The following is a 72,089-nucleotide window of genomic DNA, read 5'->3' on the forward strand; positions in this document are numbered from 1 at the left end:
GGGATGGGATGGGAAGGGAAGTGGGAGAGGGGTTCAGGATGGGGAACACATGTAAACCCAGGGCTGATTCATGTCAATGTATGGCAAAAACCACTACAATATTGTAAAGTATTTAGCCCCTAACTAAAATAAATAAATTTATTTTTTTTTTAAAAAGTCTGTTCTTTATATCTGTGTCTTTTTTGCTATCTCGCATATAGAGTCATTGTTGCCATCTTTCTAAATTCCATATATATGCATTAACATACTGTATTGGTGTCTTTCTTTCTGACTTACTTCACTCTGTATAATAGGCTCCAGTTTCATCCACCTTATTAGAACTGATTCAAAGGTGTTCTTTTTAATAGCTGAGTAATATTCCATGTGTCTATGTACCACAGCTTTCTTATCCATTCATCTGCCAATGGACATCTAGGCTGCTTCCGTGTCCTAGCTATTGTAAGCAGTGCTGCAATGAGCATTGGGGCACACTTGTCTCTTTCTTTTTTTTTTTAAATAAATTTATTTAATTTAGTTGGGGGCTTATTACTTTACAATATTGTAATAGTTTTTGCCATACATTGACATGAATCAGCCATGGGTTCACATGTGTTCCCCCTCCTGGACCCTCCCCCCACCTCCCTCCCCATCCCATCCCTCTGGGTCATCCCATTGCCCCGGCCCTGAGCCTTTGTCTCATGCATCGAACATGGAATGGTGTTCTGTTTCACATATGATAATATACATGTTTCAATGCTATTCTCCCAGAACGTCCCACCCTCACCTTCTCCCTCAGAGTCCATAAGACTGTTCTATGCATCTGTGTCTCTTATTCTGTCTCGCATATAGGGTCATCATTACCATCTTTCAAATTCCATATATATGCATTAGTATACTGTATTGGTGTTTTTCTTTCTGGCTTACTTCACTCTGTATAATGGGCTCCAGTTTCATCCATCTCAATAGAATCGATTCAAATGTATTTTTTTACAGACCAATATCACTGATGAACATAGATGCAAAAATCCTTAATAAAATTCTAGCAAACAGAATCCAACATCATATTAAAAAGATCATACATCATGACCAAGTGGGCTTTATCCCAGGAATGCAAGGTTTTTTTAACATCTGCAAATCAATCAACATAATACACCACATTAACAAATTGAAAGATAAAAACCATATGGTTATCTCAATAGATGCAGAAAAAGCCTTTGACAAAATTCAGCATCCATTTATGATAAAAACCCTCCAGAAAGCAGGAATAGAAGGAACATACCTCAACATAATAAAAGTTATATATGACAAACCCACAGCAAACATTATCCTCAATGGTGAAAAATTGAAAGCATTTCCCCTAAAGTCAGGAACAAGGCAAGGATGTCCACTTTCACCACTACTATTCAACATAGTTTTGGAAGTTTTGGCCACAGCAATCAGAGCAGAAAAAGAAATAAAAGGAAAAGATAGGAAAAGAAGAAGTAAAACTCTCACTGTTTGCAGATGACATGATCCTCTACATAGAAAACCCTAAAGATTCTACTAGAAAATTACTAGAGCTAATCAATGAATATAGTAAAGTTGCAGGATACACTTGTCTCTTTCAATTCTGGTTTCCTCGGTGTGTATGCCCAGCAGTGGGATTGCTGGGTCATATGGCAGTTTTATTTCCAGTTTTTTAAGGGATCTCCACACTATTCTCCATAGTGGTTGTACTAGTTTTCATCCCCACCAACAGTGTAAGAAGGTTCCTTTTTCTCCATAACCTCTCCATCTTTTATCATTTGTAGACTTTTTGATAGCAATAATTCTGACCAGCATGAGAGGGTATCTCATTGTGGTTTTTATTTGCATTTCTCTGAAAATGAGTGATGTTGAGCATCTTTTTGTGTGTTTGTTAGCCATTTGTATGTCTTATTTGGAGAAATGTCTGTTAGTTCTTTGGCCTCATTTTTTGACTGGGTCATTTATTTTTCTGGTACTGAGCTGCATGAGCTGCTTGTATATTTTTGAGATTGATTCTTTGTTGTTTTGGGTTTGAGTTTATAAACCTTTTCTGTGTTTCTTGTCTAGAGAAGATCCTTTAGCATTTGCTGAAAAAGCTGATTTGGTGATGCTGAATTCTCTCAGCTTTCACTTGTCTATAAAGCTTTTGATTTCTCGTTCATATCTGAATGAGATCCTTGCTGGGTATAGTAATCTGGGTTGTAGGTTTTTCTTTTTCATCACTTTAAGTATGTCGTGCCATTCCCTCTGGCCTGAAGAGTTTCTATTGAAAGATCAGCTGTTATCCTTATGGGAATCCCCTTGTGTGTTATTTGTTGCTTTTCCCTTGCTGCTTTTAATAATTTCTCTTTGTGTTTGATCTTCATTAGTTTGATTAATATGTGTCTTGGGGTGTCTCACCTTGGGTTTATCCTGTTTGGGATTCTCTGGGTTTCTTGGACTTGGGTGGCTATTTCCTTCCCCATTTTAGAGAAGTTTTCAACTATTATGTCCTCAAGTATTTTCTCACGCCCTTTCTGTCTTCTTTTTTGGGACTCTTATGATTTGAATGTTGGGGCATTTAACATTGTTCCAGAGGTCTCTGAGGTTGTCCTCGTTTCTTTTTTTCTTTTTTCCTCTCTGCTTGATTTATTTCCACCATTCTATCTTCCACCTCACTTATCCTATCTTCTGCCTCAGTTATTCTACTGTTCCCTCCAGAGTGCTTTTGATCTCAATTTTGCATTGTTCACTATTGACTGACTCTTCTCTATTTCTTCTAGGTCCTTGTTAAACATTTCTTGCATCTTCTCAATTCTTGTCTCTAATCTATTTATCTGTAACTCCATTTTGTTTTTAAAATTTTGGATCATCTGTACTATCATTATTCTGAATTCTTTTTCAGGTGGACTCCCTATCTCCTCCTCTTTTGTTTGGTTTGGTGTACATTAATCTTGTTCCTTTACCTGCTGAATATTTCTCTGCCTTTTCATTTTGTTTCAATTGCTGTGTTTGGGGTGCCCTTTTTGTAGACTGTAAGTTCATGGTTTCCCTTTGTTGTGGAGCCTGCTCCCTGTGGGTGGGGTTGGACGAGTGGCTTGTCAAGGTTTCCTGGTTAGGGGAGCTTGTGTCTGTGTTCTGGTGGGTGGAGCTGGATCTCTTCTCTCTGGAGTGCAATGAAGTGTCCATTAGAGAGTTTGGGGACTTCTATGGGTTTGACATGGCTTTGGGCAACCTGTCTTTTAATGCTCAGGACTGTGCTCCTGCTTTGCTGGAGAATTATTGTGTTTTGTCTTGTTCTGGAAATTATTGGCTCTTGGGTGGAGCTTGGTTTTATTGTAGGTATGGAGGCTTTTGGGTGAGCTCTTGTCTATTAATGTTCCCTGGAATCAGGAGTTTTCTGATGTTCACAGGTTTTGAAGATAAGCCTCCTGCCTCTGGCTTTCAGTCTTATTCTTACAGTAGCCTCAAGACTTCTCCATCCATACCGCACCAATGATAAAATATCTAGGTTAATGGTGAAACAATTCTTCACAGCGAGGGACACCCAGAGAGGTTCACAGAGTTACATGGAGAAGAGAGGAGGGAGATAGAGGTGACCAGGATAAGAAGAGGGGGCATCAAAAGAGGAGAGAGCAAGCTAGCCAGTAATCAGTTCCCTAATTGTTCTCCACAGTCTGGAACACCCAGAGAGATTCACAGAGTTAAGTAGAGAAGAGAAGGAGGAGGGAGGAGATAGAGGTGACCTGGGGGAGAAAATGGAGAGTCAAAAGAGGAGAGAGCAGTCAAGTCAGTAATCCCACCCCTAAGTGAAAATGGATACTGAAGATTAGATTCTTAAAGGTACAAAATTGATAACAAACACCAAAAAGTGAAGATTAAAAATCTAGAGTCGAGGTTAGATTCTCAAAAAAGCAATATTAAAAATACAAAACAAAATCAATCATAAAAATTATAAAATATATATACATATGAAATTTGCTTTAAAAATAGGGTCTTTTTTTGGTAAAGTAATAGTAGGTTATAAAAATGAAAATTAAAGGAGTAATAAAGAACTTAAATTTTAAAAAAATTAAAAAGAGATAATAGTAAAAATATATCTAGGAATTTCTCTGGAACTGTTGTGGGCAGTGTGGGGCCAGTTCAGTTTCAGATAGTTCCTTGTTCCAGCTTGTACTTGTTCTCAAGGTCTATAGGCCCCCCTCCAACTGTTGGACAATGTTAACTACAGGGTTTTAATCAGTTGCCCCTGTCACTTCCAGAGTACTTCTGTGTTCTTTATTTTGGCTTCCTCTGTTTGCAAGCCTCTTCATTGTCTAATTTCCACCCTGACACAAGGGGAGAAAGGTGGTCACTTATTTAGGCTCACTTGTTCAGCTGTGTTGTGTGGAGGGAAGGATACTGCAAACAAATGTTGCTGGCCTGTGTGGGGAAGTGCTCGCACTGTATGGACCGCACTGTGTTGGCCCCAGCTCAAGGCGGCGTGTGCTTCCTGGGTCTACAGTGCTCAGGCTCCAGGGTGCTCTGCAGGGGCACTGTCCAAAGTGGGCCCTGTGTTTCCTGCACTTCCCAGGTCCAAGCTGCTCAGGTTCTCAGGTACTCCGCAAGCGCACAGACTCGGTTGGGTGTGCATTTTTTGCCTTTCTCAGGTCCGGGCATCTCAGGCGACCAGGTGTTTGTGAGCGCACTGTCCCAGGTGAACTGTGCATCTTGATCACCTCCCCTGTCCCAGCCACTCGGTTTCCTGGGTGCGCCATAAGAGCACCATCTCAGGTGTGCTGTGTGTCTCCTCTGAGGAGCTGATCTCAGGCTGTGACCCTCCTGGCAGATGTCAACTGTCCAGGATCCCAGGAAGACGTGGTTAGCAACTGGGAGCCTGCTCACACACAGTTAGGTGGAGGATGCCAGTCTCTGGGGCTGAGGCTGCAGCTGCCCCTTGCCTTCCGGCTCTGGCTATTGCATGCCTGCCTCTCTGCCTCCAGCAGGGGGAGGGGCCTGTACACAGCCTGCTAGCTCGCCTTTGGTATTCGCTCAATCCTTTGTTCAGAGAAGGCAATGGCATCCCACTCCAGTACTCTTGCCTGGAAAATCCCATGGACGGAGGAGCCTGGAGGCTACAGTCCATGGGGTCGCTAAGAGTCGGACACGACTGAGCGACTTCACTTTCACTTTTCCCTTTCATGCACTGGAGGAGGAAATGGCAACCCACTCCAGTATTCTTGCCCGGAGAATCCCAGGGACGGTGGAGCCTGGTGGGCTGCCGTCTATGGGGTCGCACAGAGTCGGACACGACTGAAGCGACTTAGCAGCAGCAGCAGCAGCAGCAGCAATCCTTTGTTCTGTAAGCAGCCCAGGCTGTGCATTAGAGCCTTTCGCAGGAAAGTTCTCTCTCTCTTTTTTTTTTCTTTCTGGCGATCCCACAGTTTTGGTTGCTATCTCAGAAAGTCCTCAGGGCATTCAGGCCTGGTCCTTACCCTAAGGACCGATGATGCAGCCAGTGCCTCCCTGTCCAGTCCGTGCCTCCCTGTCCAGCCCCTGCTCACTGGTGGTGGACATGAGCCTCTGGGTTACTTCTCTGCTGGCAGTTGCAGTTAGGCGCATATTTTGTGGGTTATTTATTTTTTTTCTCCTGGTTATGTTGCCCTCTGAGATTCCAAAACTCCCCACAGATCCATCTGTGAGAGGGTTTCCTACTGCTCGGAAACTTCTTCTTCACAACTCCCTCCCTCAGGATGGATCTCCATCCATAACTCTTTTGTCTTCTTTATTTTGTCCTACTTCCTTTCGAAGAGAATGGGCTGCCTTTCTGGGTGCCTGGTGTCCTCTGCCAGCACTCAGAAGTTGTTTTGTGGAAGTTCCTCAGCAGTCAAATGACCTTTTGATGAATTTGTGGGGGAGAAAGTGGTCTCTCCGTCCTATTCCTCTGCCATCTTCTCTACATAGGCTTTTACACAACAAAGTTAATTTCTTTTCAACTTTAACTGAATTTTTATCTCTTTGTCTTAATTTTCATAATATTTTGAGGGAATATATTCTTATAAAAGGATAGTTGCACAAATCTCTTCTTGTTTCATATATGAAGTAGATATTGCACTAAGAATAAGAGATTTAATCTACAGCAAAATTTGAATGTTGTTCTTTAAACCGTCTGAATTTATTGCCTTCCTAAGAAAACCATGTTCTTTGAACTTGTCTCTTCCTTTTTACTTTCATTATCAGAGTAGCATTTGGCTTTTATTTATTCATTAATTTTTTGGAGTGGGGAAAAGAGGGATAACGAGGTTTTAATTAAAAATTTTTAATAATTGGACTAATATTTAGAGCAGTTTTAGGGTTACAGAAAAATTGAGTGGAAAATGCAGAGATTTTCCATATAGCCCTTCACCTTGCCAAACAGTTTCCCCTATTATTAACATCTTGCATTAGTGTGGTTCATTTCCTACAATTTATGAACCTGTGAACTCAAATTACTTATTTTTTCATTTCCATATCTATACTTGGCTTCTGTATCTATAGTGACTCACGAAAGTCCATTTCTACAGAAAAAAACAGACTTTGATATTCTATGTGGCACATACCACATTTATATCACACTCATACTACATGCCAAATGTAAGGCTCTACTCCACACGTCATTCAGGGATCCTGGCTGGGGAAGTTTCTATTATATTGAAGGTATTTTATTTAGAGTCTTGCTGCTCAGTGTGATCTGCAAACCAGCATCACTGAGATCATTAGGAATATTATTAGAAATGCAGAGTATTAGTCCCTACCTTGGACCCAAGTGAGAATCTGCATTTTAACAAGATCCCCAAGTGATCTGTCTGCACATTAAAGTTTGAGAAGGGTGGAACCAGAAGACATGCTTGGAACCTATGTCAGTAAAAGAGAGATGCAAAACCTCAGCCCAGAAGTGACACAATCACTTCCCTTCCAAAACCACTGACCAAAACCATATGTACTTGGCCTCATTTAATTTCAAGGAGGCTGGGAAATACAGGCGAGATATTTGATGAGCATCACTATATTCACATGGCTTCCCTGGGGACTCAGACGGTAAAGAATCTGCCTGCAACGTGGAAGACTGAGGTTCAGTCCCTAAATCAGGAAGATCCCCTAGTGAGGGAAGGAAATGGAAACCCACTCCAGTATTCTTGCCTGGAAAGTCCCATGGATGGAGGAGCCTGGTGGGCTACAGTCCATGGGGTGGCAAGGAGTCCGACTGAGTGGCTAACACTTTCAACACTTCGCTATATTCACGTGGTTTCAATATTCTAGACTGATCACAGATTTTTTTGAATGATTATGGGTGAAAACCTCAGAATCCTAAATGTAAAGGCTAATCATTTAAACATATCAATTACAAATTTATCTTTTTCCATTTTTGTTAATACGAATAAGTAATATAGTGGATTTATACCAAATAATTCAGTAGATTTGATTAACCTATGTGCTCAATTCAGATATTCTAGGAAAAATTCCAATTCCAGTTACTTGCTTTTTTTTTTATCATGAATATCGATGTTCACCATCAAAATTGATATATATGTGACACAATATTTACATACCCTAAGAAGTTCCTGGATTGTTTATGCACTTCACACTCTTTGAACAAACTGTAATAAAATTGTAACAGTCCTCAGGCAATAAACAACATTGATGATTACTTTCATTCAAAGCTAAATATTTTTACCTGAGGTTAACAGAGGCCTTGTGTATCACAAAGTGTCCAGAACACAGTACTAGAGAGGAATAGGTAAACTGTAAATAACATATAGGGACAAGAGCAGAGTCTAAGAATGAAAGATGGTCAGTTATTATATATAAAAATGTAGGAATCTAAAAGCCTTCATAATCTATGTCAAGGTCAGAAACCAAAGTGAAGGACAAGTCAGTGGCATAACAAGGCATGGAGATCCAAGCAAAAATTATAGGTCAGTTTGAATTTATTTGGAATATGAAATCTTAAGAACTACTTGGGAATACTTTTAAAAGAGCTAGCACAAACTATCAAATTCATTCATTCACTCAACAATACTTATTCTCGATTGTACTCTGAGGAATTTTAAAGCCACTGTCTAGTTTCTTGTTTCCCTTATATAGTCCTTAGTTATTGAATTTCTTTCTTATCTTTGCACTTTTTGGAATAAAGCAAGTTAATATCAACCATACTGTGTCAACCATTTAAAATTTCTTATAAAAGATGAACAAATATAGAATGTTCATATCTCACCTCAAAGCTGACCTTAATTACATAGAGCACATAGAATTATATTTTTAAAGTTGAAAAGCATCACAGCATAACTGAAGTTCTACTGACATGAATTCAAATGCTGGTGCTGGTACTTATCACTTTGAACTAGTTCCTTAACCTCTTTAGGCTTCATTTTCCTTATCTATTTATGGAAGATAAAAATGTCTATCCCTTGGGTAGAAAGTGAATGTAAAAATTTAGTGCAGGGCCTAACGTCTAGTTAATTTCAAGAAATCATACCTATTATTACTTTGGAAAAGAGCTATTTATCTCATCCTGTATCACACACTGGAGAAGGCAATGGCACCCCACTCCAGTACTCTTGCCTGGAAAATCCCATGGACGGAGGAGCCTGGTAGACTACAGTCCATGGGGTCGCTAAGAGTCGGACATGACTGAGCGACTTCACTTTAACTTTTCCCTTTCATGCACTGGAAATTGCTTTTCAATTGATGCTTTTCAACTTTAAAAATATAATTCTATGTGCTCTATGTAATTAAGGTCAGCTTTGAGGTGAGATATGAACATTCTATATTTGTTCATCTTTTATAAGAAATTTTAAATGGTTGACACAGTATGGTTGATATTAACTTGCTTTATTCCAAAAAGTGCAAAGATAAGAAAGAAATTCAATAACTAAGGACTATATAAGGGAAACAAGAAACTAGACAGTGGCTTTAAAATTCCTCAAGGCAAAGGCAACCCGCTCCAGTGTTCTTGCCTGGAGAATCCCATGAACAGAGGAGCCTGGCAGGCTACAGTCCATAGGGTCACACAGAGTCGGACACTACTGAAGCAACTTAGCACAGCACACACACTAGCTTACAAGGCTAGCCAATCCATTCATGAACAACTCTAATTTTTAAAATATTTTTTTTCTTTTGCAGATCCCTTTTTACTTTATATATATATACATACACACATACACACATATACATGTATACACATATGTATATATGTAACATACATATAATTAGTCTTTCTAATGGATTCTGGGGGCTTCTCTGATGGCTCAGACAGTAAAGAATCCACCTGCAATGCGGGAGACCTGGGTTTGATCCTTGGGTTGGGAAGATCCCCTGGAGGAGGGCATGGCAACCTCCTCCAGTGTTTTTGCCTGAAGAATTTCCATGGACAGAGGAGAGGAACCTGGTGGGCTACAGTCCATGGGGTAGCAAAGAGTCTGACATGACTGAGTGACTAAGCACAGTGCAATGGCTTCTGGAGTAATCCAATATTAAATGTAAATATTTTAATTTGATGTCAAAAGTAATGGTGTCAAGAATGTTCCTTATGAAAGGTTAGTTTATTAATTCCATATGCCCTATATTACAAAGTCATCCTTTAAAGTGTTTTTCCTAGGCTTCACCCACAAGATGTTCAAACAAATGCTTCAGCTATTGATTGCTGCATAGAAAAGTGGGTGTAAGTCAAGCATACAACACATTTCAGGTACCTTCTAGAGAAAGAAAAATGATGCACTTCTGAGAACTATTCATTCTTCACTTCAACCTGGCTTCATATAATACAAGCTTGTCTTAAATAGTATTACATTTTGCAAAATTGAGCACTAAAAGTAACAAGAATCATGGAAAAAGGGAATTGGCGCTAGCTTAGAACTGTGTGACCAGAACACTCACAAAAACAATACCTCTAATAAAGGATCCTAGTAAAGTTAAATCTCTACTAGCATCACTCTCGGAAAGTTTTTTGCAGTGTTTTCCCTGTGCTTCCTCCTTCCACATGTAGATCCTAGAAGGCATACACTTTTGATAAAAGGTTTTTCATCAGATTTTTTTTTTACTACATTATTTGACTGTGTGGATCACAATAAACTGTGGAAAATTCTGAAAGAGATGGGACCAGACCATCTGACCTGTCTCTTGAGAAACCTGTATGCAGGTCAGGAAGCAACAGTTAGAACTGGACGTGGAACAACAGACTGGTTCCAAATAGGAAAAGGAGTACATCAAGGCTGTATATTGTCACCCTGCTTATTTAACTTATATGCAGAGTACATCATGAGAAATGCTGGGCTGGAAGAAACACAAGCTGGGATCAAGATTTCCGGGAAAAATATCAATAACCTCAGATATGCAGATGGCACCACCCTTATGGCAGAAAGTGAAGAAGAACCAAAGAGCCTCTTGATGAAACTGAAAGAGGAGAGTGAAAAAGTTTGCTTAAAGCTCAACGTTCAGAAAACTAAGATCATGGCATCTGGTCCCATCACTTCATGGGAAATAGATGGGGAAACAGTGGAAACAGTGTCAGACTTTATTTTTCGGGGCTCCAAAATCACTGCTGATGGTGATTGCAGCCATGAAATTAAAAGACGCTTACTCCTTGGAAGGAAGGTTATGGCCAACCTAGATAGCATATTTAAAGACAGAGACATTACTTTGCCAACAAAAGTCCGTCTAGTCAAGGCTATGGTTTTTCCAGTGGTCATGTATGGATGTGAGAGTTGGACGGTGAAGAAAGCTGAGCACCGCAGAATTGATGCTTTTGAACTGTGGTGTTGGAGAAGACTCTTGAGAGTCCCGTGGACTGCAAGGAGATCCAATCAACCCATCCTAAAGGACATCAATCCTGGGTGTTCATTGGAAGGACTGATGTTGAAGCTGAAACCTCAATACTTTGGCCACCTCACGCAAAGAGTTGACTCATTGGAAAAGACCCTAATGCTGGGTAGGATTGGGGGCAGGAGGAGAAGGGGACGACATAGGATGAGATGGTTGGATGGCTTCACTGACTCGATGGACATGGGTTTGCTTAGACTCTGGGAGTTGGTGGTGGACAGAGAGGCCTGGCATGCTGCAGTTCATGGGGTCGCAAAGAGTCAGACACGACTGAGCGGCTGAACTGAACTGAACTGAACGTTATTTTAATTCAAGGTGAAATGTCTCCACATGTGTGCTTCCCAGACAGCTGAACATAGAGCAAAGCCTAGCAACTCTTGAAGCAAATAGCCACTTTTTGCCTTAAAAGAGGGCATTTTTGAGATATTTCTGCCTTTTTTTTTTTTTAAAAAAAAACGATCTTCATATATTGTAAAGACGGTATTTTTAATTTTGAGAAGCTTGCCCCTAATTGCTTCAAAACATTAACAGGCTGACATAATTGTGCATGAACCAACATAACCTCTATATCACACTCACACTATGTTTTAATTTACCAACAGCACATGAGGTGGTTCAAATCAAAGCAAGAATGAAGAACAGACTACCACAAATCCTGGGAATATTATTTATTCAGGTGCTTTTCAACAGTCACCGGACAGAGACCCTCCTGAAGGACACATAGTACATCAGGGGTTCATGGGCTAATGGCACTGACTTATTCCTCCAAAAAACAGACTGTACTTAGAAAGTCTTTGAGGTGAGTAGAGGGCATTTTAAATTTTTATTTATTTAAAATTTACACACCACTTACTTCCGAAAATGACTTTAGGTAACTGCCAGAGAAGAAGGGACACATGCCAAAGAGAATTTCATGCTCTTCTTGTTTGTCATAACATATAAATCACACATAATTTCTATATAAATTTTAGTGGCTCCAAATGGATTGAGAGCTTAGTGATTAAGAACATGAATTTTGGACCTAAGCAAATCTAGGTTTAGATCTTGGCATGTCACTCACTTGCTGTGTGACACTGAGTTAGTTCTCTTCTCCCAGCCTTGATTCCTTCCTCTGTGAAACGAGGCTAATGACATGTTATAAACTTTTCATGAGTTGTGTAAGATAATATATATAAAACAACACAACAAATGATAGCTAAAAGCCTTCTTAAAAATAATTATTATTATTTTGTCTTTTGTTAAGAGTAGATCTTATTCGGTTCAATCATGTATCTATGCATCACCTATCTACATTTTATATGGTTTCAAAGTTGTTAATTTACAGAAGAAATTAATTTTTAAACTTCTATAAGGCCCTATTTACTTTTGAAATGCTAGCCGAAACTTACAATATACCCTGGCATCCTTTAGCAGTGCTGAAGGTCACTGAAATCACATCATAGTTATTGTGAATCCAGACAAGTAAAAGTGAAATGTCAAGGAATAAAAGTAATGCAGACAACTCACTTTGTTTAGTCAATAGAAGTGATTGGATCTGGTTATCTTTCCTGCCTCTTTCATTAGCCCAGGAGACAGTTGGAGGTTATAACTTAAGCTGCTTCTAACACAAGATAAAAGGAAGAACCTCTTTCTGAGTACTAATATTTTAACAACAAGTTGATAAACCTAGCTTTCTAAGTGCATGTTTGAGAAAAATAAAAGGAACATGGGTGTTCGTCAAACTTTTTGTTTTTTAAACTCTTGATTAGTTTCAAACTGGAGCTTTTAGTAATGATCCTGGTTTGTTTGGGAGACTGGAAAACACATCACAACTTGAAAAAAAAAAAATGCTTCATAGCAGCCCAGTGCTAGATGGTGCCTCTTCAAATCGCTACCTGTCCTTCAGGATTCTGCTACTTCAAGTATCATCCCCAGATTAGCAGCAAGAATCACTCGGAGCTTGCTAGAAAGGCAAGATCTAAGCTCCTACTCAGACCTACTGAACCAGAATCTGCCTTTTTAACAGGATCCTGGGCTGATTCCAATGCATTTAGAATTTGAGAAGTCCAGCTTTATGTGTCTCTGACTTCATCACCTCTCCTTTCCCTTTATTCTCCTCCAAACACCATTCCAGATTCCCCCACTAACACCTCGGTAATGTTTAATTTCTACTATAGTCCAAAATATGTATTTCCCCCAAAGTTCATGTTCTTTGAAATCCTACTAAAGAAACAGGGCTGGTGGGAAAAGTAGAGTTGGAAGATCATTGAAATCTAAGTTATTTGGTAACCAGAGACTGAGCAAAACCATAATTGACTTGGACAGCTAGGCTGGCACTGAGCATGACTGGAGGCCACTTCAAGGACATTTAAGGTTCACATAAAGCCATAAAGTAGAAATGCCGGCTTACAGGTACAGAGACAATGCAGATGGAAGTGGTGCTCTGGGCAGGAGGATGAACAAATTGCCTGAAGGGGAAAGCTAGTTATTAAAGTAGAGGTTTGGCTTTCTGGAGAGGAATCCCCAGTTAAGAGCTCATTTTCCATTGTCTTAAAATATAATGAAAAGGACTCCTATCTGTATAACATCCAACCTAATGGATTTTTCTTTTCCTGAAGAAATTTCTAGTTATTACTACACCAGCTTTTTGCCTAGAATTGGTCACATATGAACCAACCTAACTTCACCTTTATGTTGACATAATTCCCATATTTATAAGTGACATCAAGATCATAGTCATTTTACAAGTAGATATCCTAGCATTATTATAGTCGTTTCTATAAAAGGAAAAACAAAATGTCCCCCTGAACTAATTCTCACTAAGATGGTAAGGACTCATTCCAGGTGTATGTGAAAAGACCAGTGTACAATACTCAAAAGCAAATATTCATGATGAAATTTCAGATATTTTAGAGATATATTTTACAAGAGCTCCTTCTCCAAATCCTATCAGCCACACAAAACAAGCAAACACTTATACCCTACTGCCATCTTTCTTCCTCCTTTCCTTTTTCTTTTCTGCTTACCTTCCTTCAACTGTCATCTATGGAGCTTCACTACCTGCATGGCACTGTGTTGGATGCTATAGATAAAAAACATCTTATAATGGGAAGACCATGTTTAAGAAAAGTATTTAGAGAACAAGAGTAAAACCACAAACATTGATCAAAAAAAAATTTTTTTTAACAAAATGAGAATCTGTACAGAAACATCAGAGGGAAGAAAGTTATTTGTCTTGCATAGATTGGCAACGGGTTACCTCATGAGTGACTGCAAGTCTTGGAAATACTGTTTGACCATGTAGGTTCTCCAGCAATTCTCAGGGATTCTGTGAAGAGAATAAAGAAAGTAACTTAGAAGCTGAGAAAAGGGTAGTTGATTAGGTGTTTAAAGGACTATCCTAAAATGAGAGATATAAGCTATTGTAATAGGGCATAAAGCTTGAAGTGTGGAAAGGTAAAGTTGGCAAACTTAGAAGAATTATTACCCAGCAGAAAACCTCATCCATTTCTACCAAACACATTTGATCTTGTTCTTGCAATAAGGCACTCACGTGCAGGTGAGCAGTTTGGTCCACGTGGGAATTCTGTCCCAATAAAGCAGAGGACAAGGATGCAATTCATTAGCCCCTTAGTCCCTTGGTTGGTAAAACCTCCCTTTGTGTGTAACACCATTATCTTTATCATCGGTGTCACCACCCATCCGTAGCAAACATTTTTTATGAAATATATTCTGTGCCCGACATTTGTTGCACTTCAGAGCTTCACTTGCACCCTCTGATCTAATCCTCGCTAAGTAAGACTATCTCATGCCAGTGCCCACGTGGATTGGGAGGGCACTGTGCAAGTGAGACTGTATTACCTCGTCTCATGAAATCAGTTAGCTGAAATACTACTCCCTTTAGGCACTCTAAATCTTGGCCTTTTGACAAAATTTCAGTTATGCAAGATGAAAAAGTCTGAAGATCCTATATACATTAATGTCACTATAGTTAGCAATACAGTACTGTGTCATTGAAACTTGTTAAGAGGGTAGATCTCAAGTATTCTTATCATCACAGAAAAAGAAGGAAAGAAAGAAGGAAGGATTTGGTAACTATGTTGGGCAATTGATAATGTTAATTAGTTTAGTTGCAGTTATTATTTCACAATGTACATGTAAATCAAAGCATCAAACTATAAAACTCAAATATACAATTTTAATTTTTATTTGTCAATTATACCTCACTAAAGCTGTAAGTAGGAAGGGGAAAGAAAAGTAATTCCTCTTAGCCAGGGCTTTATAAGGATGAATATCAATCCCTGACCTGAATTTCCCTCCTTCTGCTTTATTGTTAAGACTTTCTCTAAAGGGACTAGCAATGTGATTTCTTAAAAGATTTCCAGGTAGAGAAATTTCAGAACCTCTTTTGGTTTTCAATTCTATTCCTGCCTTTATAGAAGTGGGAATTGTTCTAGCTAGTCTGCCTTACAAATTTGATCCATTTAATAAATCCAGCTCTACAAAAAAAAAAAACAATTATGGACTTTTGTTAATCATTTCAGGTATTTTAAAACCAATCTTATATATGTAGATTCAAGGATACTTCTGCCATAACATTGAATATATCATAGATATATGTCACATTTACAGACTTTACTGCTGATAGTATAGTTTTGCATCTTTATGGATGAAGAGAAGTCTTTCTTTCAAGGAACTAAACTTGATTACCCTGTTAAAATAGCAGAAAAGACATTCTTTTAACTGATCTAGAGTCACAGGACAGAGATCTGTCTATTCCTGCTAGAACCCCAAATTCGGTTTGCAGCTTCTCTATCATATATCTTGTCTCTTTCACATCAACCCACAGTTTCTCCTCCTTGAGTGTGAGTTCAAAGATTGGGCCCTGAGTACTTCTTTCACCTAGGCTACAAATGCCCCTTGCATTTTCTTCAGCCGTGTCCACCTCTTTGCTACGCTATGGATTGTAGTCTGTCAGGTTCCTCTGTCCATGGGATTCTCCAGGCAAGAATACTGGAGTGGGTTACCATGCCCTCCTCCAGGGGACCTTCCCAACCCAGGGATAGAACCTGCATCTCCTGCGACTCGTGCATTGCAGGTGGATTCTTTACTGCTGAGCCACCTGAGAAGCCCACAAATGCTCCTTACCTACTTCCAAATCATCTTAGTTTTCTAGATTTGCACTTAAGAGCTAGTTAAATCTAGTTTTCTAGATTGCCACTTCAATCTCTTTTGCTAAAATCAGGAAAATGTCGAAAGTATATAGCTAACTATCATACACATACATAAAAACATTTCTGTTCTTCAGTTTTGTGTATGTGTGTGCACACACAAAGTACATGTATCTATGTATGCTTGTGGTGCATACTTTATATGCATGTATGTAATATAATGAGAGAGAGAATGAGACTAAGAACAAATAAGAGTAAGCAAAAGCGATTTCTAAAATCTGTATCTAATATATTATTTAATTCTAACCCATATAATGCTCAATAGCTTTGCATTATAGTTATACATGATGAGTATCTTTCTAGTTTCAGTATAAATCCTTTTCTTTACCCCAAACAAAAATAACTATCTCTAAATTTTACCCCTAATAATAGTAGTCATTTTTATTCATTGGAAGTTCTAATGTATCAATGTGTTATGCTTTGTATTTTTATATTTCATCAATGGTTTTAGCTTTAATTTTTTTTCTAAGAGGTATGCTGCTTGAATATTTTAATTATGTTTTGCCAATGATTTTTCTCACTGAGAATACAGAGATGAAAGAGATGAAATATATTCACAAACTTCCTAAAAGTATGAGTTAATTATAGAATAGGTGTCAGTATCATACTTCCTCTTATGAAGAAAGGTAAATATTCTGTGCAAATGCTCTTATAAAAACATTAAAACACAAATGTTAGAGTAAAAATAATGAACTTTGTAAATTATACATTTGATTTTCTACAATTTAATGGCACATTTAATCTAGCAAATAATTCTTAAATTATGTTTGACTTCCTACTGGAAGTCACTGAGAGGATGTGACTGCTGATTTGACCTGTCTGCTGGGCCCAGGCAACTGAAGGCTCCTTACCCATTCTTCTGTGTTTGGATCTTGTGTTCTGTTTGCCTTTCCTACTGTCAGAAGCTGCTTCTAGATACAGCTCTGAGATAGTGATGTGGTGATGAAACTATCTGACTGAGTACGTGACTGAATCCAGTTTAGATCTTAACATAAACTTTCAAGATTGTGGTGGGCTGGCATGGAGATCTTATTCGCCTTGCAACCACCCAAGACAAATCTCATAAGTTCTCTTGTGTATTAAAGCTGCCAGCCTCTATCCTAGAGCATCTGCCTTCTTCTTTGGTCCCTACCTGTCCTCTGTGTCCAAGGGCCAGTTTCAGATCAGACCTGGGAAGCTCCTAAGGAGGTTGTGAATTAACACTTTTTAACAAAACCAAGGTTTTTAGTAAGCCCCCGAGTTCTTGGTTTACAAATTTATTTGATGTAATCAACTTGGAAAATTTTCCAAGGGAATAAAATTCACTAATTTTGAGAAATAAAGTAGAACAAAATGTACAGTTATATTATCTCTAATCCTTTGTAAATAAAGTATCAGGACAAGACTGGGTCTTAATCTACTCATCTTTAATATGCTAGAGTTCTAAAAGATAATAAAATTATTTACTTCCTTTTCTGTTTTAATTCTTGTTTCAAGGAAACATAGTTACATACTAGGAAGAATTTAAGAGGTCAATTAGTCCAACTTCTACCTAATAACCTCGATAGTATCTCTTCAAAAGCAATAGATTCTGCTTGAAAATATTCAGTGAAAGGAAAATCAGTTCTCTCTTGGATCTCTTGATTGATAATTTTTATAGGTTTTTTTTTTTAAGTGCAGCATTCAAACTCTATGAAGATGACTCCAAGAACCCAGATCTTGCTCATAAATAATGAGAGACAAAAATGTTTAAATTATAGAGATTAAGCTTGAAAAGAAATGTTCTCTAACCATCTAAGTTAGAAAGATGTTTGTTGAATCTGATGGAGAGAGCTTGTTCTGGCTTGGTGATGAATGCCTAAACTCATCTCTCAACAGCCTTAATGTCATTTTAGGTTTATACTGACCAGATAACAGATTTCTTATATTCTTTCTTAGATATTTAATCTGTTTCCTTCAAAGCAGTGGTATGTACAAGCAAACATCTTTCCTTCCATTCTCTAGTTCCAAAATCTCAGTTCAAGTGCCATTTCATCAAGAAACCACATTTGTCTTTCCTTAGGTTCTCCTAAGGGCTTCCCTCATAGCTCAGTTGTTAAAGAATCTGCCTGTAATGCAAGAGATGATGGTTTGATTCCTGGGTGGGGAAAATCCACTGGAGAATTCCATGGACTAAGTCTATGGGGTCGCAAAGAGTCGTACACGACTGAGAGACTTACACTTTCACTAGATTCTCCATCTTTCTCAAGTTCCTAGCCATTATGTTGTGCTTATTTTGGGCACAGGGACTCTTCCTTCTGTCATCTTAGCTCTTTCCATAGGATTGTTATGTAGTTAGAATAGGAAAAAGGAGTCCAAAATGGTGGTGGCTAAAAGACAAGAAAGGGAAAAGCCTGTGAAAATAGAACAAAGGAAGGTCCAAGGACCAGAGTGAGGACCTCAGTTAGAACAAACAACACTCCTCGCTAGCCCAATTTACATAGGGCAGGCCCAGGGAAAGGAGAAACAACATATAGAAAGAGAAGCCAAAGGGCCAAGGGCCTCTCTTCCACTCTCCCGCTCTCTCTCTCTCTTCGCGTCTTTTTGGTTGGCATGCCTTCATGCTTCAAGGAGGTATTTTCCTTTATTTTCTAAATAAAACTGAGCTGTAACACAGAGCTGTAACAATGATCTGTCGGAGAGCTGAGACACAGTCTGTCTGAGAGCTGTGACATGCCGAGGGCTTCAACGTCTGTCGCTTCAAATTTTTGTTGTGACGAGACAGAACCAAGGAAATTACACACTCCCCTGACATCTATGGTGCCGTGACTCAGATTTAACCTGGCTGAAACAACCTCAGCAGTCCTTGCAAGGAGGAGGCCAAGCACAGCAGGAGCCCAACTTGGCGAAAGCTCCCGTGGTAGAAATGGAACACAAAGAAAACCCAGCGCAGGGAAAGTGACAAGAAGCCCAGCGTGCTAGAAACTGGGACAGCGAATAACGAACTCAGCAGAAAGGCTCACGCGTCTCAGTCTCAGATTCCAGAAGGCCTGTGTTTAAGGTAGGAAATCCCTGCTCCTATGGCTGGAAGGACATATGCCTAACAAAATCTTAATTCCTTTACAATCTCTCCTTTCTTGTTTCCTTGAACCCCCCGTGAACAGGTGAGTGGCAGTGGGCACAATTGAGGGACTCTGGAGAGGCTACTCCTCAGTATATCCCAAAGGCTTCACTATCTGCTGAGCCCCAGTAGCTATTACCCAAGCCATTGGGGGTTCTTCTGTCCTTAATCTTCTTTGTTCCAAGGATCAGGCCAATGAAAACTGTGAGCACAGGTCAGGTATTTAGCAGATTTTCCATCAGGCTATGAAAGGGATTCCTTGGCACATTTTTCCCACTGCTTTTTCTTCTCGTCCTTCAGCTCCTCTCTCCTGGGACTTGAGCCTGGCCAAAACCCATGATGCCTGGCTTCAGGACCTAATGAATCTCAGGCTCTGATGTCTCATTGCAAAAATTCAGTGAGAGACACAGAGATAGGTAAGAGGTGGATTTGTTAGGATTCAGAGAGAAGCACACTCAGCACAGTGTGGGCCATTACAGAGGGCAAGGTCTTTGACCATAGAATTCGATCTGGCTAGTTTTTTCAAGCTGGGTGAATTCATATGCTAATGAGTGGGAGGATCATCCCAACCACTGGGGAACCACCCACTCCTCCCTCTTTTGACGGTGCCTTGGAGTGGTCGTGCCACCTCTGGGTGTGTCATTTAGCTTACAGATTGGGGATTAACATTTACTTGAATTTGACTTGCCATCTTGGACCCAATTGATTTTAATCAGTTTATGTTATGCCCTTGTGCTATGTCATTCTTTCAAAAGTTGTGCCCTGTCCCCTTCCTTCCTGTTTCATGCTCTTTTCCTGAGCCCAGTCCAGGCCCACAATGTTGCCTCTACAATCTTCTGGAGGGACAACCAGAAAATAGCTGGCCCTTGGGAGGGAAATACTCTATAATATCCGGTCTCTCTAGATATTCAGGCTTTCATCTTCCATGTTTCCTACAACATGTGCAACAACAGCATCTCTCAGTGAACCCGCTAGGGCAGGTGAAAGGCACACAATGCCTGCTAGAAGTCCATCTGTTGGCATCCCTTCAAAGGCAATTGGGCTTCCCGGGATAATGTTTGCCACTTTCGGAGTTAGCCCTGCAGGCTGTTTGGGCCCAAATCCTTACCACTCTTCTCCTAAAGTTACAAACATACCCCTGGATCTAATCTCCACTCCACTTTTATGGAACATCTGGTCTGTTGCCTCTTACCAATTTGTTCTTAAGCCAATTACTAACTCCTACAACCAGGACCCTGCCCCCTTGTAGGCAACATTGCTCCACCCAGCCTATTATTAAAATACTTTAATGCCCCTAACAGGGCCAGATAACCCACTCCTTTGTTATTACTTCTGTTATTACCTAAAGCCCTACAGCTTTTAGTTACTACTGAAGAACCCATTACACCCTCTCCAATAGAGAGGGACCAAAAACTATGGGAGGACAAAATTAACCCCCAGGTATGGGACCAGGGGACTCCTGGATGAGCCCACCAAGCTGAGCCAGTCATCATTAGGTTAGGATCCTAGTCGGTTTCCTAACTGGAAAAAATATCCCCTCAGAAGAGAGGCTTGGAAGGGACTACAGTCTCTAATAAATACATTTCTTGCGTGTGGGCTATTGGTCCCCATCAATTCACCGTGTAACACCCTGATCCTCTCAGTAAAGAAAAAGGACAGAACCTGGCAAATGGTTCAAGACCTCCTGATCATAAATGAAGCTGTAGTCCCCTTCCATCCCACACTACCCAATCCCTGTGTAATCTTGGGAGAAATCCCACCCAGTGCCAAATGGTTTACAGTCTTGGATCGCAAAGATGCATGTTTTTGCATACCACTGGCTAAAGAATCTCAATACGTTTTTGCCTTTGAGTGGGAGGCTCCAGGAGAAAAACACCAACAGATGACTTGGGCAGTATTACCTCAGGGGTTCAGAGATAGCCCCCACCTGTTTGGACAGGCCCTTAGAAGGGACCTCCTCGACCTGGACCTGGGGCCTAATGGGAAAATATTACAATAGGTAGATGACCTACTAATCTGCTCTCCAGATCAGAAAAATACCCAACAACAGGCAATTCAGGTTCTAAACGTTTTGGCAGAAAGGGGATGTAAAATCTCCTTTGCTAAGGCACAGATGGTTGAGACAAATGTCACTTACCTGGGAGTTTAGATTACACACGGGTCCAGGAGGCTGTCCTCTGATCGGGTACAAGGAATCCTCCATTGCACCCCCCCCCCCCCGACTCGAAAACAATTGTGAGCTTTCCTGGGGCTAACTGGATATTGTAGAATCTAGATACCCAACTATGGTCTAACTGCCCAGCCCTTATATGAAAGTTTAAAGGGATGGGATGATTCAGTCCCACTGATGTGGGGAACTTCTCAAAAGAAGGCAGAGGCTACACTAAAACAAGCCTTAACTCAAGCGCCTGCCTTGAGGTTGCCAAACCCAGAAAAAGCATTCCAATTTTATGTCCACGAAAGAGAAGGAATAGCCTTGGGTATGTTAACTCAAAGGTTGAGATCTGAGCCCAGCCTGTAGCTTACTTATCCAAGAGGCTTGACTCGACCGCCTGAGACTGGCGTCCCTGCCTTCGAAATCCTGCAGCTATTGTAATCCTGGTAGAAGATGCTTTAAAACTCCCTTTTAGGGGCAAGCTAACTATTTTTACCAGCCACCAAGGGAAACAACTCCTAAATGGAAGAGGCCATTTATGGATGTCTGATCAAAGAATCCTAAGATGTCAAGTAGTACTGATGGAAAATCCAGGCCTCACTATATCCCCTTGTGAGGTTCTTAACCCAGTCACCCTTTCTCTCATTTCACTCTTGTCTAGAAACGTTGGGCCACTGGACAAAACCCTGACAGGGATTGTCAGAAGATCCTCTGACCAATCCTGAGGCAATCTGGTACACTGATGGAAGCAGCTTTGTCTTGGATGGAAAAAGAAGAGCCGGATATGCAGTAGTCTCCAATTTTGAGACCATAGAGGCTAAACCTTTGCCACCAGGTACTTCAGCTCAATTAGCTGAGCTCATGGCCCTTACTTGAGCTTTAGAGCTGGGAAAAGGAAAAAGAGTAGCCATTTACACTGACTCCAAGTATGCCTTTCTAGTGGTACATGCACATGCTGCTATTTGGAAAGAAAGAGACCACTTGACCACCCGAGGGTCCCCAATCAAATATGGTGATCAAATCCTTAGACTCTTGGAGGCAGTCCATCTGCCTGCTGAGGTTTCAGTCTCCCACTGTAAATGACACTAAAAAGGGAGCACAGAAGTGGCACGAGGGAACCAAGCAGCCAATCAGGCAGCTAAGAGAGCAGCATTACAGAACAATGACCTAATAGGGGTTGCCACCTTAGTTCCACAGACTAATTTGCCAGAAACTCGTTCGTATACTGAAGGTGAGACTCTTAAAGCTAAGAGTGAGGGCTTTCAAGAAGATCATATGGAGTGGTTCCAAAAGGAGGGACTCGTTTTTCTGCCTGGGAACCTCCAATGAAAGTTGGTTAACTCCTTATATGCCACCACTCATTTAGGAGAAAAAGGCCCTCCAAAGATTACTAGAAAGGTCCTTCAGAAGAACAGGCCTCCAAACAACTATAAGGCAAGTGGTCTCCACTTGTCCCACTTGCCAGTTAAACAACCCTGAAGGAGCTCGAAGACCTCAGTTGGCCCAATCTGTCCAATGACATGGGGCCTACCCAGGAGAGGACTGGTAGATGGACTTCACTCAGATGCCAGTTTCTCAAGAGTATAAATACCTATTAGTCATGATAGATACATCCACAGGATGGATTGAAGGCTTTTCCACCCGGACTGAGAAGGCTGAGAAGGTGGTAAAAAAACTGCTCCATGAAATCATTCTGAGATTTGGTCTGCCCAGGTCATTACAAAGTGACAATGGGACATCATTTACTTCTAAGGTCACCCAAGGGGTCTCTAAAGCATTGGGCATTACTTATTATCTCCATCGTGCCTGGAGGCCTCAGTCTTCAGGAAAAGTAGAAAGAGCCAACCAATTCTTAATATCAGCAATAAAAAAAGATAACCCAGGAGACCTCCCTGGGATGGAAGGAAGATTTACCAATAGTTCTCCTCCACACCCATATTGCTCCTAAGGAACAGGTTGGTCTTAGTCCTTATGAGATGCTATATGGATGACCTTTAGTCTTCCTAGATCCAGAGGCTCAGACCCTCCAGTCTTATACCATGGACATTGGTCAATTCCAACAGGATATATGCTTGTGGGGTGTGAACCAGGACCCAAAAGATTCTAAGGAGTCACAACTATATGCTCCAGGGACCCAAGTTCTAATTAAAGCCTGGAAAGATGGGTCCCCAAAGGCTCAACTCCAGCCCACATGGAACGGCCCCTACACTGTAATACTTTTTACCCCCACAGCAGTCAAGGTACCAGGACATAACTCCTGGATTCACTACTCATGAATCAAGCCGTGGAAGAAAACAGAAGAGGACACTCAATACACCTGTGAGCCCCTGGGAGATCTCAGATACCTATTCAGAACTACAGATGAGTGCCATTCTAATGAACACCCCCAAAATCTAGTTTCTGGGGATAAGATTTCTAGGACAACTCTAAAGAGCCAACACAGCTTGGCAGGGGTTGTACTCCAAACCAAAACAGACAGGAGATAGATTTTCTGATCCCTAACAAGGAGGGACTTGAGCCATCCTGGTGATGGGAATTTGGAGTTGGGTAATGCCCCTACTATCCTTGTTGTGCCATATTGATGCTGCATATGATTTCTCCGTGTATTATCAATTGTCTAACCCCTTTTGTCTCTGCCCAAGTCAACAAGCTACAACATGCAGTGCCAGTTCAACAAGGATATATGAAACTACAGCTGACCACGGAAAACATCACTCACCATTAGATGGACACTGCTATAAGGACTCTGAGGCCTGAGACTAGCAAGAAGGGGAGACCCAAGCCCCTCGCCATCCCAGTTCAGCAGGAAGTAGCCAGAAAGACCTCGACACCCCTATTCCCAAAGAATTGGGCCACCCATCTCTTGAGGGGGGGATATCAGGTAGTTAGAATAGGAAAAAGGAGTCCAGAATGGTGGTGGCTAAAAGACAAGAAAGGGAAAAGCCCATGAAAATAAAACAAAGGAAGGTCCAAGGACCGGAATGAGGACCTCAGGTAGAACAAACAGCACTCCTGGCTAGCCCAATTTACATAGGACAGGCCAGGAGGAGGAGAAAAAACATATAGAAAGAGGAGCCAAAGGGCCAGGGGCCTCTCTTCCACCCTCCCTCTCCCTCTCTCCCACTCTCCTGCTCTCTCTCTCTCTCTTCTCTTCACGTTTTTTTGGGTCGGCATGCTCTCATGCCTTGAGGATGTAGTTTCCTTTATTTTCTAAACAAAACTGAGCTGTAACACAGAGCTGTAGCACTGATCTGTCCAAGAGCTGTGACACGCTGAGGGCTTTAATGTCCATCCCTTCAAATTTTTGTTGTAACGAGACAGAACCGAGGAAATTACATACTTCCCTGACAGGATAAATGACAGTCACATAGGATAAATGATCAGTTACATCAAACAGAAAGTCTTTATCTCTTCTCTCAGGTCTGGTCTTATACTGAGCTGTGTCTCCTAACTTTGATGAACAGAAGTGTTTTCAGAAAGATTCCTCCTGCCTTTGCTTAGAGGGTTTAGGCAAATACTTACGATCTCCTTTAATTTCTGTTATCTATTTAAACTCTCAAAGAAAGAACTAGATTGGTTTAAATAGTGAGCAATCAGAAAAGCATGAGCTAATGATGGAGATTCCTCATGTTACCACTTCATAAGCCAGCCTCAAGACTTATCACTCTCAGCTCAGGGGTCCAGGCCTGGTTCAGCCTGTAGCCTCAGGGTAAAGTTCATGTCAAGGATCACATGGTGTGTATCATGTATCACATGCTCTGACTTATAAAGGTAATGAACCTCTCAGAATAAGGGAGGGGCCATGTCAGTAGCCAATGGTTTGCATGGCATATTGAATTTAACATAACTACCAATAAAATAAGACAAGGAAATATCAGGTAACTTGCACATGACTTGTTATATGTCAAAAGAGTTTAGAGAAATAAGCTAAGTTTTACATTCAGTCAAAAAAATATTTTTAGGTGGAAAAAAATTACAACACAGGAAAGAACAGTAGGGCTTAGGCAAAGGCATGAAAGCAGAAATGAGCAAGATAAATGTGGGGTGGCTGGAGGGGTTTAACTATATTGGTTAGTTTCTACAAAGGACTGCTGGGGCCCCAGGCATTCAACTAATGGCTCCTAGTCAAGCTTTGTTGTTGTTGTTTAGTCACTAAGTTTACTAAGTTGTTTAGTCACTTTTGTGATCCCATGGATATTTAAGCTTTAGGCATCAACTAAAATGTACATTCTCATTCAGAGTGGCTTTCTGTGACTACCCATTCTCAAGGAGATTCATAACGTTTTCCGCTCTTAAACCATCCTGGGTTTTTTTCCTCCTTTGTAGCATTTATCAAATATTGCAATATTGATTTACTGTTATACTTATTTGTTTGACACAGCGGTTAAGTATATTGATCCTGAGAGTGATTGCCTGGATTTCAAAACTGATTCTGTCACTCACAAGCTTTGTGACCTTGGGCAACATTCTCTGTATCTTAGTTTCCTTATCCATACACTGGAAATAAAAATACTGTTCCACATTGAGTCATTTTGAAAGCAAACAAAAATATATACATTAAAAATATTTTATATGTTTATACATTTTTAATATTTTTTTTATAAAATATAAACCTAATGTCTAATAATAAGAGCAGATAAATAGCTTCAGAAGGAATGAAGAGGCTGAGCCAAAGTGGAAACGATGCCAGTTGCAGTTGTGGATGTCTCTGGTGGTGAAAGTAAAGTCTGATGCTATATAGAACAATACTGCATAGGAACATGGTAAGTCAGCTCCATGAATCAATGTAAATTGGAAGTGGTCAAACAGGAGATGGCAAGAGTGAACATTGACATTTTAGGAATCAGTGAACTAAAATGGACAGGAATGGGCACATTTAGATGGTCATTATATCTACTACTGTGAGCAAGAATCCCTTAGAAGAAATGGAGTAGCCCTCATAGTCAATACAAGAGTCTGAAATATAGTAGTTGGGTGCAACCTCAAAAATGACAGAATTATCTTGGTTCATTTCCAAGGCAAATCATTCAATATCATGGTAATCCAAGTATATAACCCAACCAATCATGCTGAAGAAGATGAAGTTGAACAATTCTATGAAGACGTACAAGACCTTCTAGAATTAACACCAAAACAAGATGTCCTTTTCATTATAGGGGACTGAAATGCAAAAGTAAGAAGTTAAGTGATAACTGAAGTAATAGGCAAGTCTGGCCTTGTAGTACGAACAGAGTTTTGCTAAGAGACTGCACTGATCATTGCAAATGCCCTCTTCCAACAACACAAAAGATGACTCTATGCAAGGACATCACCAGATGGTCAACACCAAAATCAGATTGATTAAATTCTTTGTAGCCAAATATGAAGAGGCTCTATACAGTCATCAAAAGCAAGACTGGGAGCTGACTGTGGCACAGATCATGGGCTCCTTATTGAAAAATTCAGACTTAAATTGAAGAAGGTAGGGAAAACCATTAGGCCTTCAGGTATGACCTAAATTAAATCCCTTATGATTATACAGTAGAAGTGACGAATATATTCAAGGCATTAGATCAGAGACCAAGTGCCTAAAGAACTATGGACAAAGGTTTCTAACACTGTACAGGAGGCTCTGATCAAAATCATTCCCAAGAAAAAGAAATTCAAAAAGGCAAAATGGTTGTCAAAGGAGACCTTAAAAGGAGCTAAGAAAAGAATAGAAGTGAAAGGCAAAGGAGAAAAGGAAAGATATACTCATTTGAATGCAGAGCTCCACAAAATAGCAGGAAGAGATAAAAATGCCTTCTTAAGTGAACAGTGCAAAGAAATAGAGAAAAAAAAATAGAATGGGAAAGACCTGAAATCTCTTTAAGAAAATAAGAGATACCAAGGGAACATTCCATGCAAAGATGGACACAATAAAGGACAGAAACAGTATGAATCTAATAGAAGCAGAAGATATTATGAACAGGTGGCAAGAATATATAGAACTATACAAAACAGGTCTTAATGACCCTGACGACCACGATGGTATAGTCTCTCACCTAGAGCCAGACATCCTGGATTGTGAAATCAAGTGGACCTTAGGAAGCATTATTAAAAAAGAGCTAGTGGAGGTGATATGATTCTACCTGAGCTATTGTAAATCCAGAAGATGATGGTGTTTAAGTGCTGTACTCATTATGTCAGCAAATTTGGAAAACTCAGCAGTGACCACAGGACTGGAAAAGATTAGTTTTCATTCCAATCCCAAAAAGGCAATATCAAAGAATATTCAAACTACCCCACAATTTCACTTATTTCACATGCTAGCAAGGTAATACTCAAAATCCTTCAATCTACGCTTCAACAGTACGCAAACTGAGAACTTCCAGATGTGCAAACTGGTTTCAGAAAAGGCAGAGGAACCAGAGATCAAATTGCCAACATCCATTGGATCATAGGAAAAACAAGGAAATTACAAACAACATCTACTTCGCTTCCTTGACTATGCTAAAGCCTTTGACTGTGTGGATCACAGAAAACTGTGGAAAATTCTTAAAGAAATTGGATTACAGACCACCTTACCTACCTCCTAAGAAACCTGTATGCAGGTCAAGAAGCAATAGTGAGAACTGAACATGAAACAATGGACTGGTTTTCCAAATTGGGAAAGGAGTACTTTAAGGCTGTATATTGTCACCTTGCTTATTTAATTTATATGCAGAGTACATCATATAAAATGCTGGACTGGATGAAGCTCAAGCTGGAATCAAGATTGCCAGGAGAAATATCAACAACCTCAGATATGCGGATGACACCACTCTAATGGCAGAAAGTGAAGGGAAACTAAGAGCCTCTTGATGAAGTTGAAAGAGGAGAGTGAAAAACTTGACTTAAAACTCAATATTCAAAAAACTAAGATCATGGCATCCAGTCCTATCACTTCACTGCAAATAGATGGGGAAAAAATGGGAAGGAACAATGACAGAATTTATTTTCTTGGGTTCCAAAATCACTGAGGATGGTGACTGCGGGCATGAAATTAAAAGACACTTGCTCCTTGGAAGAATAGCTATGACAAAACTAGACAGCATATTAAAAAGCAGCACTTTGCCAACAAGGTCGATATAATCAAAGTTATGGTTTTTCCAGTAGTCATGTATGGATGTGAGAGTTGGATTATAAAGAAGGCTGTGTGCCAAAGAACTGATGCTTTCAAACTGTGGTGCTAGAGAAGACTCTTCAGAGTCCCTTGGAGAGCAAGGTGATCAAACCAATCAATCCTAAAGGAAATCAACTCTGAATATTCACTGGAAGAACTGATGCTGAAGTTGAAACTCCAATACTTTGATCACCTGTTGTGAAGAGCTGACTCATTGGAAAAGACTGATGATGGGAAAGATTGAGGGCAAGAGGAGTAGAGGGAGACATAGGATGAGATGGTTAGATGGCATCAGTGACTCAATGGACATGAGTTTGAACAAACTCCAGGAGATAGTGAAGGACAGGGAAGAATGGCATGCTGCAGTCCTTGGGGTCACAAAGAGTTTGACATGATTTAGTGACTGAATAACAACAATATACTATATGAACAGAAAATAATGAATGTTGGCAAGGATGTGGCAAAAGTCTGTGCATTATTGGTGGGAATGTAAACCTACCAATAAATGTATAGCCACTGTGGGAAAAATAACCTGATTGTCCCTCAATAATTAAAAATAGAATTACAATATTTCAGGAATCCCACTTCTGAGTATATGCACCAAAGATCTAAAATCTAGGTCTCAAAGAGATATTTGTATACCCATGTTCATAGCAGCATCATTCATAATAGCCAAAATGTGGAAGCAAACCAAGTACTCACCTACAGATGAATGGATAAGTGAAATATGGTGTGTGTGTGTGTGTGTATGTATGCAATGAAATATTATTCAACCTCAAGAAGGAAGAAAATTAGGACATATTGTACAGCATGGATGAATCTTGAGAACACTTTGCCAAGTCAAGTAAGCCAGCCACAAAAATACAAGTAATTTTTATTCCACTTATATGAGGAGCTTAGAGTGATCAAAATCAAGGAGAGAGGAATGGTGGTTTCCAAGGGCTGAAAGGAGAGGGGAAGGGGAACTTATTTAATAGGCATAGAATTTCAGATTTTCAGGATAAAAAGAGTTCCACACATGTATAGCGGTTATGGTAGCACAGCACTATTAATGTTTAATGTCACTGAAGTGTCCACTTAAAAATGGTAAAGATGGTAAATTGTATACATATTTTACCACACTAACAAACAATGGATAAAAATACTGTTAACCCTTGAAAAACATGGATTTGATCTGCATGGGTTCAATTGTAAATGTTTTTCAATAGTAACTATTACAAGTAGTTTAATGGCTATACTCCAATATAAAATGAAAGTTAAAAAAAATACTCCAATACGACATGATCCTAATTTGGTTGAATCTGCAGATATAGAACTATGAACATGGAGGAACCTCAGATACTATGCGGAGGCTGTAAGTTTTATGAGGATTTTCAACTATACAGAGGATTGTTATTCCTAACCCTTATGTTTTTCAAGGGTCAGCTGTAGGTATAAGTAACCCTAGGAGCAATAAGATATAGTTAAATAACCAGGGAAAAAGAAACTACAGGGACTTAAGTTTCACTCTGATCAAATGAAACATGCAAATAACTTTTCTTTATAACAAGGTACTGAAAATGCTACTATATTGAGTGCTAGGTAGAGTATCATACAGGAGCTGCTTCCAAGGACTAAGGGAGAGTGTGAGGGGAAGGTTAAATGCACCAAACCTTTGTTCCACTCAAAGAGTAACACCAAACTTAGCCATTGATGGGTAATATTTGTCCTAAGTATTGATGAATAATGACAAAGTTTCTAATAGAATACTAATATAAAAGTTAAAATAACAATGCTTATTCTGTCCTCTATCCAGACACAAACTTACTTTCTCATAGACTAGTTGCTCACTTTCTCTCTTCTTCAAATTATAAATACTTAATATTTTATTTAAAATATCTGAATATATATGATATATTATAGCTATATTATGATCTCAGGCTTATATTATATTTTTAATTTATAGGTAAAAAATAGAGATTATAGAATTATTCTTAAAAATCACTAGTCCTTTGATGAATGAAGGTGGTAAAATATATAGTAGAGATGTTAGGGGATTTGTTTTAATAACTAGAAAAGAATTATAATTTCTAAAACAATAGTAACATGAACTTGGGTATAATTTAAGAACAAAATGTACTTTAAAATTTTTTCAATAAATTTTAAAATATTTTGAAACATTTGGCTTCAACTATTCACTTGTTTAGAATATTATATAGATAGACCATAGAAATGCACATCAGTTCAAACTCAGGCCAAAATAATACAGATTTTTAAACTGGTTATTTGAGAATTAATGAGATTTCATGGCTGGAGCAGTATAAGCACAAACTATGTCTTGCCATTGACCAAAAAGGCCTGAATATTTTCTCTCAGTTCAGTTCAGTTCAGTCGCTCAGTCGTGTCCAACTCTTTGCAACCCCATGAACCGCAGCACGCCAGGCCTCCCTGTCCATCACCAACTCCCGGAGTTTACACAAACTCATGTCCATTGAGTCAGTGATGCCATCCAACCATCTCATCCTCTGTTGTCCCCTTCTCCTTCTGCCTTCAATCTTTCCTAACATCAGGGTCTTTTCAAATGATCAATTCTTCGCATCAGGTGGCCAAAGTATTGGAGTTTCAGTTTCAACATCAGTCCTTCCAATGAACACCCAGGACTGATCTCCTTTAGGATGGACTGGTTGGATCTCCTTACAGTCCAAGGGACTTTCAAGAGTCTTCTCCAACACCACAGTTCAAAAGCATCAATACTTCTGCGCTCAGCTTTCTTTATAGTCCAACGTTCACATCCATACATGACTACCAGAAAAACCATAGCCTTGACTAGATGGACATTTATTGATAAAGCAATGTCTCTGCTTTTTAATATGCTGTCTAGGTTGGTCATAACTTTCCTTCCAAAGAGTAAGCGTCTTTTCATTTCATGGCTGCAATCACCATCTGCAGCGATTTTGGAACCCCCCAAAATAAAGTCAGCCACTGTTTCCATTGTTTCCCCATCTATTTTCCATGAAGTGATGGGACCGGATGCCATGATCTTAGTTTTCTGAATGTTGAGCTTTAAGCCAACTTTTTCACTCTCCTCTTTCACTTTCACCAAGATAAAGCTTATTCCTACTTCTGCCTCTTGTGATCCTTTTCTTAGAATATTTACTTTAGAAAACTTTTCAATGTCAATTCTTTCTCTGCCCCTTAAAAAAAAAAAACCTTTTTGCTAGTTTTATAACCCAGAATGACTTTCTCCAAGACTCTGGAGCCCAGTCTTTGCAATGTTATCATCTAGAATATAGTACTCTTATCTGACAGTTTCTGTGGGAGGGCAGAAGCCTAATTTAGATGGGCACCAATTAGGACTTCCCTGGTGGCTCAGACAGTAAAATATCTGCCTACAATGTGGGAGACCCGGGTTTGATCCCTGGGTCAGGAAGATCCTCTGGAGAAAGAAATGGCAACCCACTCCAGTACTCTTGCTTAGAAAATCTCATGGACAGAGGAGCATGGTAGGCTAGAGTCCATGAGGTCACAGAGTTGAACATGACTGAGTGACTTCACTTTTCACTTTCATTGCTTAAAAACACATCATTTGTTTCAGGGGAGCTGAGTTCAGTTTCTCTGCCCAAGAGCAAGAGTCAGAATAGTCTTCCTTGCTTTTTTTCTTTAAATTTGTTTAGTTTTAAATTGAAGCATAATTGCTTTACAGAATTTTGTTGTTTTCTGTCAAACCTCAACATAGATCAGCCATAGGTATACATATGTCCCTTCCCTCTTGAACCTCCTTCCTATCTCCCTCCCCATCCCACCTCTCTAGTTTGATACAGAGCCCTTGATTGAGTTCCCTGAGACATACAGCCAATTCCCATTGGCTATCTATTTTACATATAGTAATGCAAGTCTCCATGTTACTCTCTCCATACATCTAATCCTCTCCTCCCCACTTCCCATGTCCATAAGTCTCTTCTCTATATCTGTTTCTCCATTGCTGCCCTACAAATAAATTCTTCAGTACCATCTTTCTAGATTCCGTATATATGCATCAGTACACGACATTTATCTTTCTGATTTACTTCACTTCCTTGCTTCTTTAATTCAGTGTCAATGCAATTTTTGCATTGACACTATGATAGATATGGTCCCAAACAAACCAACAAACCCAAAACATTATCTCAACTGCTGTTGTTACTATTGTCTATAGTGATAAACTGGCCTCAGGCATTTCTCGTCTAGACCAACGTCATACAGCCGCCTCAAAAGTGAAAAGCTTTACTGAATTGATGGAAGATACCATCTCCATTCCAGTTCCAGATCCCAGTAAGGGATCCACAAGAAAGAAAGGGAAATAAGGGAAGTAGCTCTCTTCCTGAGTGTACAGCCCAGAAAAGAGAGGAATTTTGTGCAGAGACAATAATTTTCCACTTTCAGTTCAGTCGCTCAGTCGTGTCCGACTCTTTGTGACCCCGTGGACTGCATCATGCCAGGCCTCCCTGTCCATCACCAACTCCCAGAGTTTGCTCAAACTCATGTCCATTGAGTCTGTGATGCCATCCAACCATCTCATCCACAGTCAGTCGTCCCCTTCTCCTCCTGCCTTCAATCATTCCCAGCATCAGGGTCTTTTCCAATGAGTCAGCTGTTAGCATCAGGCTTTGGCCAAAGTATTGGAGTTTTAGCTTCAACATCAGTCCTTCCAATGAACATTCAGGACTGATTTCCTTTAGGATGGACTGGTTGGATCTCCTTGAGGTCCAAGGAACTTTCAAGAGTCTTCTTCAACACCACAGTTCAAAAGCATCAATTCTTCGCACTCAGCTTTCTTTATAGTCCAAATCTCACACCCATACATGACTACTGGAAAAACCATAGCCTTGACGAGATGGACCTTTGTTGGGCAAAGTAATGTCTCTACTTTTTAATATGCTATCCAGGTTGGTCATAACTTTTCTTCCAAGGAGTAAGCATCTTTTAATTTCATGGCTGCAGTCACCATCTGCAGTGATTTTGGAGCCCAGAAAAATAGTCTACCACTGTTTCTGCATCTATTTGCCATGAAGTTATGGGACTGGAGGCCATGATCTTAGTTTTCTGAATGTTGAGCTTTAATCCAACTTTTTCACTCTCCTCTTTCACTTTCATCAAGAGGCTCTTTAGTTCTTCTTCACTTTCTGCCATAAGGGTGGTGTCATCTGCATATCTGAGGTTACTGATATTTCTCCTGGCAATCTTGATTCCAGCTTGTGCTTCCTCCAGCCCAGCGTTTCTCATGATGTACTCTGCATATAAGTTAAATAAGCAGTGTGACAATATACAGCCTTGACGTACTCCTTTTCCTATTTGGAATCAGACTGTTGTTCCATGTCCAGTTCTAACTGTTGCTTCCTGACCTTCATACAGGTTTCTCAAGAGGCAGTTCAGGTGGTCCGGTATTCCCATCTCTTTCAGAATTTTCCACAGTTTATTGTGATCCACACAATCAAAGGCTTTGGCATAGTCAATAAAGCAGAAATAGATGTTTTTCTGAAATTCTCTTGCTTTTTTGATGGTCCAGTGGATGTTGGCAATTTGATCTCTGGTTCCTCTGCCTTTTCTAAAACCACCTTGAACATCTGGAAGTTCATGGTTCACATTTTGCTGAAGCCTGGCTTGGAGAATTTTGAGAATTCCTTTGCTAGCGTGTGAGATGAGTGCAATTGTGTGGTAGTTTTAGCATTCTTTGGCATTGCCTTTGTTAGAGATTGGAATGAAAAGACCTGAAGAAGACCTGAATCTTCAAAGGTAAGCACAATTATACAGAACTGGGTTTCAAAGAAAAACCCTTTTTGTATTGTACTTACTCATTGCTTTCTGTGGGGGTGATAATTTACTGACATTTAATGAATAAAATGGATAAAAGAACATTGAGAGAAAATTGGACAGGGTGTTCAGATAACAAAGACTATTCTGCCTTTTATTTTTTCTTATTCCTCAGTAGGGTATAGATTTACTAAAACTATGGGACAAAATAGCTCTTGTTCCAGAAACTGCCTCTGCAGGTGGAGGGAAGTTGTGAATAAATATGAATGTAAAGATATTGGTAAGACACAGGAGGACAGAAAGTTGTAAACTCTTCCAAGTATCTACTCCTTATGTTAGCTGTTATTGTTTAAAACTATGTGACAAAAAAAGATCTTACTAAAACACAATTACCATTGTCCTGTTATTAACTCAAGGTAGAAATCACCCTGGCGGGATGATATGGGAGAATGGCATTGAAGCATGTAAATTACCATATGTGAAACGAAACGCCAGTCCAGGTTCAATGCATAATACAGGGTGCTCAGGGCTGGTGCACCAGGATGACCCGGAGGGATGGGATGGGGAGGAAGGTGGGAGGGGGGTTCTGGAAGGGGAAAACATGTACACCCATGGTGGATTCATGGCAATGTATGGCAAAGCAAATACAATATTGTAAAGTTAAAAAATAGAAAATAAACTAATTTAAAAAAAAAAGAAAAATGGAAGTTCATTACAAGTGAAGTATTTTGAAAAAATAAGCTGAAACAACTTGATGTGAGTGAGAGGATGGCATGATTCATCCAAGAACATGGCATTATATTTAAATTTCATTGCAGCTGGAGGCAACATTTTAAGGTAAAACAGTTTAGATTCTATCTAACCTTTCAAAGAAAATATCCAAAGTTTGTTTTTCAGGTGTTTGACAGAGACTGTTTTATTTGGCGGCCACCCTTCCTGCATACCTTGAATTTCCATAACTAGATCATCTCTGCCTTCACCTATCACTCAAATAAGCAGCTTATAGGAGTGATTAACACTAAAACTATTGATTAATCAGAAAATCATAATGATTATTGATAATAGACTTCAGAACCCTGAGATGGTTATAACAATTAAAGTGAGAATATTAAATTTTAAAATATGAAACTTCAATACTATGTAAACCTATTAATTAATTCTAATTTGAAAATAAACAAGCTAGTTTTCTCTTATGCTTAATCTACTTTGGGGGAAAAATCTATAAGTAGAATAATTTTCCTTGACTTTTAAAGACCTGAAGATTGAGAGAGGTGCCAGATAAGAGAAAAATTTCCCTGCAATTACTCACAGTTTGAGGGAACAATGGCAAATGTTTCAATATTTGAAGACAAGGTGACAATGGTATTTTACATGTTGATTAGTGCTCCTGGTTAAAAAGGATATCAGGTATAACCCTAAGATTATGCCATCAACCTTGCCATCTTTTTCATATTTGCTTGACTTTCATGGTTGGAAAAATTACGCAGTTTTGAAAAATTCAAATGAAAGAAAAAATGGGGAAGGTACATATATGATCAAAAACATATCGGTTTACTTGGTGTGAAATTTAACAATAGCAAAGATTTATAAATGCATACATAAAAATTAGCTAAGCAGTTATTTGTTAACTGCTTACCAAAAATATCATAGGGAAAAGGCTTTTAAACAATAATTCATCACTACAAAATTGGCTGTCTGTGAATATAATAATCTCTTTCAGCAGAACAATACACTTATTAAAAAGTATAATTTGCTGTTTCATCGTACCTTCTATCCATCTTGGATTTGAAATGCTAATCACTCATGGCTTGCTGCTGTTGTTTGCAACACCTTTAAAATTCATTACAAACTATACCAAGACTGTAAACACCTGTATATTTCTGCATACATATGTATAGAAAATCAATATTGCTCTGCTAAAGTGTTTGAAAAAGTATTACAACTATCTCAGCAGTTCTACCGGTTGGTTACTACTTTGATTTCCCTTTACGGTATTTTTTATGTTTTTGCAATATGAAAAAAATATATGGCCCCAGTTTACTTATCCTTCTTGTTGGTAGAAAGATAGTTCACCAAGTCAATTAAAGTTTCTTTTGGAATGTATCTTTCAAAGTGTAAAAAAGTCTTTATCCAGATGCTAAAATGAGCAAATGAATATTTATCATAATTTAACAGGTCCTTTCACAGGATCCCTCCTACACAGTCATTCTCAGGCTACCAAAAAAAAAAAAGAGAGAGAGAGTAGTTTCCTTGGAGACAATACTGAATAAACCAACTAACATTCCTAAGCCTTTGTTTGAGTATTTTTCAAATGTTTTGGAAAATTATCACAGGAGTCTATACAGCCTTCTTTCTAAGAGCAAAACATTGGCTAGATTGCAAAAAATTTTGCCAATTTATGACTCTCTAAATGAGGGGCATTTATCCACTCTTTCAGGTTAATCTAAGAACTCTTGATTTAAAATAAATTTTAAGAGGATAGTGTGCACATCAAGTGAGAATAGATCCACCTGGGGATAAGAGCAGGAACCAAATTATTCAGATCTCCACTTCTTAAAGAACACTGACTATAGGTATTTGAATATCAATCTTCAAAAAATATATAGCACAAGTCACATTGTAAATTTTTCTGCTTGATTTAAGAGAAAAAGAATAGGGCATTCTATCAAATGACTTCATTTTTTCACTCTAGTAATACTTATTACCAATGTGACTGGAGGTAAATTTTTTACCTTCTGTTCACTGTCCATTGGCAACATAAAGAGAGTTTTGTCTGCACTAGGTAATTCCTGACACATAGTTGGTCCTCATAAAAAATTAGTTTATTCTAAAGTTAAGGAAAAACAATATCAATGTATAATTCTACAGCATACTTCCATTTTAACCTCAAAGTCTACAGGGAATAAGATAGAGCATTTGTTTCTATTTGGGGGTGAACCTACCTGTCAGAAACATAATTTGCACAGTGTCATAAAGGAAGTACAGTAAATACCAGCACCTAGACTTGAACTCATTTTCTTGAGATAAACCCAGAATACCGCCATGCTCCTGTTACTTAGTTAAATGGCCATTTAATGGTGCTAATGGGGTTCTGTAAAAATTCCAAATCTAAATTATCTGCCTATTTCTTTATTTTTGTCCACATAAAATAAGTAGCATATTCACTGTTTGGGGAAGAGATAGTTTCTCTGTTTGTGACTACCACAGTGACTCTTTCAGTCTCAAAACAGTTGGGTAAATATTCACATGTGTTCTCAGGAAAGTCCAGGCAATTCAAGTTATGCAAAAGCAAATGCAAATACTTCAGTCTAGGGTATTAAGTATTCTTTCAATAAATAGAAGGGCCTCTTAAGTGGGAGGACCATCAGGTGCTAGAAAGCAGAGTATAAGACAGCTTGGAGCTCATGTTCCCAGAAAATTCTGTTCAGCATGAGGTAAGGGGACACTGTCAACATCACAGGGAAATTGTGGGGCAGCCTGGAGAGGCCCAGCAGCGTGCAAGGACGTGGTGACCTGGGAGCCCATGAAAACCGTGTCTACTGTTAATCTTCCTTACATTATTCTGTTAGTTTCTGTCACAGCACTTATTACTATCTTTACTTTGTTTAACATTACTTGTATGTATCTCTTTTCCAGGGGGCAACTATAAATCAAAAAAGCCAGTGTTATGTCTCTGGTTTTCTACCACTGGCTCCTCAGTTCCTGCAACAGTGCCAGGTAGAGAAGAGACACAAAACACGTATTTACTGAATGAATGAATGGTGCCCAAAGCAATGTTAGGAGCAGTGTACATCAGTAAAAATGAGAGCATATGTTAGTGCATTCATGGCTGTAGCTAGAAGATGCTAAATGAGAAACTGTGGTCCCTTATTTTGTTGATGAAAACAGTTATATATATGCAATAACAGCCAGTTGAGAAACAGAAAATGAAAAGTTTTATTTTTTATTTTTTTGTTATTGCAAACAAGATTTTCACTGTACCATAGGAACTGTATGAGGCTAAAAGGTTAAAGGTTTCCTTGACCTGGCTTTATAGATGGGTGAGCACTATGAAACTATCTTAACTCTTTTGTGCCTTTTTCCTGACTACTCTGTAATTTGGCACGTACAAATATTCTGGCATCAGAAAAAATAGATTATCAGTTATCTTTATACCTGTTTAGTTAAATGTTTGGAAGACATAAACAATTTTAATCAATTCAGATATTAAAATCCCACTGTACTCAATTTATCATGTATTGTCATCAGCAGATACAAGTACCAAAATTTTCTTTTGTATTACATTTTTCTGCTTCCCCTGCAGCAATACTGTTGGTATAAAAACCTAACAATCATTACCTAAATCACATATAGAAGTTCAGTGAATGAAAAATCCTGTTTTTTAGTGTGTCACAATTCTAAAATTTCTATATTCTGAATCTAACATGTTAAGAAATTCTTCCAACCACCTGAGCCCATGTTCTGTTTCTCCTTTGGTCATAACTGAACAAACAAGACTGAATTTTTAAATCCTACACTCATCACTGACTCAGTGGACATGAATCTGAGCAAACTCTGGGAGATAGTGAAAGACCAGGAAGCCTGGCATGCTGCAGTGCATGCGATCACAAAGAGTAGGACAGAATTTAGCCACCGAACACCAAAAACAAAAGTTACTAAAGAAACAAATCTTCGTCATCATTTTACCTTAGCTATGCCTTTTTCAAACACTTGGTGAACACTTCACGTGTTTGCCTCACCCCAAAACAAAACCTGGCACTGAGCCCTCTTTTCAGTTAAGTTAATGGGCTCTTCTCAAAAAAGGAAGAATTAGGGAATTCAATGGTGTTTTATGGGCCTGATAATCATGAAAACTCTGTACAAAAGTGGATTAGGTTGCTACTTCATTTGAATCACAGAGTAATTAGATTCTTCCTTTTGGGAATATTTTCACATATGTGTTTAGAAATAGTTATTTTAAGGCCAAACTGCAATTTGAAGCCCCTGGCTGGCACTCAGTCATCCATTTATTCATTATTTCATTTATTCATGTATTAAGTGCCTACTATATGTCAGATATCATATGCAGGGCTAGGGTTTCATGGTTGAAACAAAAGCAAAAAGAGAGTTTCTGTCTACAAGGTTCTTACTATATGATGAAAAACTAGGCAAGTAAACCAGAAGTATAGTGGAGTGTGTCATTCAATAAGCTGGAGATAAACAAAGTGTAAAAGAGAACATATGTACGGGTGACCTAACAGCCAGGGCAGCAGGGTGTGAGGGTAGGGGATCTTAGGAAAATCTTCCACAATAAACTGATATGTTGACTGGGTGTGAAAAACCAAGTTTATATGATTCAGGCAGAGAAAGAAAAGGCCTCCTAAATGCAGAAGGCAGCATGCTAAAAAATACAGGAGAATGAAAAACATAGGCTGCCGTTCTTTCTGCTGCAGGTGGTTGGTGAAGAATCAGGAAGCTATTGTCTGGTGTTGACTCTTAAAGGAAGCCACACCATTAGGAAGATGTCAAATTAGGAAGCTACTGCCTCCTGAATCAGGAAGCTACCTCTACAACTATTGGCTCTAGAACCACGATGCTTCTGCAATTATCTAACTTCCCGTAATGGATTCCCTTAACCTCAGGCTATTCAGTTCTGAATCCAAGTCTCAGTCAAGTGCATTCAATGTATACACAGAGCTGTGGATGCAAGGGAGTGTGAAAAAATGTAACTTTTAGCCCTCTATTTTTTATACTGTAGAACAGATTCAGAATGAGTAGTGAATGACCCAAACCCAATTTGTGCCAGAGATTTCAACTTAAAATTACAAGTAAAAATAATTATTTATCCATTTTCGATACCAACTGTAAAACTGGCCTAAATTTGTCTATGACAAACTTTAAAAGTAGTATAAGTAATATACAATAATAAATATCACAGATTCTCTATCATAAAAACAACTACATACTGAAAAGGAGTACGTCAAGGCTGTATATCGTCACCCTGCTTATTTAATTTATATGCAGAGTACATCATGAGAAATGCTGGGCTGGAGGAAGCACAAGCTGGAATCAAGATTTCCAGGAGAAATATCAATAATCACAGATATGCAGATTATACTACCCTTATGGCAGAAAGTGAAGAAGAACTAAAACGCCTCTTGATGAAAGTGAATGAGGAGAGTGAAAAAAATTGGCTTAAAGCTCAACATTCAGAAAACTAAGATCATGGCATCTGATCCCATCATTTCATGGCAAATAGATGGGGAAACAATGGAAACAGTGAGAGGCTTTATTTTTTTGGGCTCCAAAATCACTGCAGATAGTGATTGCAGCCATGAAATTAAAAGACGCTTACTCCTTGGAAGGAAAGTTATGACCAACCTAGACAGCATATTAAAAAGCAGAGACATTACTTTGTCAACAAAGTAATGTCTGTCTCCTCAAGATTATGGTTTTTCCAGTAGTCATGTATGGATGTGAGAGTTGGACTATAAAGAAAGCTGAGTGTCGAAGAATTGATGCTTTTGAACTGTGGTGTTGGAGAAGACTCTTAAGAGTCCCTTGGACTGAAAGGAGATCCAACCAGTCCATCCTAAAGGAGATCAGTCCTGGGTGTTCATTGGAAGGACTGACGCTGAAGCTGAAACTCCAGTCCTTTGGCCACCTTATGCGAAGAGCTGACTCATTTGAAAAGACCTTGATGCTGGGAAAGATTGAGGGCAGGAGGAGAAGGGGATGACAGAGGATGAGATGGTTGGATGGCATCACTGACTCAATGGACATGGGTTTGCATAGACTCTGGCAGTTGGTGATGGACAGGGAGGCCTGGCGTGCCTGAGGTTCATGGGGTCGCAAAGAGTCAGACATGACTGAGTGACTGAACTGAACTGATGACCTTCTAAACATTTCCTATTCTTAATTGTATATGTTTCTGAGGTTGAAAAAGACTCACTAACAGAGAACAATATTTAATGCTTGTCATATCATGAATTCCAAAACTTAAGGGGATGAGGATCCAATGGTCCAAGCCACTGACTATCAAGCATTTTATTATCTTTACATCATGTTAGGGCCTGTGACCTCTACTATGTCCATATCATACGCTGAGCTTTCTCTGATCAAGTTATTCTTTCCTACTTTCTCAATTGTTTTTATATTTGTCCTATTATAACCAAAGTTCTAAATACATTAAAATGTCAATCAATTAAAATTATAGCTCTCATGTCTTTGACCTACAGTCGGACTTTTAAGGTCACTCTTTTGCCAGGTCAGGAAGAATTCTCAGAAATATCACCGTTAAAGGAAAGGTAGTATTAGGGGACCCTGAAAAGAAAGGAGGTGTAAACACAGGAATAAAACTGAGAGAATAATGTCATGAGAGCAAAGGGGAGAAGAGTTCAGTTAGAGGTGTTTGGACAAAAAAATGAAATGGCCAGGGTGAAAGAGAGAAAAGGATCAAAAAGTCCTCCTTGGGTTTGGAATTCAGAGCTCAAAGTTGGGGAAAGCAGTCTGAGCAGTGTGCCGGGAGAGGGTCTGGCTTTGAAGAGGAAAAACTGAGTGACAGCTAGACTCAAACATTACTTTTATGGAGGATTTTTGTTTGGTTTGGTTTGATTTGATTTTAATGAGATCACTAAACATCATTAAATGACACAGAACACATTTTAAGAACCAATCCCAATGTTTAGTCCAGTCTTGAAATGATGATACCGCTTATTTGGCATTTATATGCTGGGTTGATAAAAATAGTCTGAAGTATTTCAACTTTTATGCCTGAAAGAGGCAATATGCCTCAGTATGTCTCACTCTACTGGGTGTTGTGAGTACAGAATCAAAGACTTGCTGACTGTCCAGTCATTATTTAGAGAACCCATCGGGGTCACACACACACACTAGGTGTGTTTAAAAATCTGTGGGGGCAATGCGGAATTTTACAAATAAAATCTGAAATTGAATTTTTTTCTTGTGATTGTAGTAAATTAAGGAAGTGTTAAGTTTGTAAGAAAATTCATAGAAAGTGAAAGTTTTTAAGAGACATAATAGGATTCACAGCTCATTATGGACCAAAGAAAGAAAGAGAGAGAGATCTCCAGAGGGACCATTTAGAACACTTAAAGGATGATAAGGATGATAAAAATTCATCTATTTTATATTTTAGCATATAATGAACAATTCATACATTCACTCTCATTTGCAGAGGAACCTCAATTCCAATATCATGCACGTTAGCTTCATTTTCCTAGAGGGTTAAAGAAGATAATGGAATAAAAATATTTAAGAGATTATTTAAAAGTTCCAAGTGTACTTTCTTTTTATGTGTAGTTCAGTTTTGTAGTTACCAGTATTTTGTATACTTCATTTTATTGAGAAAAAATAGAGTTGATAAGAAAAAGTTTTAAATCCCACACAAATCTATTCCTTATTAAACATTCTTAAAAATCATATATAAGCCATACTATGATGGAATATCAAAAGTATTTACCCTAAACATTTTGAAAATGAATAGTATGTTCTACATAAAAAATAAATGGATTAAGCATTACATACTTGAGTCAAACTTATAAAAAATGGGTCATCTTTGAATCAGTAGTTAACTAATTAAAAAAGTTATGAAATTAATATATTGCAAGTTGAGATTTTAATAATTTTAGGGATCTTAGATATTAAGTTCAACACTTTTACTTATTGCTGAAGAAGTCAAGCTCTTGACAGATTTTTCCCTGATCTTTTCATATTTTAATCAATTAATTAAAACTGCCAGTAAGACATCTTAAATTATTTTTTGACAAAAAGTGTGTGTTGGGGGGAAGACGTGGACATGGAACATAGAGAAGGAGGAAGGGAAAGAGAGACAGGAATGAAGAGCAGAGGAAGAAAAGAGCGGATGAAGGGAGAGAGAGAGAGACTCTTGGTCTCATATTGTACTTAAGGGCATCATCTCTGAGTATAATCACAGGCCTACTTCACTATTCAAAGACATGGCTCTAGGAATTCTCCCTTCTCCCCTCTCTCTCCTGTAGTATCAAGATTTCTGTCTTTGATCACCAGTTTGCAGCCTTTACATTCATTTCTCTAATCTAAAAAAAGTGACAAAACTCTACTGACTTCAGTTCTTCTAGTCAAGACCTCTTTCATCTGCTCTCCTTTATAATAAATTCTTCAAAGGAATTCTCTATATTCACTGATGCTAACACATTCTCCCCTCCAGTTCTGTCTTAAACCTAGGCCTCTGCCCCACCATTGCTCTGCAACTGCTTGGCCAAGGTCACCAATGGCCTCCATATTGCTAAATGCAATACTGTATGATCAGTCCTTATTTCTAGTCCTATCAGTATCATCAGACATAGTCGATTACTCATTCAAATGCTTCTTTTACTTGGTTTCCAGGACACCACTCTACTGAATTTCTTCTTTATATCATGCTTTTCATTCTCCTTGACTGGTTCATCCTCATCTTTCCAATTATAAACATGGAGGCAGCATCCCTGGCTTTGGTCCTTAGACACTGTCTACTTTGTTGCTATTCAATAGCTAAGTTGTGTCCAACTCTTTGCGACCCCATGGACTGCAGCAGGCCAGGCCTCCCTGCCCTTTGCTCAAACTCATGTGCTTTGAGTCAGTGATGCCATCCCACCATCTTATCCTCTGTCGTCCCTTCTCCTCCTGCCCTCCATTTTTTCTAGGATTAGGGTCTTTTCCAATGAGTCAGCTCCTCGCATCAGGTGGCCAAAGTATTGGAGTTTCAGCTTCAGCATCAGTCCTTCCAATGAATATTCAGGGTTGATTTCCTTTAGGATTGACTGGTTTGATCTCCTTGCTGTCCAAGGGACTCTTAAGGGTCTTCTCCAGCACCACAGTTAGAAAACAGCAATTTTTTCATTCTCATTCATTCACTTAAACACAAGATAGAGGTAGATGGATCCCAAACAGATAGCCCTAGATCTCAACCCTGAACTCCAGACTCATGAATTTAACTGCCTTCTTGATAACCCCAATTGGAGTTCTGGTAGGTATATCAAACTTAAAATGTCCTGAAACAAATGTGTATTAATATATGATATTTGTTTTTCTCTGATGATCTTATTTACAAAGCATAAATAGAGACAAAGATGTAACAGATGTTGTGAACAAATGTATAAATACCAAGAGGGAAAGGGAGGAGTAGCATAAATAGGGAGATTGGGATTGACATATAAATATATAGTTTAGTTCAGTTGCTCAGTTGTGTCTGATTCTTTGCGACCCCATGGACTGCAGCATGCCAGACTTCCCTGTCCATCACCAACTCCTGGAGCTTGCTCAAACTCACATCCATTGAGTTGGTGATGCCATCCAATCATCTCATCCTCCGTCAATATATACAGTTAATATTATACATAAAAATAACTAATGAGAACCTACTGTATAGTACAGGAACTCCACTCAATGCTCCTTGGTGACCTAAATGGGAAGGAAATCCAAAAAAGAGGGGATGTATGTATATGCATAGGTGATTCACTTTGCTGTACAGTAGAAGCACAACATTGTAAAGTAACTATACTTCAATAAAATATTTTTTAAAATGACAAGGGGGAAATTACATTCTTAATTTACTCTTAAAATGTGTATTAGTAAAATAACTCAAAGAAAACAATGTTCTAAAACACATTTCTTATCTTCATCCTCAAACCTGTTTCTTCAATTGCCATTCAGTAGATGGTAACACCATTCTTCCAATTGTACAGGCTGAAAACTTTGAGGTCATCTTCAACTCTTTTCTCTCTCAGTCCACACACAATTCTTCAAATTCTACCAGTTGAACTTTCAAAATGTTTCTAGTCAAGTCTCACTACCTCCATTGCTAATGCCATGGTCCCTTGTCATTGCTGATCATTACTTTACCTATATTATTGCAATTGTTGTTGGTTAGTCCCTAGGTTGTGTCCGACTCTTTGCAACCTCATAGACTGAGAGCAGGAGGAGAAAGGGGTGACAGAGGATGAGATAGTTGGATGGTATCATCAAATCAGTGGACATGAATTTGAGCAAACTCTGGGAGACAGTGAAGGACACCTAAGCCTTGGGTGCTGTGGTTCATGAGGTCACAAGCAGTTGGACATGACTTAGGAACTGAACAAAGAACAACAATAACTGTGTAGAAAAAAAAGTGAATAAAATAAATATTTTAGGACACAATAGTAGAGTATTGTCTGGAGATTTTCTCTTTGTGAAGAGAAAACCTTATCTAGGTTTATTTGATTTTTAAAATCCGTTGAGTTTCATATACTACTGATTAAAGTTAATAAAGAACTAAAAGCATCACCAGTTAGTGCAGTGTTATTATTCATTTATGCAGAATCATTTTTTTAAATTTAATGCTAAGAAGAGAATTCAAAAACACATTTGAAAAAAATGAGCTGACGTTTGTTTCTTATAGAGGCTGATACCAAGTTCAGAGCCTGGCCATGGCAGTGTTAAGAGTGAAAATTATTGTGTCTTCTCTCTCAAAGTGTATGCATATTCTAAAAAATACTAAATTTTAAAATGAGGTTATAAAAGTAAAAGTGAAACTGTTAGTTGCTAAGTCATGTCTGACTTTTTGTGACCGTATGGACTGTAGCCTGCCAGGCTCCTCTATCCTTGGAATTCTCCAGGCAAGAATACTGGAGTGGGTAGCCATTCCCTTCTCCAGGGGATCTTCCCAACCCAGAAATCGAACCTGGTTCTCCTGCATTGCAGCAGATTCTTTACCATCTGAGCCACTAGGGAAGTCAAAGGTTATAGAAGTCAAACACAATTCTGCTTTTTCCGATTATTCCTATTTCATATAAACTTTTGAAACAAACATCAGATGTGTTCTTTAAAACATATTCAGCACCCTGCTGTTATGGAAAGACTGTGTCCTCCCAAAATTCTTATGTAGAAATCCTACCCTCTGATTTATTAGGAGGTGCGGAAGTAACTAGGATTGGAACAGATCATGAGGTTGGAGATCTCATGAAAGGGATTATGGTCCTTATATGAGTCACAAGAGAGTTTGCTCCCCAGTATCTCAGACTTCCAGCCTCCAGAATTCTAAAATAAATTTTTATTGTTTTTAAGCCACCCACTCTTATGGCACCTTGTTATAGCAGCCTGAGCAGACTAAAACACTTGCTTTGCTTTTGCCTGAAAGCCTGGATTCATCAGAAGAAATGTTTACTGAAAGAAAGAGTAGCTATTAATCCAAATGGATTAAAAAAAAAAAAAGCTGGGATGAGTCAGTAAACAGAACCTTGCCAGATACAAGTAAATTTGAAAAATAAATGTACTTTCTTCTCACTGTCATACCCTGAAGGAAATTTGGCCTGGCTCTAAGTACTACCTACACTCCAGTGATTCCCAAATAATTTCCTCCATCTCTGACTTCTCCCTTGAGCTACAGGGTGATATATGCAGTGGTCTAGATGACATACTTTCTTGGCTCTTCATATATAACATATCCAACACTGAGATCTTCATTTTATATCTGTCATCTACCCTCCAAACCTGCTCTCTATCTAGGATTCTCCATTCCATGGCAGCAACAATATTCACCTAGTCACTCAGGTCAGAAATTTTGAGCTTCCCTTCATCCTATTTTTTACCTCTACCCATTTCTTCAGCAAGGAATATACATCTTCATGTATGTCAAACTTCTCTAAGGCCGCTATTATCACCCTAGTCCAAGATTTGTGCTCACATTACTGTAGCAGCCTCCTAACTAGTCTCCCTGCTTCTACCCACCAACCCCTAAATTCACTTCTCATACAGCAGCTTTGGAGGTCCTTCTATGTGTAGATTATGAAACTCTCTTCTTTAAACTCATCAACGCCTTCCCAGGGTCCTCACAGTAAATTCCAAACTTCTTCCCTGAAAAACTTCCCTGGTCTGGTCTGGGCACAGCTCTCTGGCTTCAGTCACAGCCCAGCTCCCTCCTTGCTCACGCCACTGTAGCCCTATTAGCCTGTTTCGACTCTCCTCCAACCTCAAGCTTGATGTTCTGTGGTGGCCTTTGTGTTTCCTCTTGCCTCGGCCTCCAGTGTTTGCTCAGATCTGTTCAGGACTCTCCCTCTCACCTCCTCTAGTTCTCTGCCCAAATGCTACCTGTGACCAACATGGTTTTAATGTCCTCCTTAGCTTGACTAAGCTTTACATGAGTTTCTTCCTGACTATAGACCCCTGACCTCCCTTTACTTTCAGCGTTTACTTTAGAAAACTGGCAGTGTTCAATTCTCAGTCCCATTTGAGGTGTAAATCTTCCTACCTCTTGCCAGTCTTACAACCAAGGAATGTGTTTCTCAAGGACCTGGGAGCCATCCCTTTGATATGGAATCATCATGGAAGATGGCACCACAGTCTTCCAGTCTCTATGGGAGGACAGGAGCCTAAGTTCTCTAAAGGAAAATTAGCAAACACAGATGACTAAATCACTTGAATGCCTACCCCTAATATTCTCTAGTGCTTTTCCACTAGCTCAACTCAGTAATTAAAAATCCTCCTGCCTTTGGTGTCACCAGAATTCAATCTGTTTCTTCTATTGACCTCCCTATAGTAGTCTTGAATAAAATCTCCTGTCTCTTTAATTCTGCCTAGTGCAATCTTTCTTTGACATCTTCTCAGAGAATCTGCTCTGACCCCTATTTCTTGAATAGCCTATTCCCTCTGTCCTCCCCATACCTAAATCTAGTCACTATTTATTCCTCAGTCTGCTTTTTTTTTCTTCAGAGCACTTATCACTACCTGACATTATATTAATATTACTCATTTATTTACTTATTATTGTCTCCACTAAAATATGAGCTCCATGAAGTTGGTGGTTTTGCTTTTCATTGTATCCTCCCCACCTAGTTGTCTACCTGGCATGTTATAGGCTCACAGTAACTGTGTGGCCAGTGGGGAGGGAGGAAGGAAGGAAGGAAAGCCAGTCAGCAGGTCAGAATTATGGATTTTAAAAGACTGAACATGGGAGAAGAAATGTGAAAGAAGATTCTGTGTTTTCAGTTTTGCCAACCCTGTATTTTCTCAGGCTTCCTGAAAGCTTAGGATATTTTTTTCTTTGCCCCAGTATTTTTTTTAAACTACTTCTACATCTTAGTTCTACATAGTTTTCTACAAACATCAGGTTGTAATTAAAGTTCCTATCCTATGTTCACTTCTTTCCCCAATTTGAAGCTTTCAGACCAAAGCCAGGAAATGGATAATGTTCCCCCAAAATAGCCCAGTCTTCTCTGTGAACAAGCAATTTCCATCTATTTCTTCTCTTTGTGCATGCGTGCTCAACTGTGTCCGACTCTTTGTGACCCCATGGACTGTAGCCCACTGTGCTCCTCTATCCATGGAATTTTCCAGACAAGAATATTGGAATGGGCTGCCATTTCCCCCTCCAGGGAATCTTCCTGACTCAGAGATTGAACCCTCATCTCCTGCATCTCCTGCACTGGCAGGCAGATTCTTTACCTCTGAGCCACTGTGGAAGCCCATTATTTCCCCTTTTTTGGGGGATACATCTGTGCTTCATCTTGTCAACCACTCTCTCAATTTCCAGGTAGGCTAGGAAAAGAGAATCTACTTCTCAGCTGGCCATTCATGGCCCTGTATCTCAGAGAGTGTGGAAAAGTTAATTCATCCTTTCATTCAGCAAACATTATGGAGTCATGGGCATATGAGAGTAAATAAAAGCTGAGTAAAAGCTGAGGTACCTTTTCTGCCCCTACAGTTATCATGGAATGTCCATCCTCATGATGAAGATATACCTACAGTTATCATGGATGTAAAATGAGGAATACAAGAAGGAACTAAAGGGGCAGGAGTAGAAGAGCCTAATCAAGGAAGACTGAGGCTTAAAAGATACACGGGAGCAAGGCAGTAAGGCAAGAAAATGTTACAGGGAAAACAGGACCATAGGTCAAAACATAAGAGGACAGAATAGGAGAATCAGGGGCTATTTAATTCAGTACAGAGAAAGGGGGACCGGTGAGAGAGAAAGATGTTTAGGATTCTGGGCTTTTGAGGACAGTAGGTACATTGAGAATTACAAGGATTTCTGCCTTTCAGAAAGATTATTCTGACTTGCAGTGAAGTATACACCACAAGGGACCAGAACTGAAGCCAGGAAGATATTCTGAGGACAGTTTTAGAAATCCAGGCAAGGTACATTGGAGGCATGAGTTTGTAGTGAAATAAATAGATGAGTTAATTATAATAAGATTTGGACTTTGGATGTGAGAAAACAGGGCAGAGGGAAGAGTTACCATTGGTTTCCAGGTTACTATTGGGCCTCCATTCACTGGGATGAGTAAAACTGGAGGAAGAGTAATGTTCAAAATAAAGGTGTGAGGTTCACTTGTTCTGTTCAGGGCATTTAACCATGACCCATGTCCTCTTGCTCCCTAGCACAGGTAGGCAACCAGTCATAAACTTCAGGGTTACAAAGGTTTGCAAACTACTGTGTTCAACTCCAGCTCAAGTTGTCAATTGTATTTTATAAGCTGCCTCCCAGTCATTTCTTATTGAGATCAGAGAAAGGGCTGCAGTTTTGATGCTGGAAATTGATGAGTCCTATCATCGTGGTTGTAGCAAAAGTCTAAGGCACATCCGGTCACCTTTTGAAAGTGAACCTTGATGGGAGGCCATAGAACCTCTGTCTTATTAGGCTCTTGCTAGTAAAGTGTAGATTTCAAGATATGGCTTACGATTGAATTTCACATTTGTCTATTTTCTTCTCCTTTCCTTTCTCTTTAGATGTGGATCTTAGACACGCTATGGATGGAGAAAAAGGAAATAAGCTCTCATGGAGAAAAGACTAAAAGATGTCAGCAACTCTTTTCTCAGACAAGAGTGCACAGCAGGGAGTTGTCGTTTTCTATACCTGTAGCTGGTCAGGCAGCTTACAAGACTCTTGATGGATACATTTCAGACTCATTATTTCCTCTTTGGAACACTGGACTTCATATGAAGGACTCATAATGGCCAAGTTAGAAAATAGAAGGGTACCAGTAACTGAGTGCTCCTTTTAGGACATAGGTCGCAAGCTCTGACTGGTGGAAACAGGTTTTCATGCTGAGTCAACTTCTACAATCCAAGTTAAGTTGCTACTAAGGGGTTTCTTTCCTTTTTTTGGCTGCTGGGCATGTGGAATCTTTAGTTCCCTGATCAGGGATCGAACCTATACCTACTACAGTGGGAGCGTGGAGTCTTAACCACTGGACTGCCAAAGAATTTTTTGCTATTAAGAGTCAGACACAACTTAGCAACTAAACCAAGGAATTTCTGATCAAATGAAAGTATTGGAGCTTTAACTTTTAAAAGATGCCTATTTATATTGCAGTGATGAGTGTCTGAGAGAATGATGTTTGCATAAAACAGAAAGAGCAAATAACAAAAGTCATCAAATCACTCTGGGTACTTGATGGCACAGGCAGGATTGCTGGGCTTGGAATTTCCAAATCCAACACAAACACTGAGGAAGCAAAGAAGGTCCAGTAAAACTCACTTAGTACCTCATCATTTTTACACACACAAGTGTTATAAGTTCATTTCCATGATGAACAAATAATAGAAAAAGGAATAGAAATATTAGTATATATAAGATCTCCATAATTGAGCATGTATGTATTCCTGGCTTTTTTTATATTTTCAAATATCTTTTTCTGTTTGTCTTAGGATTTAAATCATAGTAACGTATCTGGCTACTTTTGCTAGCACTAAATGAAAGAATGGGGCTTCCTGGTGGCTCAGTCAGTAAAGAACCCGCCTGCAATGTGGGAGACCTGGTTCTGTTCCTGGGTTGGGAAGATCCCCTGGAGGAGGACATGGCAATCCACTCCAGTATTTTTGCCTGGAGAATCCCCATGGACAGAGGAGCATGGCAGGCTGAGACTAAACACAGCAGCATATGCAAATGAAATAATATGCAAATTTTAAGAAAATAAAGTCTTTTTACTTATAGTAAGGTAACAATTAAAAAGTCCTAATAAAAACAAATTTTGCTCATCCCATGTGAGATTAAAATGATTTCTTGTGCTAGTTTTTTTTACAAATAAAAATATACCAGTGAAAGAAAAATTCTGGACCTAAAATTGAATATACTTCTTCTATACATGTTTAATCTTTATTTGTAAATTGACCTTGAAATAATGTTAAGAAATAACCTAGAGTAGTCCAAAACTGAAACTGAGGTTATTTAACAAATCCAGAAAATCTAGGTATTATTCAACAAAAATAGTGCATAAATGGTTTTGTGTTACCTGCCAATTCTGTTTCTCTAATGAACTTTTACAAGCATGTCCAACCTAAGCCTTCCATCCAGGCCCACCAGAGAATTTCCCTCCTATCATTGCCCCCAGTAAGTAAAGATTATATATTTACATATACAATCACTGTCATCACTAAAGCCTTAGAACCCCAGCACTTTCTCCTCTCCTTTGAATTTGCTGATTTCACCCCAAATCCAGTTTATATTTAGCATACAGCGATCTGCTTTATTTTCCAGGTAAGAAATCTTGGGGCAGGTAAGACAAAATAAGAATTCTGAATTTCTCTCACTTCTAGAGTCAACTGGTGGTTTCACCTCATATTTAGCTTGTAGAAATTCACCTGCTTTTCCAAGTGAGGAATCTGAGGGCAGGCAAGTTACAGAAAACAGTCTAAATTCTCATCACAGTTGCAACAGCTAGGTCACCTAAGCTAATTCTGTTCATATGAATTTCTAATTCTTAAGGAAGCCCAGTCTATTCTGACTGTTCAGTTTAGACTGAGGCTGCAACTATTCTCAGCAACTGAAAACTCACCATTTCTCCCCTGTGCTTTCCTGATGTACACACAGGATGTGAGTACACAAGTGTAAGATGGTATGTGTATGTGTAGCTATCTATGCTCTTTATCGTATTCTTTCTCTCTAGGTCCTCCAGGTCAAAATACTTAAATATTTTCTCCAGTTCTTACTGATTCATAAAGAACACCAACCCTCAATAATGGTCTCTTAATTAAGACTTATCCCTCTGTATTCTAGAGTTGTTTTTTTTAACCTAGTGAGCACTAGTGGTAAAGAACCTGCCTGCCAATGCAGGAGACATAAGAGACACAAGTTGGATCCCTGGGTTGGGAAGATCTGCTGGAGGAGGGCATGGCAATGCACTCCAGTGTGCTTCGCTGGAGAATCCCATAGACAGAGGAACCTGGCGGGCTACAGTCAGACAAAGAGTCAGACAAGATGAAGCGAGTTAACACACACAGTTACTTCTTTGACCACATTTCTTTGCATACATCCACAATACCTGCTTCTTTAATGTTGAGTAATTTTTTCCCCAGCTTTATTATGGTATAACTGACAAATAAAAATTATATACACTTAAGATGTAAAACATGATGATGCTTTACATTGTGAAATGATTATACAACCAAGCTAATTAGCACATCCATCACTTGACATAGTTTTTTGTGTGTGTGGGTGCATGTGTGTTTATGGGGGGAACACATAAGATCTACTCTCTTAGATTTTAAGCGTACAACACTGTTATTAACTACAGTCACCATGTTGTACATTAGATCTGAATTCTGTGATCTCTTATCAAAATCTTCCCTAGGTAATTGCTATCTTATAAAACAACTTTATATAACACATATTTAATAGACTCCTATAGCAATAGCTCCTCTATTAACAACAACAACAAAAAACTGAGATGAATAAAATAGACGTGCCCCTAAAAATGGGGAAATTCACCATAGTGACTGTTCTATAAAATTAAGCAAATCAATATTTACAAAGGAAGGAATTTTCAGCAAATAAACCCTATCAATGTTTAGCATCATTTAGCTACCATGGGTGAACTGTGAACTTCCAGATGTTCAAGATGGTTTTAGAAAAGGCAGAGGAACCAGAGATCAAATTGCCAACATCTGCTGGATCATTGAAAAAGCAAGAGAGTTCCAGAAAAACATCTATTTCTGCTTTATTGACTATGCCAAAGCCTTTGAGTGTGTGGAGCACAATAAACTGTGGAAAATTCTGAAAGAGATGGGAATACCAGACCACCTGACCTGCCTCTTGAAAAACCTGTTTGCAGGTCGAGAAGCAACAGTTAGAACTGGACATGGAACAACAGACTGGTTCCAAACAGGAAAAGGAGTACGTCAAGGCTCTATATTGTCACCTGCTTTTTTAACTTATATGCAGAGTACATCATGAGAAACGCTGAGCTGGAGGAAGCACAGGCTGGAATCAAGATTGCCGGGAGAAATATCAATAACCTCAGATATGCAGATAACACCACCCTTATGGCAGAAAGTGAAGAAGAACTAAAACGCCTCTTGATGAAAGTGAAAGAGGAGAGTGAAAAAGTTGGCTTAAAGCTCAACATTCATAAAACTAAGATCATGGCATCTGGTCCCATCACTTCATGGCAAATAGATGGGGAAACAGTGGAAACAGTGGCTGACTTTATTTTTCTGGGCTCCAAAATCACTGCAGATAGTGATTGCAGCCATGAAATGAAAAGACGCTTACTCCTTGGAAGGAAAGTTATGACCAAGCTAGACAGCATACTGAAAAGCAGAGATATTACTTTGCCAACAAAGGTTCATCTAGTCAAAGCTATGGTTTTTCCAGTGGTCATGTATGGATGTGAGAGTTGAACTATAAAGAAAGCTGAGTCCTGAAGAATTGATGCTTTTGAACTGTGGTTTTGGAGAAGATTCTTGAGAGTCCCTTGGACTGCAAGGAGATCCAACCAGTCCATCCTAAAGGAGATCAGTCCTGGGGGTTCATTGGAAGGACTGATGTTGAAGCTGCAACTCCAATACTTTGGCCACCTGATGCTAGCAGCTGACTCATTTGAAAAGACCCTGTTACTGGGAAAGATTGAAGGCAGGAGGAGAAGGGGACGACAGAGGATGAGATGATTGGATGGCATCACCGACTCAGTGGACATGGGTTTTGGTAAACTCCGGGAATTGGTGATGGACAGGGAGGCCTGGCGTGCTGCGGTTCATGGGGTCGCAAAGAGTTGGACACAACTGAGCGACTGAACTGAACTGAACTGAGCTACCATGGGCTAAATTTCAGCTTGTAATCTTGAGTAAGTTACGTTGGTATCTCTAGTTTCCTGGAACACAGAAAAGATACTCCATGTATATAGTTCTGGGAATGCTGCGAATGAGAATTTAGTTTTGGGAAAAACATCTTGGTACAAAAAGGCCCCGACCTAAGGATAAATGAACTGAATAAGAGGAGCTGATGAAGAAAGGGAGGTAGGGAGGAAGAGAAAGATAGGAGAGGAAGAAAGGCACAGAAAAGGATGAAAGCAAAGAAAGAAGAAACAAAATAGGGAGAGAGGGAAAAATAAGCATGGGAGAGAGAAGGGAGGGAGTAAAGAAGAGATACATAAAGAGAAACAGGAAAGTTAAATTGAAAACTACTATAAAAAATATTTGAAAGGAATATCTTTTATGGTGATTTGGCTCAGTTAGATGGACAAGATTCAATAAAGAGTAATATGGTTGATGCCCAAAGACACTCAGAGGAATCAAGACCCATCAAGTCTGAGTATAAATAGCTTTGCAGAAAGAATAGAGAGATGGTTCTAAGTTTTGTGAAGATGGATCGTCTGGCCAACTTGGAAGTGAAATAGAAACACACACAGTTAGAACTTGACCAATGAATTAAGCGGCATTGACTCATTTTAAATAATAAGTCTGTGTATTAGTAAACTAATTTCTATATTGTTTACATTTTAGACATGTAAATTATACTTTGCAATTGAGTATTTTGGCTTTGTCTTTACATTATTTCAGGCTCAAGTCATCCCTTCCCAGTCATTAATGTGTAGATTATATTACTAACCTCCTTCACTTATCAGTGAAAGGAACATTGTGAGGTTAAATATAACAATATGAGATCAATGTAGAGGAGCTACAAGAAATTAAATCACTTAAGTGTAGGAGAATGAATAACATTTATGTTGAACAAAATAGAGATTACATCTTCAAATTATATCTAAACTTGGAATACTTAAAGGAAAATAAGCTGTGCGAGTATAAAATGTAAGGAGGTAAACAACTAGATAAGTCATTAGAAAAGCAAATACAACTCAAAGTCTTAAGATCCCTCAAAAGGTATAGCTCTATGGATACATCTTCTACCGTTCAATGTTTTAATAAACACTACTATTTCTATCAGTATCTCATTAATATTCAAGATTATAAGAGGAAATTGTCTCTAGAATATATCCCCATCATGTACTCCTGTAAACATAGCTAAGTTATGAATCCTTTTGAAAGAATTTTTAACTTTTGTAGGCTAATTTGTAAGCAATTAATTTCTTAAAAAGTCATTTGGCTACTTCTTTTAAGTCTCTAATGCTTTGATATAAAAGCACCACAATATTTAGTTACAATTATACCTTGAAATTTTTCAATTATAATATATGCTGACCATTAAATACTGTTTTACTACTAGTATACTGAGTTTTCATCGTTTTCATGACTTCAGATGATTCAAGATTTCTTTAAAGAGAGAACATGTTTGCTCTTGTACTAAAGTTCCGCTATATTCCTGGAAATCTCCTGTGTCTCGCATAGAATTTGGATCTTGTAGCTTATGAAATTCTGCAAATGATTTGAAGCTAACCAGTGTCAACCATTAGAACTAATCCATCACATACAGTTGTCACAGCACAAAGAATGTCAATTATCTCTCACAAAGTAACTGAGGTGGCAAAATCGATCCAAGAAGGTACAGCAAATTATATTCTAAATATAGCATTCTAAAGAGCAACAGCTCTCAGTCACGAGCTAATCTTTTTTTCTTGTTGGCCCATCAAAACAGGATTTATGTTAGTTTTCCAACTGTAGAGAGAGGAAGGAGTAGCATCCACCTAGCATGATTTCATTTATTCCTGATTTATATTAAAAAATCCAATCTCTCACATGTGGGGTTTATGTGGATGAATTATGACAGAATCTAAAACATAGTTTTAAGCGAAGCTTTATGTAGAAGGTTAAGGTCAATTGCTTTGGATTAGCATTATAAAAGAAGTAAAACACTCATGAAACATCACCTAAAACAGGGATATTGTTATTTTCATACATCACTGAAGGCCAGATATACACAATATTTATGTTAGAATTTGCATAATTTAGTCTGCGTAAACAAGGTCAGCAGCATGACTTATTTGCTAACATTTATTGAGTGCTTATTGTACAGGTACTAGGGAAGGAATGGTATATAGTCATGAATAAGCTTAAAAAGGACTACTACCCTCATGGAACTTACACTCTGTAGAATAAAATGTAATTCTTAAGAAACATTGTACTAGACACCTGTCATGGGATCTCTCTTTGTGCTTCAATGTTGAGATGTCTACCTAACTATATTAAGATAAAAGGGCTTTGTCCTGACAATGGGTAATTGTCCTAAAGTAGTGAAAAGCAGAAGTATTAGTTTCTCAGTCATGTTCGACTCTGCGACCCCAAGGACTGTAGCCAGCCAGGCTCCTCTGTCCACGGAATTCTCCAGGCAATACTGGAATGGATAGCCATTCCCTTCTCCTGGGGATCTTCCCAACTCAGGGATCGAATCCAGGTCTCCTGCACTGCAGGCAGATTCTTTACCACCTGAGCCACCAAGGAAGCCCCCAAAAGCCATATCCAATGTGGGGCCCTAAGTACAATTGCCCTAAGTATAATGCAATTATTTTGCAATGCCACATAGAAAAACAAGCAGTAATGGAATTGAATGAAAACCTCCTTTGAACAAAGAGGACTAATAGAGAGTAAATGGGTTTTAATTCTGCTTAGAATTTAATGATCTCCACCTGAAAATGAAAAGTGAGACCCTAAGAAATCAAAATTAGAAATTTAGTGAATATGTACAGCAGATATTTAAAGAAATTGCAATCCTAAACATATTTTATTTATTTCGACAGATGCAAATTAATTTCAATTAGTTAAGGTCATTTTAGTAGTATTGTGTTACTGATCTTGTAGAACATTTTAGAAAATTGGCTAATTAATTCTTTCCTAGGAAATTAATGGCATGGATGAGCAATTTAAAGGGCATAGTTGGATTTTCAGATTAACAAAATAGGAAATATTAGTCTTTACCAAACATCTATTATACTTCTTAATCTGCCAACAAATGAAAAAAGGACACAGAATAGATTGATTTTTCCAGGAGGTGTATGTGTGTGGTTCTCTATGGAAGCAAGAAACTAACCAGTTATTCCATACAAATTAACCACAAGTCAGTCAAAAAGTCATGAAAGTGCTGAATTATATGATGTATAAGGGGGTGGGAGTGAAAGGAGAAAGAGTCCTTGAACCTCATCATCTAAGCCATTTTTAAGTGACAGAGCAAACAAATGGCACCCCAAGGGAGCAGCAGACCCAGATGAATTAATCTTCCAGGCTTAGATTAATGTTCTTAAGAATGATGTTTAATGAATAAACAGGATCTTATGGTTTCCCAGTGACCATTTAAGAAGTTGACTTCTAACCTCATGACTCTATGCTGCTAGGCCCTTGTTGTAGAATCCAAAAAGATGCCACCATGCAATCCTCCCCCTCAACACACTATTCTGTTGAGAAGCAAAGAGTTACAGAATGTACGTGTTTGACCTTGGTATTTTGAACACTGCCAAGAGCAATATTCTCTTAAATTTTCTCCTCCTAATTAGTACAAGCTGTCTCTTGCTTTTTATCTCTCTACATTTAAGTGGAAATATGAGTCAAAAAAAGACAAATTGTTCTTTGCTCCTTTCCTAGCTGCCACCAAGACAAATGATGCTCCTATAGGTTATGGGAACACTTCAAGTAGCTAAGAGCCCTTTATTACTTTTTTACTAGTGCCATGTGTAATAAAGGAATGAAGAATTAGCAGTATGGCACATCACTTAGATAATGAGCACCTACTGAATCTGAAGCACTAGATGCTCCTTAGTCAACCATTCTATCATTCATTCCTTTTTTTTTTATATTTGATGTGAAAAAAAAGGGAACAGAGGGATATAAATATACATGCATGCATGGGGCTTTAATTGCGGCTGTATGTGTATATTCTGCAACACAATTTGCAGGTGCAGATGTAAAGATAGTCTCAGAGATGATAAAAAGTAATGCCAATATCAAGAAGCATATTTATGCATATATATATATAAAACTCACATGATACAAGGCATAAAAAAGATTTCCAAATATGTTGGCATAGGAGTTCTACATAACAAGAAGGATAATGGATCTTAAAGGACAGATAAATCTGGGTCTTAGAGGATGGATAGAAAATTCTTTGCCCATATGAAAGACAAGTTCTCCAAAAAATCTGCCCCAGTACTCCCCCATCCTTTGCCTCTGCTCCAGAGAAAAGCTGAGAACACATTCAACCCTATATATATATATATATATATATACATATTTTATAGATGCAAAACAAAAGTAGAATGAAGAGTACATGCAAATACTGACAAGAGTATAACCTATGGAAGTAAGAGTATGGAAGATCACAATCAGAGGTGGTGGTTAAGGACCCTTTTACTCTCTCCACAGTGATTTCTTTTCCCTTTGACAAATAAAAATTCTGTAATAAAAGATGATAAATTGGAACTTCCCTGGCAGTCCAGTGGTTAAGACTGCCCTTCCACTGCAGGGGGCACAGGTTCAATCCCTGTTCAGGGAACTAAAATCCCTCATGAAAAGAAAAAAAGGTGGTAAATTCACTGTTGATCAATCTGAGTGGCAAGAATATGGATGCTTATCATATGACAAATTATTTTACTCACTTACTGTTTTTAAGGATTGATCCAATTTCCATACATGGGAAGAAAATGGAGAAAGTTCATAGGACATATTGAAGAAATGGTCAATAATTCAGCAGTCATCAAGTTATATACATCAAAAAGTATCACTGTGGATTTTTATTACCAGAGTAAGAAATCCCAATTTTCTTCAATAAGCAGTATGTAATCTTATGAAACTTTGAAAAATATGATATAATAGAAGCTGTTTCCTAAGATGCTAAACCTAACAAAGGATTCATAAAAGATTCAACTCTTGAAATCTGCATGTATTCATCATGTGTTGATTTAACCCAATTCTCTTGTCTAGGCTAGAGAACTGAGGAAGGGCAAGGCAATAGGAGTCTATTCAAATTGTCCAGTGAGATGTTAATAAAGGACTGAACTAAGCAGCAGCAGGAAACAATACACACAAGAGGTATTACTGATTTACTGGACATAGCAAAAGAGACAGAGAGGAGTCCTAGGTAATTGGTAATATTAACAGCAAAAAGGAAAATGGATTTTTTTTTTAAAAAGGTGAGGCTTACTACAGCTTTTTTTATCTACCAATAGGAAGGAACAAGAAGGAAAAATGGGTGCTTCTGGCTATTGCCAATAATGCTGCAGTGAACATGGGGGTGCCTGTGTCTTCTGGAATTATGGTTTTCTCCAGGTATGAGCCCAGGAGTGGGATTGCTGGATTATATGGTAGCTCTATTTTTAGTTTCATAAGAACTCTCCGCACTGTCCTCTATAGTGGTTTTACCAATTTACATTCCCACCGACAATGCAAGAGATTTTCCTTTTCCCCACACCCTCTCCAGCATTCACTGTAGATGATGGCCATTCTGAGCAGTGTAAGGCGATATCTCATTGCAGTTTTGATTTTCATTTTTCTAGTAATAAGAGATTTTGAGCATCTTTTCACATGCCTCTTAGCCATCTGTATGTCTTCTTTGGAGAAATGTCTATTTAGATCTTCTGCCCATTTTTTTTATTGTTTTTTTTTTTGATATTGAGCCATAAGGAAATATAAATAAGAGGGGATATATGTGTGTGTATGTATAGAGAGAGTGCTGATTCAGTTTACTATAAGCAGAAACAAATGCAACATTGTAAAGCAACCATATGCCAATAAAAATTTTAAAAAAGAAGGAAAAATGGATCCTGCAGGAGAGAAGGGTCTCTTATAGTAGCCATGTCCTATGGTAGGTGGAAAGGGTGGAACCCAGTGCCTTTATCAAGGTCCGAGCCTTAGACATGATCACTGAGAGTTCCTCCACTGTCACTACACGTGTAGATGGGTAGATCTGGAGATGTAAGCATGTTCTGATTGTTTCTATGTTCTCAGTCAAATAGAATGCAAGTTTTTTTGTTTTTTTTTTTTCAAAAAGAGACTCACAGACTTAGAAAATGAACTTATGGTTGCCAGGGGGAAGGGATAGTTAGGGACTTTGAGAAGGTCATACACACACAGCTATATTTAAAATGGATAACCAAAGACCTATTGTATAGCACATAAAAATTTTTAAAAAAAATTAAAAAAAATGACTGCAATTTTTTTTAGCTCAAAAGAGCAAAAGAAGAGAATGGTAGAGATGGATGTTTGACAAAAAAGTGAAATAGTCATCTAGGAGAGTAAGAGAAAACTTATGAAGGAAATTGAAAGAGTCAGAGGACAGAACCAAGATCCAACTTGAGGATAAGGTGCATTTATTTAAGATAAGAGAATATTGGTGTGTACTTTTGTCCAGACATGAGTGGATGCAGAAGAGACTGAGAGTTGAATGTGACTGAAGCTGGATTTTGCAGGCATATGAGAAGATGTAATGAAAAAGGCCAAATGGTTGAACATATAAACAAGAGGTAAACATAAATATGGACTACAGAATCTAAGTTTAGATGAAGGAATATGAGAATTTTAAAGATTTGAGAAAATGTCTGGAGTGAAAAAGCCATATGACCCATAGACTGAAGACTTCAGATAAATTGATGAATTGTCTGGGGAAGGAAACAGCAGGAATGTGTTAGAAATATATGAAGAGTGGATTGGAGAGTGGGTTACTTAAAAGTGAGGTTATGGAAGGAGAGCTGTTACTAGTAATGGCAAAGTCTAGGATAAGCACATGAGATTGGGCAGCTAATACAGTAGGGAATATGATTCTAGCCAAAAAGGAGAATAAGGAACTAAAAACCCAGGAGTGATCAGATTGTCTGCATGAATATAGAGTCACCAAAAATTGTGACAAAGTAGTAATGGAGTGAATCGTATGATAAAATCTTTAAGAAATGAAGAAAAATGATCTGGGGCTTGGTTGGATAACTGCAACAAGTCTGGGTAATGGGTAATCTCTTGGTAACAATTTCAAAAGAAATCAGGGGGTCTGGAGGAGAAGAAGGAACAAAGGTCTGAAAGAGATAAGAAGAATCAGGAAATAAAATTATCTAAACTCCAGACCCAGTAGTATGAAGGGCATGAGAGAGAAAACCACCACTACTTGAGAAGACAACTCTTTAAGTGTCCTCTACAAAGAGCTGACTTTTAGAAAAAGAGGATGAAGGCAATAATCAGAGAAGAGCTGAAATAGAAGGGGATGTTTCTGATGACTGATATATCCCTGAAGGTGAAGAAGAAAGGTTTGGGGATTGAAGAAGGTGGGAGCTGTGAGCTAGTTACAGGATAGTTCAAGCTGCTTGAGGATGAGCATCCACGTAATGGGATGAGCTAAGTCTCTTGGACTTCTTGTGTGGTGGTGGTTTAGTCACTAAGTCCTGTCTGACTCTTGTGATCCCATGGACTGTAGCCCACCAGGCTCCTCTGTCCGTGGGATTCTCCAGGCAATAGTACTGGAGTTGGTTGCCGTTTCCTTCTCCAGGGGATTTTCCCAATGCAGGAATCGAACCTGGGTCTCCTGCACTGCAAGCAGATTCTTCACTGACTGAGGGCTTCTTGTGTGACTGACAGAAATTCAGACATAGGGCACAGTGGGGGTAATACTGGCACTTTCTGAGGGTGAGGGCGCTGTGGTATTGGAGGAAATCATCTCCACAGCAGCACGTGTAGCTCTGTGTGTCACTTCTTCACTTGCATCACATGTTGAGGTCAAAGAGGAGCACATGGGGATCTTCTGGATGTTTCCCATCAGCTCCTTCAGGATGACAGGCTGGAAGAGGGTCAGTCTTCCCTACGAGCTCATAGGCCTCTATGAGTGCTTTTGGTATTCTCTGTCCATCAGGAGCTTAAGCTCTGTGACAGCCAACTCGGTATCTTTTAGGAGTGATTTGGACTGTGCAGCTACTATTTTTTCCCTACCAAACACATTTCTGCCAATTTTTCCCCTCACCCACTGAAAAAAACTGCCCTGAGAGTTATGTGTATGGGTGTGCACTCATCAAACTTGGGCAAAGGGAAATAGGAAGGCCACGCCCTCGAGAGAAATTTCTGGATCTAAAAACAGAAACAGAAAGAAGAGAACAGACTCTAAGCAATACTCTTGTGCCCGAAATAAGATAGATGGACTAACAGAAGTCAGAAGTAAGAAAAATAAACAATGACACAAGCGCTGCATGCCTCAGTGTCTAGTGAGGGGATAGTAGAAAATTTAGAGAAAGGAATTTCTAAATCTCGTTGGATTCTTCTGGTTTAGGTAGTTTAACCAGGGCTTTTATCTTTTCTACTGACATACTCAAATAGGAAGGACAATGAGTGGTCACTAATGGCTTTGAGTTTGAAACTTGGAATCATTTTGCAAAGTGAAACTACACAATAACTACCAAAACCAAAACCTGGATGGCCACATACAGTCTTTTAAAACAACTGAACACATGAACACAAATGGTCTGACTCTCTTTTTCCTACTCTCAAGGACTTAACTGAATAAGCTGACATTTCTTAATTTTCACTTACTTTACGGAGCATAATAATTCAATGAGAGAATGTTCAGCTTGTCATTCATCACAGATGGGACAGAAAGCCCAGATTAGAATTAAGGAAAAGCAAGATGATTGCCCCACATCCTTGGTATCTCCAGACAGTCCTAGGATACCTCCTACATTTGCAGGCCCAACGACAATCATAAAGTAAGCCCTCCTGAGATCATCAGTGTGTACTCTCACCTCCCGCTCGAGAGGTGTGTGTAGCGTCAGTCATCTCAGAAAAGCTCCCTCTACAGCATTGTGTGTATCAAGGTTGATTCAACAATATTAACATTTATATTTCTAGACTCTCAAGTCTATATTGGCAATTTAAACATCCAAATGACCCCAGTGTTCTCATCTTGCTTTTATGTACATTTACCTATGTATATAAAAATATATCACACTGCATGACTAACCACTGCCTTCAGGTTCCTGAGTATACAGTTTCCAAAGACAAGTATTAAAGTATTTTCAGTTCCCTGATGTTGCAAGGATCCTGAGTAGCTGTTATTCTGGAAATATGTGATTGTACCAACATCAACAGCAGCAAGGAGAAAATAGGTTTGACTCGGGTATGCTTAATTTATTTTATTTTTAGCAATTTTCTGAGATGCACTCTGCCTTTGAAGCAAATTTCTATTAGACAGAGATTATTTTCCAGGTATCAATTCAGCTAAACTATTAGTTCCTTAATGGTTCTTTTTAAAAAACTAAATAATTAAATTTAAAGGACTTTTTTGAATGTTCCCTCAAAATGTGTCCTTATTCATGGTTACCTTTGTACATCTGCCAAATTACTAGCATAAAACACATTGGTCTTTCATTGCATTGAATCATTTTCCTTCCTTAAAGATTTAGGGGAACTCAGTGTATAAATATTTTAAAATTATTTCCTAGAAGTTTCCTTGACCTTCTAGTGATAATGGATTGCCCTTTTGGGTCAACCTCATTCCACGCATAGGTCCTAGATAACATTAACAAATACAATACTCAGATTGTTAAAAAAAAAAAAAGTCACCATCCTATGTCCAACACAGCATAAGCATTTTCTCCTTAAACCACACACATTAGTGGTAGAATGCCATAGTTTGACAAAGAAACAAATAAATTTAAATGCACCTTATTCTCCATCCCTTGTTTCATTTCATTATCAAGATGAAAAGTGTCAAAGCATATGTTCAGAAAAGCAAGCCATTAAACAAAGAAATTTGCATACTTTTTTCTTTTTTAGGTGTAAAATTCCCAGTCATAAAATAAGAATAGGTAGAATATATAAACTTATAACTTTACTACAGTCACCTTTTCAGAAGTCAGCAGAAACCAAAAGATCATTGGCTAGAATCAGGGGGCTTGGGTTCTGGTCAATGTTCTGATCCTTATTCTATGAACTTGCAAAGCCCAGCCTCAGTTTCCTTATTTGTAAGGTAAGATAAGAACAATTCCCCTGTGTACCACAGAATTGCTGTAAGAATTCATTTTTGTAGACATCTAGCTACATAGTTTATTAACAAGCCTTCTGCAAACTGTGAAGTTAAATATGAGTGGGAATCATTATTGTTGCTACAATTATCATGTGAATAAGACACATGATAGAATCCAGAAAATGAACTATCATTAAGTACTTTGTTGTTCCATAAACCTTAATAGCTAAAAGGATTAATTATACATGCATAAATATATAATATTGTAAAAAGAGTATGCATATAACATCCACAAAATTTACTAGAAAGTTTCACTACTTTTCTCTAATATTCTCAGCCCTTTTTTCTGCTCATTTCTCTCTATCCTATCAATAGTGTGTATACAAGAAGCTGTAGTTTTTTATTCTTCATCATGACTGTACATTTTTTTTTAAAGACTTTCTTTTTTTTTTTTTTTTGAGAACAGGGAGGTTTAATAAAAACAGGCCTAGACACTGTTTTCTCTTAAACAGACAAACCATAATGAACAAGGTCCATGAGGCCTTCCATCCCAAAAGGCCAAAATCATTGAAGCGTGTATCCCTACACAAAGCACAATGACGAAGGGCATAAACAAAAGCCATGAGTACATTCTTCTGTCACCTTTTCTTAGGTTACGAATACATTTCATGAATCTCTTGACTTCTCTGCCATAGCTCAAACTCCCCAGAAGAAAAATACCGTTTACAATAAGAATGTGATCAGTGTCCCAAGCTTTCACATCATATCATTTTTTCGTTTCTTCAACCTCAAAACTTGCCAGAGCAAGAACTTTGTCTCCAGAGCCAAGGTCTGTAGAGACTTTCTCAAACTGGCTGAGAATAGCACCTGCGTTTGCTGACAAGTTCTCATCATCTGCAGTCAGCTTCTCTCCAAGTTTCCTGAGAGCTGTAAGTATCTCCACTTTCTGTTGAGTATACAGGTCTCTTTCCAGCTTTCCTACCATGAGATCTCTATCTATCTCTGCTAAACTTGTCCGAAGCTGACCTGGTTGTTTCTTTGCAAATAATCTGATGACCTCTGGGGTTTTAAAGGCCTGGCTGATAGCTGCCTGGATAGCCAGTTGCATTCCACTTAGTTCATCAACCAACGTCATATTTCCAGACATAATTTTCTTCAGTGAATCATTAAATTCACTTAGTTGCTCCAGAGTTTCCTTTTTGGTTTCTTCATATTCATCTGTATCAAGTTCCTCTCTGCATTCCTCCAGGTCTTGTAATTGTTGCATTAGTCTATCCAACTGTTCTTCTAAATTCTGCTTTAATTTGCTTGTCTCGGTCTTTCCTCTGGAAGCCATTTTAATCTCTGTCTCTTAGTACTCTTAACTCTGCTCAGTGCCCGGTCTCAAAAGGCATAAACCTCCAATTCTTGAAGTTCCAAGTGTCTTCAACTTGAGGAAAGCGAAACTTATCATCAGGACTAAAACAGGCTCAAAGTTCAAACCACCTTGGGGTGGAGTCGTCTGAGGGGCCCAGCCCGGGCGGACGCGTGCAGGAGCTAAAGACTTTCAAAACACTTAAAATGACCTCCAATTCATTGCTGCCAAGATGATAAGATTTAGATGCTAATGAGGCTTTGTACAATGTATAAAGCTTTGTATGTTGTTCCCAGAAACAGTTAACAGGAAAAGGTTGGGGAGTTTATTCCTCTGGAATATCCAAAGGTAGAATAAATATGACTGGGACTGGGTTAGAGGAACTCAGAGCCAGAACTTTGGTGAATGATTCCTTCATTTGCATGGGCAGAATCAGAAAAAAAAGAGTAATAGATAACGAATTACTTTCCTAGAGCTGCCATAACAAATTACCACAAACCTGGTGCCCTGAAACAACATAAATTTATTCTCTCACAGTTCTGGAGGCCAGAAGTCTGAAATCAAGGTGTCAGCTGGACCACACTCCCACTCAAGGATCTAAGGGAGAATCTTTCCTGGCTTCTTCCAACTTCACATGGCCCCTGGCACTTCTTGGTTTGTGGTGCCTAACTGCAGTCTCTGCCTGCATCCTCACAGAGCCTTCTTCTCTCTATCCCTGTCTCTGTCCCCTTCAATCCAAGCTGGTAGCGTTTCAACATTCTTAAAAACCTCACAGACCTACTGTGTATCATTAGACGTGAGGGGCTCCACAGATCTTTCCTGAATAACCCCATCTCTATTACTTGTGTCTGCTGAAGTGGCTGAGCAGACCCATGAGCCACATACCTAGTCTCTTCAGCCAAAGGTTTCCCAGCCATGTTCTTGGGCTTCACTTCAGAGCCTGCTTTCCCAACAATGAATTTCCTCATTTTAGCATCCTTTGCAACCTGGGTCGGAGAAGGCAATGGCACCCCACTCCAGTACTCTTGCCTGGAAAACCCCATGGATGGAGGAGCCTGGTGGGCTGCAGTCCATGGGGTCGCTAGGAGTCGAAGACGACTTAGTGACTTCACTTTCACTTTTCACTTTCATGCATTGGAGAAGGAAATGGAAACCCACTCCAGTGTTCTTGCCTGGAGAATTCCAGGAATGGGGGAGCCTGTTGGGCTGCCGTCTATGGGGTCATGCAGAGTCAGACACGACTGAAGCGACTTAGCAGCAGCAGCAGCAACCTGGGTACCCTGAGAACATCCCAAATCATCAAGTGCTGCTTCCTTTTTGTTTAGTAGTTCCTTCCTCAATTCTTCTCTTTCCCTTTGCCTTTTACTATAAACAAGGGAAAATCAGGCCACATCTTCAACACTTTGTTTGGCAATCTCCCCAGCTAAATATCCAAGTTCATCTCTTTTCCATCCAAAAGCAGAATGCAATTCAATCATGTTCTCTGCCACTTTATAATCAGAATCACCTTTCTTCTAATAACATGTTCCTCATTTTCTACTGAGTCATTACCAGACATAATTTCAACATTCACATTTCTATCACCATTCTGTTTATGACAATATAGTATCCTTTCAGATAAAAGACTCTTTACTGTACTTTTTATTTCCTTCTGAGCCTTCACGAAAATAGCCTTTAATGTATTTATTTTCATTAATTAGATCTTTAGTGCAGACTTTTTCTATCATACACATCAAAGTTCTTCCAGCCTGTGAAAGTGTAGTCACTCAGTTGTGTCCAACTCTTTGGGACCCCATGAACTGCACCTGCCAGGCTCCTCTATCCATAGAATTCTCCAGGCAAGAATACTGGAGTGGGTATCCATTCCCTTCTCCAGGGGATCTTCCTGACTCAGGGATTGAACCTCAGTCTCCTGCATTGGAAGCAGGTTCTTTACCAACTGAGTCACCACTCAGATGGTCCAACTGAGTGGACCATCTGTCCAATTCCAAATCAACTTGCATATTTTTATATATTTGTTACAAAAGCAGCCTGCTTCCTAGTATCAAAGTGTCTATTAGTTTCCTTGGACTATTCTAACCAATGTCCACAACTTAGTGGCTTAAAACAACTGAAATGGAATCTCTCACAGTTTTTAGAGCTGAATTCCAAAATCAAGGTGTCGATAGGGCCATGCTACCTCCAAAGGATCCAGAGGTAAATCCCACTTTGCCCCTCAGCCTCTGGTGTCTAGAATGGTTCCTTGGCTTGGGACTGCATGCCCCGCCCCCCACCCCCGCACCATCTTCACAAAAACTTCTTCCCTGTATGTCTATGTCCTCTCCCCTTCTTATAAGGATATTGAGGGTCTGCCCTAAGTCCAGGATGATCTCATGTTGCAGTGTTTAATGTGAAGATCCTATTTGCAAATAAGATCATGTTGAGAGGTATTTGGTGTTAGGACTTGGACACATCTTCCTGGGGAACACTGTTAGGCACACTAAAGATAGAAACATATGACTTTTATCTGTAGTTTCCACTAATATCTTGGGCTCCAAACTTCATGGCAAACTGATGGGGGAAAAGTGGAAACAGAGGCAGATTTTTTCTTGGGCTCCAAAATCACTGTGGATGGTGACTGCAGCCACAAAATTAAAAGATGCTTGCTAATTGGAAGAAAAGCTATGACAAATTTAGACAGAATATTTAAAAGCAAAGATATCACTTTGCCAACAAAGACCCATTTAGTCAAAGCTATGGTTTTTCCAGTAGTCATGTACAGATGTAGGAGTTGGACCATAAAGAAGGCTGAGCACTGAAGAACTGATGGTTTCAAGTTGTGGTGCTGGAGAAGACTCTTGAGTCCCTTGAACAGCAAGGAGATCAAACCAGTCAATTCTAAAGGAAATAAACCCTGAATATTTATTGGAGGACTGATGCTGAAGCTCTAATACTTTCACTACTTGATATGAGAGCCACCTCATTGGAAAAGACCCTGATGCTGGGAAAGATTGAAGGAAGAGGAGAAGGGGGTGACGGAGGATGAGTTGGTTGGGTGGCATCACCGACTCAATAGACATGAGTTTGAGCAAATGTGGGAGACAGTGAAGGACAGGGAATCCTGGAGTGCTGCAGTTCATAGGTCATAAAGAGTCTAACACTACTTAGCAACTGAACAACAATATCTTGGGATTTCTGTTTTATCCTCTGAGATATATGGCAGAGGTTGTCCATTGCTTCATTACAATAATTCAATGCATTTGGTATTGAAAATCCTAGTCTAGAAGTTGTGGAGAACCAGACTTCCACACTGGACCTGAGGAAGTCACTATGCCCAAGTGAATTTTCCTTCAGAAAGGCTTTTAACCACACAAATTGTAATAAGTAGATTCTGGATGTGTGAGATGAAGTGAGTTAGGAGAAGGAAAAGGAGCTGATATCTGAGCTCTTAAGTCAAGTGAAAAAGTTGTGTAAATCACAACAGTGGTGAACAGAACCTTACTATCTGTAGATTTCAAAAGAATAAAATTCAATTGCATTTGATTGTCATCAATTATCACCCATATGTCTGTCAAATCTATTTTTTTTCCTTGGTGCTAGTCTAGTGAATCCAAGCAAAAGAGAAGGAGAAATGTAAACAAGATGTTTCAGAAAACTATCGAAAATGACATGTTACTTTGAATAAAATTATTTCATTTTATAATTGTTTTCAGTAAAGCTACTATTAGTAGCATTAAGACACAATGAAAGTCCCAAGCTTATCAAGTTACTTGAAATATACACAAAGCACTCTGATTTAGAAAAAGAAGCAAAGGGATTGCATCGGATCAATTAAAAATAATAACATTTGGTTCACAAAATGTCACCAGGAGTCCATAGCCTAGTGCTGCAATTTTTCTAAAGGATCACACATTTCAGTGGTTTCTGAAATTAATTAGAAAATTCATCCCAATTACTAGTGGAGAAATTGATAAGATTTATCTGTTGGCAAAGAATGCTCAAACTACCGCACAATTGCACTCATCTCACACGCTAGTAAAGCAATGCTCAAAATTCTCCAAGCCAGGCTTCAGCAATATGTGAACTATGAACTTCCAGATGTTCAAGATGGTTTTAGAAAAGGCAGAGGAACCAGAGATCAAATTGCCAACATCCACTGAATCATCGAAAAAGCAAGAGAGTTCCAGAAAAACATCTATTTCTGCTTTATTAATGATGCCAAAGCCTTTGACTGTGTGGATCACAATAAACTGTGGAAAATTCTGAAAGAGATGGGAATACCAGACCACCTGACCTGCCTCTTGAAAAACCTGTTTGCAGGTCGAGAAGCAACAGTTAGAACTGGACATGGAACAACAGACTGGTTCCAAACAGGAAAAGGAGTACGTCAAGGCTGCATATTGTCACCTGCTTTTTTAACTTATATGCAGAGTACATCATGAGAAACGCTGAGCTGGAGGAAGCACAGGCTGGAATCAAGATTGCCAGGAGAAATATCAATAACTTCAGATATGCAGATAACACCACCCTTATGGCAGAAAGTGAAAAAGAACTAAAATGCCTCTTGATGAAAGTGAAAGAGGAGAGTGAAAAAGTTGCCTTAAAGCTCAACATTCAGAAAACTAAGATCATGGCATCTGGTCCCATCACTTCATGGCAAATAGATGGGGAAACAGTGGAAACAGTGGCTGAATTTATTTTTCTGGGCTCCAAAATCACTGCAGATGGTGATTGCAGCCATGAAATGAAAAGATGCTTACTCCTTGGAAGGAAAGTTATGACCAACCTAGATAGCATATTAAAAAGCAGAGACATTGCTTTGCCAGTAAAGGTCTGTCTAGTCAAGGCTATGCTTTTTCCAGTGGTCATGTACGGATGTGAGAGTTGGACTGTGAAGAAAGCTGAGTGCCGAAAAATTGATGCTTTTGAACTGTGGTGTTGAAGAACACTCTTGAGAACCCCTTGGACTGCAAGGAGATTCAACCAGTCCATCCTAAAGGAGATCAGTCCTGGGTGTTCATTGGAAGGACTGATGCTGAAACTGAAACTCCAATACTTTGGCCACCTGATGCGAAGAGCTGACTCATTGGAAAAGACACTGATGTTAGGAAAGATTGAGGGCAGGAGGAGAAGGCGACGACAGAGGATGAGATGATTAGATGGCATCACCAACTCAATGGACATGGGTTTGGGTGGACTCCGGGAGTTAGTGATGGACAGGGAGGCCTGGCATGCTGCGGTTCATGGGATCACAAAGAGTCCAACATGACTGAACGACTGAACTGAACTGATCTGTTGGCAAACCTTCACCCTCCCACAGAGGCATGTAAACACAAAGGAAATGGAAGATGTCAAGCAGCTTATGGCATTTTTAATGAGGGAGGAGTAGCTTTCTCTCTAATCCAATATGTGGTTGGAAGAGATTATGTCTCTACAAAATCGAAAAGTAGATTATTTTTTGATGTTATCAAAGTCATATATGCTTACTGAAGAGAAAATGCTAATGATTTAGAAATTTAGAAAGTAAAAGCCTATCCCCATTCTTGCTTTCAGATATTACTGTTGAATATTCTCATTGTCTTTACTCCAATCTTATGTGTTTGTATCAGCCTTGAGTTTTTTGAGGAGAAGGAAAGGGTTTTTTGGTTTTGCTTTGGTTTTATTAGTACATGAATGATGTGTGTGTTAGTTGTGTAGTCCTGTCCAACTCTTCGTGACACCATGGACTGTAGCTAGCCAGGTTCCTCTGTCCATGGAATTCTCCAAGTAAGAATACAGGAGTGGGTTGCCATTTCCTCTCCTATTGTTTTCTCAAAAGAGGCACCCAATTAAAAGTACCTACAAGAAGTAGCAGAAATATAGAAACTAAGGATCAAACTGGGATTGACATACTGAAGTAAGCTTAACTGACCCTCACCTCTCTACTCAACTCTGCTCACGTGGAGGAGGTACCTTTCAGTGCCACCATAGTACCCCCACATTTGTCTTTATCACTGTACCCACAACATTATTAACTCATTCTCTTTTGTATGTAGTGTCTCCCATTAAAATCCATATAGGATGTAGCATCTTAATCCATTTCCCTCCATTCATGGGCAAAGCAATCACAGAACTGGAGAAGACCAAGAGACATTATGACAAACCATACACACAGCATGCATTTTGGGATGACATCCGTTCCTTAATGAATGCTATTTAATCATGGTTTTTCAATCAACTGAAATTTCTTATATTGATTCTTACAACCAGTCCTCATTTACCTCTCTTGTTCACAAGTATTTCACAAAAAATACAATAGTACATGTCCCTAATTTGCTAAGTCAGCAAATCCATCCCGTAACAGAAATGAGTTCAGGTTACCATGACTGCTCTTATTAGAACCACAACTGAGTCCTCCACACTATTTAGCAAAGTCCCTGGTGTCTCGGAGAGTAAGAAAGAAAAAAGGGTGACTGTGTAATCACAAGGCATCTTAGAAAAGCTGTTCTCTTTTCAGTCAGAGATAAGACAGGCTAATATAGTTAATGCTTCTTAT

General features: G+C 39.0%; 1 protein-coding gene and 1 long non-coding RNA gene across 3 annotated transcripts; one reads left to right on the forward strand and one right to left on the reverse strand.

The window, feature by feature from the left end:
- The first annotated feature begins 18,800 nt into the window (after positions 1-18,800).
- LOC145524610 (uncharacterized) lies at positions 18,801-41,325 on the forward strand. The gene is made up of 5 exons (XR_014067712.1): positions 18,801-19,029; positions 21,906-22,079; positions 23,477-23,563; positions 23,887-24,125; positions 40,140-41,325. It is a non-coding gene; the product is annotated as an uncharacterized LOC145524610 (long non-coding RNA).
- A 23,363-nt stretch (positions 41,326-64,688) lies between these two features.
- LOC145523385 (protein LZIC-like) lies at positions 64,689-65,727 on the reverse strand. 2 transcript variants are annotated; one of them, XM_081533563.1, is made up of 2 exons: positions 65,620-65,727; positions 64,689-65,565 (listed from the first exon to the last, which is right to left on the reverse strand). In XM_081533563.1, the coding sequence occupies exons 1-2, from the start codon at positions 65,672-65,674 to the stop codon at positions 64,988-64,990; spliced, it is 633 nt and encodes a 210-aa protein (XP_081389689.1). In that variant the 5' UTR covers positions 65,675-65,727; the 3' UTR covers positions 64,689-64,987. The 2 variants fall into 2 exon arrangements, with proteins under 2 accessions (XP_081389689.1, XP_081389690.1); XM_081533564.1 differs by having other exon boundaries at positions 64,932-65,052; positions 65,228-65,726.
- Positions 65,728-72,089: the final 6,362 nt, after the last annotated feature.

Source organism: Giraffa tippelskirchi, chromosome 10 (genome assembly GCF_054371585.1).
Source record: "Giraffa tippelskirchi isolate mGirTip1 chromosome 10, T2T-mGirTip1v1.2.pri, whole genome shotgun sequence".
Lineage (NCBI taxonomy): Eukaryota > Metazoa > Chordata > Mammalia > Artiodactyla > Giraffidae > Giraffa > Giraffa tippelskirchi.

Excerpts from the sequence above, each read along its gene's own strand:
- LOC145523385 (XM_081533563.1), bottom strand. The coding sequence starts at position 65,674 with ATGATAAGTTTCGCTTTCCTCAAGTTGAAGACACTTGGAACTTCAAGA. Across the intron at positions 65,566-65,619 it reads TGGAACTTCAAGAATTGGAG|AGATTAAAATGGCTTCCAGA; the intron begins GTTTATGCCTTT and ends ACTAAGAGACAG.